The 72089-nt window shown below is 35.0% G+C and overlaps 5 protein-coding genes and 1 long non-coding RNA gene across 6 annotated transcripts; 3 read left to right on the top strand and 3 right to left on the bottom strand.

Moving 5' to 3' along the window:
- Positions 1 to 5378: 5378 nt before the first annotated feature.
- LOC136813655 (hippocampus abundant transcript 1 protein-like) lies at positions 5379 to 38419 on the bottom strand. The gene is made up of 9 exons (XM_067070160.1): positions 38283 to 38419; positions 22158 to 22256; positions 21678 to 21740; positions 21019 to 21146; positions 20331 to 20445; positions 17369 to 17587; positions 8443 to 8556; positions 6561 to 6632; positions 5379 to 5496 (listed from the first exon to the last, which is right to left on the bottom strand). Exons 1-9 carry the CDS (start codon positions 38376 to 38378, stop codon positions 5380 to 5382), a joined length of 1023 nt encoding a protein of 340 aa, XP_066926261.1. The 5' UTR covers positions 38379 to 38419; the 3' UTR covers position 5379.
- LOC136813643 (uncharacterized) lies at positions 23677 to 30473 on the top strand. Its single transcript, XM_067070152.1, has 5 exons — positions 23677 to 24262; positions 25328 to 25580; positions 26772 to 26925; positions 27924 to 28046; positions 28649 to 30473. Exons 1-5 carry the CDS (start codon positions 23795 to 23797, stop codon positions 28794 to 28796), a joined length of 1146 nt encoding a protein of 381 aa, XP_066926253.1. The 5' UTR covers positions 23677 to 23794; the 3' UTR covers positions 28797 to 30473.
- On the top strand, positions 31371 to 33730 carry LOC136813752 (uncharacterized). Its single transcript, XM_067070250.1, has 3 exons — positions 31371 to 31476; positions 32860 to 33214; positions 33428 to 33730. Exons 1-3 carry the CDS (start codon positions 31460 to 31462, stop codon positions 33728 to 33730), a joined length of 675 nt encoding a protein of 224 aa, XP_066926351.1. The 5' UTR covers positions 31371 to 31459.
- LOC136813635 (uncharacterized) lies at positions 34341 to 37888 on the top strand. The gene is made up of 3 exons (XR_010847514.1): positions 34341 to 34814; positions 36504 to 36584; positions 36953 to 37888. It is a non-coding gene; the product is annotated as an uncharacterized lncRNA (long non-coding RNA).
- Positions 38420 to 40756: 2337 nt separating the features above from the next.
- LOC136813664 (uncharacterized) lies at positions 40757 to 42229 on the bottom strand. The gene is made up of 2 exons (XM_067070166.1): positions 41181 to 42229; positions 40757 to 41095 (listed from the first exon to the last, which is right to left on the bottom strand). The coding sequence occupies exons 1-2, from the start codon at positions 41377 to 41379 to the stop codon at positions 40860 to 40862; spliced, it is 435 nt and encodes a 144-aa protein (XP_066926267.1). The 5' UTR covers positions 41380 to 42229; the 3' UTR covers positions 40757 to 40859.
- On the bottom strand, positions 41467 to 44854 carry LOC136813540 (uncharacterized). Its single transcript, XM_067070056.1, has 3 exons — positions 44053 to 44854; positions 42651 to 43912; positions 41467 to 42488 (listed from the first exon to the last, which is right to left on the bottom strand). Exons 1-3 carry the CDS (start codon positions 44145 to 44147, stop codon positions 41467 to 41469), a joined length of 2379 nt encoding a protein of 792 aa, XP_066926157.1. The 5' UTR covers positions 44148 to 44854.
- Between the last annotated feature and the right edge of the window lie 27235 nt (positions 44855 to 72089).

The raw sequence follows: 72089 nt of genomic DNA on the forward strand, positions 1-72089 counted from the left end.
TTGATTTGATTATTGATTGATTTAATTACTGATTGATTGATTGATTGATTGATTCTCTATTGCTACTTTGCCTAATAAACAATAGTCAAGAGGATACTGCAGATAAAATTTATCAAAAAGTTCTGCGCCATCTTAAATAGGGCGAAATAGAAACCAATCCTAGCTAAGGCCCGGACTCCACTCGCCTACGCTTTGATTGTTTACTTCTCAAGCAAAATCTTTTATGTTGTTGGTCAAAAGAAAAATAAAGATATGCCATTGTGGTCCATTCAGACGTACAGTCGAGAAAAGTTGAAATGCGCCTAATTTTTTTTAAAGTGCATAGTACTTTTTCATGATGCAATCTTTTCTCCAAACTAAAAGCTGATTGAATCCATTAAGATGATCGCAGCGCAGACAATGAAGAGATGTGCCTTCAGGAAGCTAGACTTTTTGAGTTTATAGCTATATACTTTCACTTTATGGTGTTTCTGTATGACTGTCTGTGTGCCTAGTCTAACCACCGTTAAATGCCTTCGGGAAGGTCCCTCCTAACTTGGAAAGCCAGAATTGGAGCTATTTCACCAAACTACTGGAGCGCAAGTTATTACGTAGGCTATCACAACTGAAAAAGTTGAATGTATGCGCCTATACAAACTTTTTTCAGGTTTTCCAAATAGATTTACCACACTGAACAAACAGTGTGAAAACACTCTAAGTGAGGTAAAATCTATTTTGAAGACCAAAAAAAAAGTTTGTTTAGATCGATTCACATTCAATTTTGGATTCATATGCTACATTCTACTTTTTTGTACTTTGCCGGTATCTTGTTTTACCGAGTTAAGAAAGATATTCCCGAGTTAACGACCATATAATGGTTTAAAGCTTAAGAAGCTCTATAAACAATAAAGGTAGTTATTAATAAATAACAGACAATTAAATTACAGTTTGATAAGTTTGAACAAAAATATCAACAAAATGTACATTTGAAAACTTGAGCAAATTTCTTTAAAGATTCCCGAAAAAGAATTGAAATCATTGCTGAAATGAACTTCTGACTAAATTACAGTATTTATTCAGTTTTATTAAAGACAAGAAACAAAATTAGACATACAAAACACTTTTTCCATTCAATGAATCGAATCAGCTCATCATCATAACCAGTCTGCCATTTTGTTTGTTTTGATTTGCAAAAGTAATATTGTAATCCTTGTTATGGTGATGTTATATACTTTTTCTATAATTTGCATTTATAACACTCGCTTCAGCTTTTCAATCCTAAATCAAAACTAATGAAATGCAATATATAATAATGGTAATAGCATATAACGTAATATGAAAATGTGTATAACATTTACCGCTGTATAATTTACCGCCATATTTTTGCGGAACACTTAATTGGCCGGAACAGNAAAGTTTTGTACAGACACACACCACACAGACACACAACATTCTGATTCTAGCTCAACTGAAGTTGAGAATAACAATGTCAATTGCAAGATTATAAGAAATGCATGGGGACAAAAAAATAGTTGGTTAAACGAAGAAATAAAGATTTTCTTTTTTCCTGAAAATAATAACAATAACACTCCATCTAAATAAATAAAAACGATGGCCTAGTTATAATTAAGGTTTCGACGAAGACATGAAAAAATCTAATTAAAAGAAATGACTCTTATGTTTGCAAGCTAAAGTTTATTCCACTTAAATTGGCATTCATTTTTGCTATCATGTGGAAACCATATCAGAGTAATTAGACTACTCAAAGTACCTAATAAACGTACAGTAGCGAATAAAGTACAGGTCGAAAATGGAGCATGCAAACCTAATTGAAGGATCTTTTTAATGAGGTTAGGGGGTAAATATTGGGTAATTTGCTTTCTTTTGACGAGTAGAACAAACCTCAAAAGTCAAAGATGGATTATTTATCATTAGAAACAAAAGTTAGGCACTTGAATTGAGGAAAATTTTTGTTAAAATTAATAAACGTACATGTACGTTTATTAGATACCCGAGAGAGCAAAACAAACTTCCACTTTACATGGAATAGATTTTAAATGTAAGACGGGTTCAAGAAACGAGCTTGTCGGAACAGGTTGACGAGATAAAGCTTTTAATGCTTTAAAAAATAATCAGGAATAATTAATTGATTTGATTATTGATTGATTTAATTACTGATTGATTGATTGATTGATTCTCTATTGCTACTTTGCCTAATAAACAATAGTCAAGAGGATACTGCGGATAAAATTTATCAAAAAGTTCTGCGCCATCTTAAATAGAGCGAAATAGAAACCAAATCCTAGCTAAGGCCCGGACTCCACTCGCCTACGCTTTGATTGTACTTCTCAAGCAAATCTTTTATGTTGTTGGTCAAAAGAAAAATAAAGATATGCCATTGTGGTCCATTCAGACGTACAGTCGAGAAAAGTTGAAATGCGCCTAATTTTTTTTAAAGTGCATAGTACTTTTTCATGATGCAATCTTTTCTCCAAACTAAAAGCTGATTGAATTCATTAAGATGATCGCACCGCAGACAATGAAGAGACGTGCCTTCAGGAAGCTAGACTTTTTGAGTTTATAGCTATATACTTTCACTTTATGGTGTTTCTGTATGACTGTCTGTGTGCCTAGTCTAACCACCGTTAAATGCCTTCGGGAAGGTCCCTCCTAACTTGGAAAGCCAGAATTGGAGCTATTTCACCAAACTACTGGAGCGCAAGTTATTACGTAGGCTATCACAACTGAAAAAGTTGAATGTATGCGCCTATACAAACTTTTCCAGGTTTTCCAATAGATTTACCACACTGAACAAACAGTGAAAACACTCTAAGCTAAGTGAGGTAAATCTATTTTGAAGACCAAAAAAAAAGTTTGTTTACATCGATTCACATTCAATTTTGGATTCATATGCTACATTCTACTTTTTTGTACTTTGCCGGTATCTTGTTTTACCGAGTTAAGAAAGATATTCCCGAGTTAAGACCATATAATGGTCTTTAAAGCTTAAGAAGCTCTATAAACAATAAAGGTAGTTATTAATAAAATAACAGACAATATAAATTACAGTTTGATAAGTTTGAACAAAAATATCAACAAATGTACATTTGAAAACTTGAGCAAATTTCTTTAAAGATTCCCGAAAAAGAATTGAAATCATTGCTGAAATGAACTTCTGACTAAATTACAGTATTATTTCAGTTTTAAAGACAAGAAACAAAATTAGACATACAAAACACTTTTTCCATTCAATGAATCGAATCAGCTCATCATCATAACCAGTCTGCCATTTTGTTTGTTTTGATTTGCAAAAGTAATATTGTAATCCTTGTTATGGTGTAATTATATACTTTTTCTATAATTTGCATTTATAACACTCGCTTCAGCTTTTCAATGCTAAATCAAAACTTATGAATTGTAATATATAATAATTGTAATAGCATATAATAGCATATAACGTAATATGAAAATGTGTATAACATTTGCCGCTGTATAATTTACCGCCATATTTTTGCGGAACTCTTAATTAGCCGGAACATACAATACTAACAAACGCGCGCGCGCAAAAATTCGAGATTCCTGTCCAATATCCTTGCGTGAAGCTATGAAGGCCTCCTCACTCGCTACGCTCGTTGCGGGGGCAATTACATAATTCAATATATTAGAGTGGATTTTTTAGGATTACAGTTGACCCTCTCTAATTCGAGAAAGTTGAGTGTAGTTTTTTAGTGGTAGGAATTCAGTGGTCGGTTAGAGGGCTTTTTATAACAAGAGCCTTGGGTATGCTTAATATATTAAATGTTCTATTGATCATTATGGGCTCTCATGAAATTATCACCGAAACGTCCCTATAACGTTCATAACATCCAAGGTTGTACAAACGTCCCTATAACGTCCTAATAGTGGTGTGTAGAGTTCATTCAGTGATTTCCTCACACTTTTCTTTTGATCACTTAACCTTTACCACGCCGAGGCCGTAAATTTACGTTCTAATATATAGCCGAGGCCGTAATATACGTTTTTCATGGGGTGTTAAGAAAAGCCGCCCTACCGCCTTAAAGACGCCTTTAAATCCCGGGAAAATGTCTTATATGACGGAGAGAAAATGTAAACAAACTATTTTCAATAGTTTGAAACCACCTACTTTCGATTTTAACTGTCAAAACAAACTGGAAAATCAGGCAAAATATTCTTTTGGAAATTATGAGCTCATTGACTGCTGTAACTAACTTTTTATGTTTATTTAGTGGAAAATGGTTTGTTTTATTGGTTGGAAATGTTATGTATTGCTTGTTTGTAGTTTAGTCAGTGTTTGAGGTAAGTTTCTGCCTCCTTATTCTTTAGTATGACGGTACATTAAGGGTGAGGACTGGAGGCTTGTCGGCCGTCATCGACCGTCACCGAAACCCAAGTTAAGGCTTCTGATTAGGCTGCAAAGAGTTTCAAAGTGTATATACTATGTTATTTCTATTGCTTTCATGCTGGTTGATGATAAGAAAGTCATTTTTAGCTGTTTTTAGTGACATTTCCCATAAAAATTACCTCAAGGGGCCTCTGCCTTACGTGTCTCTGATTTACGTGGAAATTTTCTCGAAAACCAAGGTTTTCTAATGAATTCTGCCTTTTCTAGTAAAGGTATGATTGTGATTTTTTGGCTAGCAGTTGTAGTTATAATGGTGGAAACAATGAGCCAGAAAATTATGGTATCGCAAATGTTCTCCCCACTTTTTTTTTAACCGGAACTTAAAATTTTGAAAAATATGACAAATTGCGTTTTGAATTTTTTTCAACTCTAAGGCAGAAGACTACTGTGTCACCATTGATAGAGGAAAATCCTTTATTTTAACATTTTTAGAAAGCAGGATAGTTGGGCTTTCCAGAATGGGCTTATTTTTTTGAATCGGTTTAGTAGATCAAAAGTTATGACGGAAAGCGTAAAACTGTCATTTTTCCCAAAAAGACAAGGCGTGCACGGGGTGAAGTTCCCAAAGAGAAGGCGTGGTAAAGGTTAAAGTATAATCTCTGGCCCAACCTTCTTGCTCTCTTGAAAATTCCGTCTTACAATCGAACAAAAGATTCAATCAAAACTCGTTACATAGATCGTGGGTCTACTCTTAGAAACGTTTTTACCCTTTTTCAGATTTTGCAAGAGAAGGTTGAAGTATCGATGGAGAATCTCAAAGTTCGCTACCGTGGCTGGGATCTCCATCATAGATATCTTAAAAAAACACACTTGAGATTTTTTTATATAAAACACTAGATAGAGCTAACTGCGTTTGTAAAGGCTCGCGCAAGCAAATTGTGACACTACCTTATCAAAGATGGCGCATAGTTTTGCTTCAGCTAAAGACAGAATAGCTACATCTAGTGTTTTATATAAGATATCTGTTATTCCCACACTTACCAGAACTGCGTTGACAAGCCATACCAGATTAGTTGAAGAATTTGGAATGTCAAGGCTAAGCATATTGTGTGTTTCAAACCTAACGTTTTTATCAGCAGTGTCAACACTAGAGTCTGGAAACGAGAAGAAATATCACTTGCTATCATAAACGATCAATGACTGGACGACAGACGAGGATTAGACAATACGGTCGAAGCTCCATAACTCGAACACGCACGGAGAACTTGTTCGAGTTAACGAAATTTTGAGTCATAAGACATTGTTAACTGAAGGGACGAGAAAGCTTGTTCGAGTCAAAATAGAAAATTCGAGTTAAAGAGATTCGAGTTAAAAGAGACTCTACTGTATTGATATGAAATATGTGTCTGTAATGAAACGGAAACACTTATGTAAAAATATTCGAGAAAACTTCGAGTTATAAAAACCTTTAAAAATAAAATTCTATGAACACGTGAGGAAAACAATTTTGCAGAAATAGTCTGTGCCCCTCTGTTGAGGATATCGTATATCAAGGAGGTTTACGATTTTTGTTCAAAAGTGGATATCCAGGGGGGTAAAGTGTCTACAAAGGAGCGGATATCCAGGGGGTAAAGTGTCTTTCTAAGTAAAAAATACCATGTCCAGAAGTAAGCATCTTTATAAGAGAGGATATCCAGGAGGTTAAGCATATTTTAAGAGGATATCTAAGGTGTCTTAAATAATAAAGTAGGATATCCAGGGGGTTGGATATTATCAATATCCTCAACAGTGGGGGTAAAAATTTTTCCTGGAAAAGTCCAATTCGGAACAACAGGTGGCAAAAACGAAAACGCTGGATCTCAAGCTACAATCAGCGCCGAAATGTTCTTCAAAATTTAAAGGTTGGGTGAGAATAATTGCAGTTTCAGTATCTCACTTTGCTTTATTGGATTTTTCGATTTGGGAGGGATTAAGTGGCTTCCAGGCTATATTCCCAGCCTTATTGGAACATTTTTGAGCTTTAAGATCCTGAGATCCTAAGATCCTAAGTGTTAAGTCTAATGTTACAACTCAGAGTTAAAACTCTACTTCTAAACTGTACTTCAAAGCACTTAGGGATCACTTGGGTTTACAAAGTTTTAAGGGAATTCCCCTTTTTGTGCCAAATATTTCGGCACTGATTCTAGATGAATGGCATTTGAAGATGACGGCGTCCTACCTGTACAATGACGGACAAAAATCCGACAACGGCGATGTAAATGGCGACTTCTTGTTGGTTGAAACCAATGGTCTGTAACGGGAAAGAAAAGTGGTAATTTAATGCTTGTTCAATAATTTATTACATTTTCCCGCCCTTTGCAGTAGTAGACCTTATTTTTGAATTATTAGCACTTCTTTGATGCCAGTAACCATTAAAAAAAAACAGTTTTTATTTTTATAACTATTTTCTGGACAGGGATAATTCACATTAGAACTTGATTTCTCGGATGACACCCAAATCCAGCTGGCAGTGACGGGGTTTGAGCCCATAACCTTCAGATTGTGAAATGGATGCTGACCTACATGGCCAAAAGATTATGTCGAATAAAAAACAAACAAAAAATCGTCGACAAGACATATGAAAACACCAACTTTCTTGACCGTAAGTGACATTATAAAACCATACTCGTCAATCAGAAAATTTGCCTTGTTTTATAATAGTCGAACGTGCGCACCGCACTGGGCTCAACTTCAGATTTTCCCGTTATTAAAAGGCCCAATTGTAACATTTCAAATATTTAGTATTAGGTAGCAAATATACTTTGTCCGTTTTGGCTGAAACTCGTCCCCAGGCCCCAAAAATCAAAATTTTCAAAAAATGAAAAAAACGCCCCCAGATATTCACCCAAGGAACAAGTGTGCCAAATTTCAGCCAAATCCGACCTTTTTTGAAGTGTCCAGGCTGCCAGCCTCGTTTTGGTGAAAAAAAACTCGTCCCCAGGCCCCAAAAATCAAAATTTTCAAAAAATGAAAAAAACACCCACAGATATTCATCCAAGGAACAAGTGTGCCAAATTTCAGCCAAATCCGACCTTTTTTGAAGTGTCCAGGCTGCCAGCCTCGTTTTGGTGAAAAAAACTCGTCCCCAGGCCCCAAAAAATCAAAATTTTCAAAAAATGAAAGAAAAACACCCACAGATATTCACCCAAGGAACAAGTGTGCCAAATTTCAGCCAAATCCGACCTTTTTTGAAGTGTCCAGGCTGCCCCAAAGTTTTAGCCTCGTTTTGGCGAAAAACTCGTCCCCAGGCCCCAAAAATCAAAATTTTCAAAAAATGAAAAAAAAACCCCCAGATATTCACCCAAGGAACAAGTGTGCCAAATTTCAGCCAAATCCGACCTTTTTTGAAGTGTCCAGCCTGCCCTAAAGTTTTCGGACGGACATACATACAGACAGACAGACAGACATACATACAGACATTCTCAGATTATAGCTCAACTGAAGTTGAGAATAGCTCTAGTTTAGACGGTCGACTTTTTGCTTTGCCAATTCCAATTCTTAGAATAGACAAATGGTTGGTAAAAAGTTAGTATAGTTAAAATCTTTGCTTGAAAAAGATTGACAAAAGTCATTGCATTGACGTCAAAAGAAGCCGGCCGATTCATTGACTCTAGAGACAGCAAACTTCCTGCCCGGTTTGATTTGCAATTGGAATGGGCAGACTAGCAGATAGCGGACCGTCTTAACCAGAGCTCAAATTGAGACCAAGATAAATGAAATGGGTAAATTGATGCTTAAGAGTGGGAGAGGTAGACTCGTAGGCTATTTCATGGTCGGAAAGAATCATGAGTAATCAGCACAGATTGCGTCATCATAACAGCAAGACGCAAAAATATACAAAATTTGAGACCGATACAAAGTCGTTACCAAAGCCTTTTTTCAAGGTCGAAATGAATCATGGGTATTCAGGACTGATTGCGTCTTCATAACGGCTTCCCGTTGGCCAGACGCACAATAACGAAAAAAAAAATAGACCGATAGAAAGTCGTTACCAAAGCGCAGTGGTCCTAATTACCCATGATTCCTTTCAACTTTGAAAATGGCTTATGGGCGTCACTTACATGTTGTAGATAGAGAAAGATGCATGAATATTGTCCGGCTTCCGGCAAATAAGACAGAAAGATTGTGATACATAACAACAAGACCATTGGGTCATTACCAACTTTCCGCAATGACTGAAAGTAAGAAAGAAAGGAAAATATAATATAATACAGTGAACACTTGTTTATTCGAACTTCTATTATTTGAATTTTCTATAATTCAAACTTGTTTCCAGTTCCCGTCAAGGAGAAACCCTCATAAAATACTTTCTATAGTTCGAATCGCTCTGTATTTCGAACAAATAACATTCCTCGTTTAAGTTCGAATTAGCGAGAGTGGACTGTATCTAACCGATGTCAAACAAAGGAAAATTTGCTTGTTGTTAGCCGCAACAAAGTGCACTACCAGAGGGAACCCTATAATAATTATCTACCGTAGATTTTGTAATGAAAAGACGAAGAACTCATTTTTCAAATCTTAAAAACTTCTCTTGGAAACTTTGCGATGATTATTTTCATAATGTCATGGAATTTAAGCCACAGTGATCTATTATCTGATACTGTGATGGCGGATTGGCGGTAGGTACACTTTCAGTGCATTTTCTCTTGATTTACCCAACCCTTATAGTGCACTATATTCCCCAGCTGTAAATCTGCGTGAAAGAAGAAGCTTAAGAAATTTTTCAAAGAAAAACTAAGAAAATTATTCTTGTCAGCTGTAATTGTAATTAGAGTGCATTTTGGGACGCTGAAAAACCCCACCCTTAAGCGCGGCACATGATGTAGGCCAGATCATATGAGTGCCCCCGGGCCGTAAAGGAGCGGGCCAATTTCCCATCGGAGAGGAATGATAGTCGGCATGTGATATGCATGAACCTAAGTCAGGTTCATCTTCAGTAGAAAGTATTTCATCATACCGGGACCCTTTTATGTAACCCACTAGTTGTCAAACAATTTTTGATATGCATAAGTCAAGATTACTTATCGATGATTATCTATCGGAAACGCCCGAAGAAACTAGAATTTGACCCCTGTGTATCACTAAAAAAATATAGAAAAACAGAGATCAAATTCCTTCCAGATTTTTCGGGTGTTTTTGATAGGAAAAATTATATAATCTGACTTAACTTAACTTAGGCGCATGAGAACGCCGAAAAAATGATTGATGACCAAACACACCTATTTTTGGGCAAAAATTAAGTTTATATATGACGGCATTTTATTCATACCGATGGGTCTAAACGTGGTCTACTAAAACTGAATTTATCCAGAGAATAAGAGCGTCAAAACTAAAGAAACTGTAATACATAGAATTGTTATTTATACAATCTGATATTACCCCAAAACAATTACTGTATTATCATATAACACCCATACTACTGTATTACACGGATTATAAACGATTCCAGTCTACTTCTCCTGGTTCATTATGTATACATATTTGTCAAAAGTGTTGCAAAATAAATTATATTATAATGAATTTGTGAATTGTTCTCTGGTGCCTAAGATACACGCTTTTTGATAAGAATATACTTTATAAGAATATCCATGATGAAATTGGCCAAAAAAATGAAGAATACCACCAGCCGAAAATCTTTCATTCTCGTAAAGAGTTTTCTTCGTTGGATGTTGCTCGAAACATAGCTTTGATTGAATCTCGAAAATCTTTCATTCTCGTAATGCAGATTATTGGGTTGGCGATAGTAGCCACGGGCATTGGTAAGTAGAAAATAAATCTCAAGGAAAGTTTGTCTTTTATGGTGTGTTTTGTATAATACATCCCAATGCAAAAATCTGTAACCATGATGAAAATGATGACAATAAGTTGTGTCAGAAAGATCAGTTTACACGTGCTCAAAGCGCGTTTTTCATTTTCTGCGTTTTGATTGGACGAGGCCGATACAATAAGGGATTCTGATTGGTTGTTACCATTTCTCCGCGTTTTTAACGCGTTTCGAACGCGGTTGTATATAATCGAAAGCGTTACTGTAACAATAAGACTAATTACGGCATTGATGATGAGAGTTGGTAGCTTGTCTAAGAAAAATAAAGTGATAGTCATCAAAGCTAGCACCCATACGATTCCAATGTAATACAAGAAGTGTTTTGTTGAGATGTTCCCTCGGTAGACGATCGGATCAGTTATTGCTTTGTACCGATCGTAAGATAAACATATCGTTGTGAAAAATCCGGCGTTTAGGATCGGGGTTCCTATATACGACACAAGGTTCAAAGTACGGAATAACTTCTGGTCATCAAACGCCAATGAAGCGTATGACGTCATCGGAAAGCATACAAAACTAGCTGCAAGGTCACACATACACAGATGAATTAACAAAAAATTGAACATTTTTCGAAGCCTTTTGAGAGGATCCTTGATAACTGCCGAAATAACCAATGTGTTTAAAACAATACTGATGATTGCTGCGAAACGAAACCGAAAATTGCTCCGATGGAATACTTGAATAAGTTGAAAATTCATTTTATGAGCTCTACACAGCAGCGACGATGTCCTCTTATTTGTAGTTGGTTAAATTTTGTAGACGAGAGCTCCCAAAGCACAAACAGCTTCTCGTGTGAATTCTCACCACAGCAAATTAATTTTATCAAAATAGAATTTGTCAAATAGTGAAGACGTTTTTGTATCTAAGCATCGAAATAGAGCTCTCAAAGCACAAACGGCTTGTCATGTGAATTCTCATAATGACAAATTAATTTTATCAAAACAGAGTTCCAAAACCACAAATAGCTTCTCTTCTAAATGCTTGTATCATAATAAGAAGTAATGTATGCAAGTGAAATCTTGCAATGGTTTGTTGGGGAAAAACAAACAGCTAGCACAATTTTGTTTATATCAAATTACCTTGTACAAACATTCCATTTTATCTTCTATAACCTTAGTCTAGCATGCTAGAAAAAATAAGCTAAAGATATTGCAAGAGATGAATTGTTGTTGTTACAAACTGATATTATCCCGTAACAATGATATTACATATTATCCGTAGTCTGCATGTCTGTTTTCTGTTTTCTTTCTGTGTATCACTTTCGTTTTCGCAAGCAATATTTTTGTTCTCGAAAAGTTTGTTTTGATTGACAGATCGGATAGAGCCTGGTTTAGACTTTATACAGCCTTTGTTTTGAAACTTAAGACCCGTCTACATTTAGTAATTCTAATTTTAATGCCTAGGTTTGCCCGACCCTTTATTTTCCTCTTTTCTTTTTTTTGAAATATTTTCGAATGTATTTAACGATCGCATTTATTAATGACATTGGGCAAACAAATTCCTTTTATAGAAAAGAACATTTCAAATGTACAGGGTGTCCCTAATAAAAGTATCGAGTTTGAACATGCGATTGAGTAAAAAAGTTTGTGTGTGTTATCGCTAAAATATAAGAACGTTCTCCATCACATAGGATCATTACAAAAGGTAGTTACAACGTATAAATTAATCAATAGCCCTTTTACTATTCCCCTGTTGCATAAATGTACGTCTTTAAAAATCAAAATTAATAAAAATTCAAATTCCCTCGTTTTACTTTTTTATTGTTCCATACATTCCATTTTTACTATTTTCATAGTTTTACATACGATTCTTTACTAACATGTTTTAATTGTTGCGTTTTTCTCATGATCGTAATTTCGTTGCATTTGTAAACAGGCAGAGTATGTTTTTATTGTTACGCAATGACAATACACACTTAAAACTTTCTACTCAATCGCATGTTCAAACTCGATACTTTTATTAGGGACACCCTGTATATCAAAACCATGGCTCAAAACATAAAAGTTGGTTGAGCAATAACAGCATTCAAAGGGCGATAAAAACCAAGAGAAAAAAATTAGTCAACCTCTTTCTTCATATAAAAACATTCAAGTGGTCGATACTGTTAATCCTTTGACTGCTATTTATATGTTTTAAGGGTGTGACCTATTTGCCACGTAAAAAAAATGAAGGTTCGATCTATTTGCCAGATCTTGGCAAATGCCGACATTCAACTTTATTTTCTTTGAGTTGAAATATGTATAATTATGAAAAACATCTTTGAAATATATTTAAATTATTCAACTGTGCTATTTAATGAAATCTAGTTCAACATCGAACTTTCAATAAACATTAAAAAAAAACTCTGGCAAATAAGTCCAGATCTTTGTTGTCGGCAAATGGCGACACTGGCAAAGAAATTGTAAATTCTTTTTTCGGCATACACCGACAGCGGCACGGAAAGGGTACGTGATTTTACATGTTTAAATTCAAAAATTTATGACAAGGGTTTAAAAAAAGCAATTCAGAATAGTCTTATTTTATTTTTCTTTATTGGATAAAAACAAAGAGTTGCACTTGTGGCTTCTTTGCTTTTTCATGAAAGAATTATCATTTTATTCATTTCACTCCTCTACCATGTTGCTCTCAAGTTTTAACAAAAAATCGCGTCACCGAGAAAGTACACAATCCAAATATGGTTAAAAGATAAGACAACCGGGGAGGGATAGGGTCAAACTTTGATTTTATTTGACCGTGCTTTTAAGCCAGCTTCAACATCCGAAAGACTTTTAATGTGTTCAGCTACAGCTTAACAAGCGTGCGACACCGGGTACCGGCTAGTTAATTCAATGTGTTCAGCTACAGCTTAACAAGCGTGCGACACCGGGTACCGGCTAGTTAATTCTCATTATGCTAAGCATTTAGAAGAGAAGATATTTGTGATTTGGAACTCTGTCTCGACAGAATGAATTTGTCGTTAAGAGAATTCACAAAAAGAAGCCGTTTGTGCTTTGAGAGCTCTATTTCGATGCTTAGATACAAAAACGTCTTCACTATTTGACAAATTCTATTTTGATAAAATTGATTTGGTGTGGTGAGTTTTTCAAATTTTTGTTGTGCTTTATTTTGATTTTTGGAAACAACAAGACGTCTGCAAAATTTAACCAACTACAAATAAGAGGACATCGTCGCTGCTGTGTAGAGCTCATAAAATGAATTTCAACTTATTCAAGTATTCCATCGGAGCAATTTTCGGTTTGGCGGCAATCATCAGTATTGTTTTAAACACATTGGTTATTTCGGCAGTTATCAAAGATCCTCTCAAAAGGCTTCGAAAAATGTTCAATTTTTTGTTAATTCATCTGTGTATGTGTGACCTTGCAGCTAGTTTTGTATGCTTTCCGATGACGTCATACGCTTCATTGGCGTTTGATGACCAGAAGTTATTCCGTACTTTGAACCTTGTGTCGTATATAGGAACCCCGATCCTAAACGCCGGATTTTTCACAACGATATGTTTATCTTACGATCGGTACAAAGCAATAACTGATCCGATCGTCTACCGAGGGAACATCTCAACCAAACACTTCTTGTATTACATTGGAATCGTATGGGTGCTAGCTTTAATGACTATCACTTTATTTTTCTTGGACAAGCTAACAACTCTCATCGTTAATACCGTAATGAGTTTTGTTGTCACAGTGGGGCTTACAATTATATACAACCGCGTCTGGAACGCGTTAAAAACGCGGGGAAATGGTAAGACCCAATCAATTGTATCAGCCTCGTCCAATCAAAACGCAGAAAATGAAAAACGCGCTTTGAGCACGTGTAAACTCATCCTTCTGACACAGCTTACGGTTATATTTTTCCTCATGGTGACAGATTTTAGTATCAGGATTTACTATGCAAAACATACTTTCCAACCCAGTCTTTCCATGAGATTTCTTTTCAACCTACCAATGCCCGTGGCTGCTATCGTCAACCCAATAATCTGCATTACGAGAATGAAAGATTTTCGAGACTCAATCAAAGCTATGTTTCGAGCAACGTCCAACGAATACAACTTTACGAGAATAAAAGATTTTCGAGACTTAATCAGAGCGAGTACAACAATTTACGAGAATGAAAGATTTTCGAGACTCAATCAAAGCTATGTTTCGAGCGACATCAAACGTAGACAACTCTTGACAGGTTCAAGGAAGCAGAAACTTAAATAGATTGGAAGTACATTTTATAAGAACATCTAAAATTTTGAAAAAGCCTTCCTATAGGCTAATTTTTGAGTTTTAAGCCTAAAGATATTCTTTAAAATATTCATTTTCATGATATCATAATTTTTCACTATTTGGTTTTATTATATCTATATTTAGAGTCCACATATCCTTAAAACGTTCTGAACTTATTCTTAATGTTTTGACCAGCGAAGCGTTATGTTCTTATAAAGTTATATAAAACTTATAAAAAAACAATGAGCTCTAGAATAAAACTTACACTAAAGGGGTCTTAAATGTTCTTAACTTGTTCTTAATGTTTTGACCAGCGAAGCTTTATGTTCTTATAAAGTTTACTTCTTATAAAAAAACAACTGAGCTCTAGAATAACACTTACACTAAAGGAGTCTTAAATGTTCTTAACTTGTTCTTAATGTTTTGACCAGCGAAGCTTTATGTTCTTATAAAGTTTACTTCTTATAAAAAACAACTGAGCTTAAGAATAGCACTTACACTAAAGGAGTCTTAAATGTTCTTAACTTGTTCTTAATGTTTTGAACAGCGAAGCCTTATGTTCTTATAAAGTTATATAAAACTTATAAAAAAACAATGAGCTCTAGAATAAAACTTACACTAAAGGAGTCTTAAATGTACTTAACTTGTTCTCAATGCTTTGACCATCGAAGGGTAATGTTCTTACAAAGTTATATAAAACTTATAAAAAAACAATGAGCTCTAGAATAAAACTTACACTAAAGGAGTATTAAATGTTCTTAACTTGTTCTTAATGTTTTGACCAGCGAAGCTTTATGTTCTTATAAAGTTTACTTCTTATAAAAAAACAACTGAGCTCTAGAATAACACTTACACTAAAGGAGTCTTAAATGTTCTTAACTTGTTCTTAATGTTTTGACCAGCGAAGCTTTATGTTCTTATAAAGTTTACTTCTTATAAAAAACAACTGAGCTTAAGAATAACACTTACACTAAAGGAGTCTTAAATGTTCTTAACTTGTTCTTAATGTTTTGAACAGCGAAGCCTTATGTTCTTATAAAGTTATATAAAACTTATAAAAAAACAATGAGCTCTAGAATAAAACTTACACTAAAGGAGTCTTAAATGTACTTAACTTGTTCTCAATGCTTTGACCATCGAAGGGTAATGTTCTTACAAAGTTATATAAAACTTATAAAAAAACAATGAGCTCTAGAATAAAACTTACACTAAAGGAGTATTAAATGTTCTTAACTTGTTCTTAATGTTTTGACCAGCGAAGCTTTATGTTCTTATAAAGTTTACTTCTTATAAAAAAACAACTGAGCTCTAGAATAACACTTACACTAAAGGAGTCTTAAATGTTCTTAACTTGTTCTTAATGTTTTGAGCAGCGAAGCATTTTGTTCTTACAAAGTTTACTTCTTATAAAAAGCAACGTGTGACAAGAATAAAACTTACACTAAAGGAGTCTTAAATGTTCTTAACTTGTTCTTAATGTTTTGAGCAGCGAAGCCTTATGTTCTTACAAAGTTTACTTCTTATAAAAAAACAACGTGTGACAAGAATAAAACTTACACTAAAGGGGTCTTAAATGTTCTGAACTAATTCTTAATGTTTTGACCAGCAAAGCCTTATGTTCTTATAAAGGTTACTTCTTATAAAAAAGCAACGTGTGACAAGAATAAAACTTACACTAAAGGGGTCTTAAATGTTCTGAACTTGTTCTTAATGTTTTGACCAGCGAAGCCTTATGTTCTTATAAAGGTTACTTCTTATAAAAAAACAACTGAGCTTAAGAATAACACTTACACTAAAGGGGTCTTAAATGTTCTTAACTTGTTCTTAATGTTTTGACCAGCGAAGCCTTATGTTCTTATAAAGTTTACTTCTTATAAAAAAACAACTGAGCACTAGAATAAAACTTACACTAAAGGAGTCTTAAATGTTCTTAACTTATTCTAAATGTTTTGAGCAGCGAAGCCTTATGTTCTTATAAAGTTTACTTCTTATAAAAAAACAACTGAGCACTAGAATAAAACTTACACTAAAGGAGTCTTAAATGTTCTTAACTTATTCTAAATGTTTTGAGCAGCGAAGCCTTATGTTCTTATAAAGTTTACTTCTTATAAAAAACAACGTGTGACAAGAATAAAACTTACACTAAAGGGGTCTTAAATGTTCTTAACTTGTTCTTAATATTTTGACCAGCGAAGCCTTATGTTCTTATAAGGTTTACTTCTTATAAAAAACAACTGAGCTCTAGAAAAACACTTACACTAAAGGGGTCTTAAATTTTCTTAACTTGTTCTTAATGTTTTGACAAGCGAAGCCTTATGTTCTTATAAAGTTTACTTCTTATAAAAAACAACTGAGCTTAAGAACAAAACTTACACTAAAGGGGTCTTAAATGTTCTGAACTAATTCTTAATGTTTTGACCAGCAAAGCCTTATGTTCTTATAAAGTTTACTTCTTAAAACAATGAGCTCTAGAATAAAACTTACACTGAAGGAATCTTAAATGTTCTTAACTTGTTCTTAATGTTTTGACCAGCGAAGCCTTAGAGCTCAAGAATAAAACAATGTGCAAGAAGAATAACAATTACACTAAAGGAATCTTAATGTTTTGACCAGCGAAGTCTTATGTTCTTATAAAGTTTACTTCTTATAAAAAAACAACTGAGCTTAAGAATAAAACTTACACTAAAGGGGTCTTAAATGTTCTGAACTAATTCTTAATGTTTTGACCAGCAAAGCCTTATGTTCTTATAAAGTTTACTTCTTAAAACAATGAGCTCTAGAATAAAACTTACACTGAAGGAATCTTAAATGTTCTTAACTTGTTCTTAATGTTTTGACCAGCGAAGCCTTAGAGCTCAAGAATAAAACAATGTGCAAGAAGAATAACAATTACACGAAAGGAATCTTAATGTTTTGACTAGCAAAGTTCTTATAAAGTTCAAGAATAAAACTTACACTAAAGGGGTCAGCTTTTTCCCACGGAATGGACTTGCCCCACGATACTGGTCTCAATCTTTCAGGAAGAGATTCAGGAACACAAACCAAGATGAATAACATATCCAATAGAGCGATAGCTGTTGCCAAGGCGACCACCACAGAGTCGGAATATACGGTACCAAGGTAAGCGCCCAATGCTGGGCTTGTGATGAGGCTTGCTGCAAATGTAGCTGAAACCTGAAATTGAGAATAAAAATAAAGATTACTTTCTTCATTCAAATATTAAGCGCCAGTTTTTTTAAGAATGGGGCAGTTTGGGGCAGTTCCAATAGTTTGAAACTAAGAAACTTTGCCATCAACCTTTCTACCCTTAAATACTTAGAGATCAGTCCAAAAGTACAAAATATTCCTAAACATTTCCTTCTCTTTGGATAATTTGAACTTTGGGCTCATTTAACTGCATTTAAGAGCATAAACAGGTTAATAGCAAAATTGTTTTATGGGGTTGGTAAAGTTTACCTTTGAAGATTTGAGAGTTTAGAAGCACATTTTGACAGACTTGATCCTTAAATGGTAGATCAGGAGGTAAAGATCTTGATGAAAGTTTGTACTATCCCCATGAAACTTTCTAAAAACCAAGATTTCATTGTCTTAGGGGGCTCCTTTTCTGTTCAATCTTGAGCAAAAATTGTTGTTTTGAGCAGCATTGTCAAGATTTTTAGGATTTTAGAGTTAAGACGGACTTTGAGCTAGCCCTAATCTTTAAAACAAAGGAAAAGGTTCCAACTTCTGATAAATTGTTGCACTATCTATAGGATGCTTTCACAAAATCAAGAATCAAGTATCAATGGATACTCATTTTTGGCAAAAATTTCAGCCAAAAATGTACTTTAAGGTCAATTTTACAAAATTAAGGGGGTCAGGGGAGTTAGAAGCTGCCTTTGAGTGAAATTTCAGCTTCTATAAACTTCCAAACAGTACCATATTTGATTTTCCTAGAAACCTTTCTGGAATGTGATGAGGAATCATGATGTTCAGATGAAATTTATTTTCTAACTGCCAATTACTGGCTGCAATGGAATGACCTCAGCTCTAGTCAAAAAATTGAAAAAAAAGCCTTTTTTGCCCAAAAAAGGACATTTTGACAACTTTTTTCACCTAGTTTCATTGTTTTTATATTAAAGATTCATCATAGCCCTTATATTATAACAAAGTCAGTGATCTAGACCCCTTTGAAGTTTGCCAATGGACCAAAATATCCCAAATTTTAGTCATTTTTCGAGCGATGTTAAGAAAAATTTTAAATCAAGATTAAAAATTTATGGTAGGAGATCACATAGGTTTCTCTTTTGATCCTAAGAGACCAGGCGGTTGTCTTTCAGGAACAGAAGAGTTAGAGGTCAGACAATGTTGGGATTTCAAGGAGAATTGGGCTAAAGTTGATACTTTCTTGAGACCTAATTGGCTTTCCGGGCCTCTAGGGGCCAGTAGGATCATTTTTTATCGCAATCACTTCAAATGGATAGACAAGGGACTGAACTACCAGAAATTATTATTTTGAGCAGTAACAAACTTCCCTGGGACAGGTCAGATGGCTCTAAAATACCCCTAAAATCAAATTTGTAGTGTTTTTGTGACGTTATAACTCCAGCTACCATTTTGAGAATTTTGATTTTTTTTGAAAACTGTATAGTTTACTGGCCATAGTTTCAGAATCACCAAAAACCAATTCCTCATTTTTATTTGAGAAAGCATGGTTCTATATCAAAAAACTTTTTTTAAGTGCAATGCCCAAAAATGTCAAAAACTTCAAATTGGCATAAATCCGCCATTATGGATTTTCAGACCAACATATTTTGGGATTTTACTTCATTCGTTGTACTTAAAAACATATCCAAAAATGAAAAAAATTTAAGTTTCAAACTATTGGACCTGCCCCGCTCTTAAAAAAACTGACTCTTAAATTTCAAGTTTTATTTGAAAGGCTTGTTTAGTTTGATTGATGAATCACTAAATCTTAATTTTTCTTACCATAGACTAATATTTAGATTATGCTAGGTGACTATATTTAGTATATAGTATTTTTGTATGTATGTAGAGTTATATTTGAACAATTTTCAAATTCTATCTTGCTTTCATCATTTCACATGGAGCTTTTTTCATAACTTACGTCTAGCTTACTCTAACGTTTCTGTGACAATTGCTTCGTATTTTGGTCGATTTTTCCGACAAATTTGTTTTGTTTTATAAACTTTTTTTTAATAACATTATTTATTAATTTAATATTTTAAGGGATAAGAACCATTGTGCAATATGGAGCCCGAAGTATGTTAAACTAGGTCACAGTGTGGATCTAAACCACACTGAAACGACCGCCTTCCATCACGCATCACGCTCGCGAAAGAGCGGGTGCACATTATTAACGCCTACATGTCATCTCCAGTACATTTTAGATTATTCATTGAAAACAGATTACAATATAGTCATTTTTCATGTCTCGATTATTCAATTCCGAATAAAAGACATTCAGCGAAAAAAAAGAGAAACACCTGGGTAATCTAGTTAAAAAAACCGAAAGTAAATGGCAGACAAAGTAATGAGCCAAGGCAAAACGAGATTAGCGTACCACTATGAAAGAAACCGCCTCCGGCGGTCGATAAAAGATAAATAAAAGATAAATAAAAAAATTAAATTGAATACAAGCTTTTTTTTAAGAACAAGTAAATTTTGTTCCATGCTGGGTTGTTCTCAATTTTTTGAAATTTTCAGGCTTAAATGTTCTTTAAGATATTTTTTAACACGCTCAGTTTATCTACTTAAAAACTTGAAATGAGTTTAAAATTTGGTAAAATCAGTACTTTCTAAGTAATTTCTGGAATCTGAGGTTTAGAATTGTTCTTAATTTGTTCTAGGGTTTTGGCCATTTTTCAGCCTTGTGTTCTTATAAAATTGTTATGATGAAAAAAGTCGTGTAGCTCACCAGTCCATAAGCGTGACTTCTGTCTGATTTATCCGTACAGTCAGCTACGTAAGCGAAGACGATGGAAAAAGTGACCGAAAACGTCCCAGAGATTGATAAACATGCGAAGAACCACCTGCAAAAATAAACAAAAATAGATTGTCAAGAATTAACGAATTATAAATGATAGATTCGGGTTGAAACGACGGAATACACTGTGGTCACTAGTCGATACGATACTCTCGCTTATTCAAATCGAACAGGGAATCTTATTTTTTCGAATTACACGGAGTATATCAAGAGGGTTTCTTCTTGGCCGGGATTGAAAATAAGTTTAACGTATCTCATGAAACTCTGAGTTTGAAACAAAGATATTGTGTAACTCTTTATTATAAGTTCGAATTATAGAAAGATTCGAATAATAGAAGTTCGAATAAGCGAGAATCTACTTTTATGCCGACACATCTCTGGCAAATATGTCGAACCTTGCCACAATCCCGGACAAAAGGTTTGTAGAAAAATCCGCTCCCTTCAATGTTGTTTTGGTGTAAGTTGTGGTTATGTCGTGGGACGATCAAAGCAAGATTACTACTTCAACATTGAAGGGATAGGGAGAGGAATTTTGGCCATTTCAGAGAATTTCTTTTTCAATTTTGAAAAGTCTACAACCTTTTGTCCGGGATTACAGACAAGGCTTTGAAAGTCTTACCATGGGTTGAATCTCAACAGTGGTATGGGAACACATGTGAAAAAAACAGTCAGTAGTAAAAATGACTTTCGTCCCCAAACGTCTGATAGGGCACCGATCAATGGCGCCGACAGGAAAGAGAGGAAACCCTAAAAAAAAAAAGCATAAAATCATATTATTATCATGTTATTTGACCCTACTTCTATCACGCGGTTTCTTGATGTCGCATCTTTTCGAAAATCTCGAGAAAAATGTGCACCCGTCTGGGACAAGCTATATGTTATTTCGAAAAGCTCTTTTAAGATAACCCTGTGTCACAGACCCGGTGGACTGGAAAATTCGGCCAAAATCTCTTCCCCTGTGAGAAAAATACCCTACAATTTTATCCCCACTGGCAGGTTGATTTTGATTTCATCATTTGAAATTTAATGGAAAAAGTTGCAGTCCAAAACCATAAACTTTTTTTTCTCGAAGCACGAAACTAAATATATTTCACATCAACAAAATTCCGCGAATCGGCCTCTTTTTCACCCAATTTCTTTTCATTTCCGTATATGGGTTTTAGTCAATTTTGGAATATAAACTTTTCGGGAGAAAAAATTTTCCCGAATAACGACAAAATACATTAAAACCGTGAAATTTAATCCATTTGTGATGTAATGATGATGGTGTGGACATACCTTTATTCCTTGGATGATACCATTCATCAGGAAAGTGTTTTCTGGAAATGTTTCCGCCAAGACCTATGAAGAAAGATACAGAGAATTGTCAGTTTCAAAGCAGCGATGGCTGAGTGGTTAAGGCCTCAGTGTCCGAAACCAGGGGTTCCTAGTTCGAATCCCCCACACCTTCCAATGTTCCCCATCTTCAGTTCATAGATAGCCAATCCGGCTGGTGGCGGCTCACCACAATCGAAAGACTGTCGTAAAATATCTACATAAAATATAGACTAATTCAACTTCTGACAAAAGGTTTACCGAATTTTCATTAACAAAACCAACTTACGGTAATTGAAGGCGATGTTAACTATCCCCAAGCAAAGAATTCTTATCAATTCTTTGAGGGTTACGAAGAAGATATAAAAACCAACGACCACACTTACCAGTGTCTATTACATTGGTTTTGCTACCGTCCCTTATTTATAACAAAAATCAACTTACGGTAATTGAAGGCGATGTTAACAATCCCCAAGCGAAGAATTCGAGGAAGATGACGACGGTGGCATGATAAACACTAGGTCTGTCCATAACATCGATCGGCTGTCAACGAATGAAGAAGAAAATTAATTAGAATGCAGAATTTCAGTGTGGGGTCGCACGGGGTCACTTAAAATGTAAAAATTGGACAGCACATTCTGATTTTACTGTAATGGTCCATTCTCGAGCTTTGACTTGAGTATGATGGACTGGGTTCGTTGATAATCCGTGAAATACAGTGATATGGGTTTTATATACCATAATTGTTATTTTGTAGATTTTTTGAGAATCCGGATATTATTTTAGAGAAGAGTCGATTCACTTAAACCAATTTATACCAAGTATTATCTTATTAATCTTTTTAAGGGAAGGCCCTTATAAGAAATGTCATGATAAGGAGGGGGTTATCGACATTAGGGTGCCTTCTAATGAGCATTTTATGAAACTTTTCTTTGATAATTTTAAAAGCTCTACTTGTACTTAGTCCTTTTTTCGGACACAGAACTTTTTTCTCGGGACACCCTGTATATTAAACTTGTATTTATGAACATCCCTGTGTCACAGACCCACCGGGACCCCATCCTCACTGGAAAATTTGGCAAAGATTTGATCTCCGGTGGCAAAATACCCTGGGATTTCAGCCTCACTGGGAAATTAGCTTTGATTTCATCCCCACTCAAAATCCATGTTTAAAAATTGCACTCTAAAACCATCCCCAGTGGATTTTCTAACCTTGGAACGATAAAATTTCTATCCCCATTAAGATTTCGATAGGGATTTTTATCCCCACTAAAAAAAAAGTTCCACCGGGGCTGTGAAACAGGGGTGCTTATTAGAAAGAATAATTGAAGAGATCCCTTTCAAATCAATTTGGATATTTGTAATTAATTACAAATTTGGAAAAGCTCTCTCTCTCTCTCTGCCAGTGAAAGTTATTACTTATAAAATGAAAACACTCGATGTGAAAGAAATTTGTAATCAGAAAACGTTGTTTCTCCGTTTGTTAGCGCGCAGTTTTAAAAATTATATTTTCCATAATACCTATTAAGTTTATCAAAATATTATAGCCAAGGATGAATTAAACAAACCAGGCTTCCGAGGGCGAAAAAAAATTTCACATGAAATATAAATTTCTTGAAATAAGTAAGATAAAAATTTGTTGATGAAAGATATCTTTTTTTCAAGAGAACCGAACAATCTTGTTAGTGTACACAACACTTGAGAGTTTAAAAAATTAAGCGTTTAAATTATTTATTGCAATCGGGGTATATATTGAAAACATGTAAAACATATTCAAGAATTAGTAAATTGAGTCAAAAAATGTAAAATTGATACTAACTACAAGAGCAAGGGTCAATACCTTTTCGACCGTAGTCGCGCGGTCAGGTGCGTGTCACTTTTATCCCACTAAACTCGATCCAATCCTTTTTTGACACATTTTTCTATTGTCTATAGGTGCGAAAAAGGACTGGGACGGTTTAAGTGGGATAAGGCGGACAAAAAATGCCCGCGCAGCAATTGGCATATATACGGTCGAAAAGGTGTATTTAAGTTTTGAATCTGTTGAAAGTGAAAAAAAAGATCTAGTAGCATCAAGTAAAATGGATAGTAAAATGGATGGTTTCATGGTCCCTATATTAAACCATATAATTCTCATTGCAATATTCATCAGCTTAAAATGTGGGTCCGCTAACGCTGGAGCTCCACCAATCCCAGGGTTTGGAGATCCACCAATACCAGGGTCTGGAGCTCCACCAATACCAGGGTCTGGAGCTCCACCAATACCAGGGTCTGTTGCCCAGACTGAAGTTTCAATCAACAACAAGACTACCGAATTGTATCTGCGAAGCGCAAAATCCTTCAGTGGAACAAAAATCAAAATGGTAGCTGGTGTTTACATGGTAACTGAGTGTGTTTTGTTGTGCGAGAAAGATGAAAATTGTGATTTCTCTGTTCTTGATGATATGCAGAATTGTATATTGTACTCTACCGAGACAAACAACAAAACTACAGACCAGAATACTACAGACATAAATGTTGGTACGGACACGCAGATGGTGTGCTCAAGTGTAAGTGAAAAAATATCACATTTTAAAGGCGTTGGCGCAATGCAACATGCTCCATCTCACCAACCTGAAACACTTTCACGTGTCTCCACCCCATTTTTCTTTTAATAACATTTGTTGTTTCTCTCACTTTTGTCCCAGGGACAAAATCAGCGAGTCTTTTGAGTATTTCCCTCACTTTTTGTCCAATTAAACAAAAAAAGAAACCATGAGACACGCACTTTTTTCTTGTATTGGTGGGATGGAGCATGTTGCATTGCACTAACGCGAAAAAACTTCACTTAAGCCTTAACTCTCTTGAAATTTTTAACCTAGCACAATATGAAAATAGCTATTCTTTACCTGCGTACCTTGCTTTTCAGACTGATATACGTTTTTTATAAGAACGTCCAAAATTTTTAAAGTCTTCCAATGTTCTTAACTTTTTGAGTTTCAAGGATAAAGATTTTCACCATTTTGTGAGCATTTTGAAGCAATTTCTTAAGAAATTGGGTGTTTTAGAGTTCACAAAGCCTTAGTAAAATGTTCTAAGTTGTACTTAATCTTTTGGCCATCGAAGACTTATGTTGTTACATAGTTTGTTCTTATAAAAAACATGTAGTGTATTTTTTTGAAAGCGGAGTGCACGTTTTTTTATAAGAACAAACTATATAAGAACATTTTTGCTTCGATGACCCAAATGTCAAGAACAAGTTAAGAACATTTTAGGGCTTTGTGGCCACAAAAAAACCCTTTTTCTTAGGAAAATAGTCAAAAAATACTCACGAATTGGTCAAAATAAAAACATGTTTTTAAGAACATTTTTATGCTTGGTAAGAAAAATAACAAGTTTTATTTTTATTTTCAGTAAAAGCTTTTCGTTAAAACCATCTTCAGTGCTAGATGTTAAAAAAGTAAATGAAATTCAAAAAAGATACACTAAATACATTATTGTACAAGGTGACGTAAAATGTTTTAAAAATCTGTAAGGTTTTGTTAAGAGAACTTCTTATTGACGGGGACTTGACGTTAGTTCGAATTACAGAGAAAGATTCGAATTAGCGAGAGTTAGCTGTTTCCACACTTTAGGTTGCTTTCAAAAAGCGTTCGGATTCGACCACCTTCGACAAAGCATCAACAACCAAATTCTGCACAGCAAAATATTCCTACGAAACTGACGGGTGTTACAACAAGTGTGGTGGCAAAACAGGGTGGTGTACAAAATATTGTGGCGTTAACAAGGCGTGTTGTAGGGCGCACATACCAGAGCAAGGCGATGAAGGAGAATGTGCTATTTTAAATAATGGATATGATGGCAACCACAAGTGTATGTTGGGTGTCAGTAAGCATTTCACTTTTTATTTATACTTTTTAATACACGTTTTTTTTATAAGAATAGTATACTTTGAATGAGGGTCAAGTATTCTTAAGAAATTGCCAAAATTGAGGGTGAAATATTCTTAACGTATTCTTACTTTTTCAGACTTGACTTTTTTACAAACACGAGAAATGACCATTTTGAGAGTTTTGGACTTTTGAATGAACATTTGGAGCTAAAATTACATTTCTACCTCAAAGTTTAAATTTATCTCTAATAAAGGAAGCAGTTTTTTCTGTTAACCAAATACAAATTGAATGCATTCTTATCAAATTCTGTGAAATTCTTCTACCCATTCTTAGGGTATTCTTAGGGTATTCTTACGATTTGGCCAATTTTCACTCTGATATTCTTATAGCGTGTAATGGGATAAAATTTTGCGGGGATTTCATTTCGTGGACTGCACTATTGGGTGACAATATTTTTTAAGATTTTATGTCCCCTCCTTTTTTCGGGAGCATTTTGGGTAAAATACGGACCGTTCTGTAAAATACCAACAAAACAAGATGTTTCAGTGGTCAATATCTATCACATTTCAACTCGGAAGCGCTTGTAGTTTTTGAGATTCGGTGGGGGATGAGGGGTCAACGTTGAGATTCGGTGGGGGATTAGGAGTCAACGTTGAGATTCGGTGGGGGATGAGAGGTCAACGTTGAAAATCGGCGGGGGATGAGGGGTCAACGTTGAGATTCTGTGGGGGATGAGGGGTCAACGTTAAGATTCGGTGGTGGGGGATGAGGGGTCAGCGTTGAGATTCGGTGGGGGATGAGAGGTCAACGTGAATATTACAGACTGGTCTGCAAAGTACTTAAAACTAATTGGACAGAATTTTTTATATTAATTATTTGTGATTATGTTAAACAAATCAGCCTCAGAAAACAAATACCATTCAAATTGACTGATCCGATCACCCAATACATGACTTTCAACAAATTTACATACGGGTCTGTAAAATACCAAACGGACAGGTGGCCGAACCGATATTTTGTTATCCATATCTATCACTTGTCAAAATGTCAAGGGCATAACACTTGTCAATTTTTAGATTTTAAGCTTACCCTAATAGAAAAAAATAAGTTACTATTACTCATATTTCACAAAAAATCATAATCGAAAAATTCAAAATAACCAAGCTATTTTTTTATCATTTCGTAGCATACGGGGAACTGGGAAACAAGACGTATGTTTTCGTTGGCTTCAAAAGGGGTTTCAGTAAAGCCAGACACAAATGCAGTACTGTTGGCGGTGACCTAGTAAGCATCGAATCGCCGCGCGAACTTGACTACATCAACAACCATATGGAGAATCAGTGAGTTTCCACCATTTCTTGTATTCATGTCGTAATCTTGATATTCATGCCGTAAAACTTTGATATTCATGACGTAATCTTGATATTCAAGACGTAAAATCTCGATAGTCATGCCGTAATCTTGATATTCATGCCGGAGTCTTGATATTCATGCCGTAATCTTGATATTCAAGACGTAAACTTGATATTCATGCCGTAAAAATTTGATATTCATGCCGTAAGATCTTGATATTCATGCTGTAATCTTGATAATCGTGCCGTAATCTTGATATTCATGCCGTAATCTCAATATTCATGCCGTAATCTTGGTATTCATGCCGTAATTTTGATATTCATGACGTAATCTTGATATTCATGCCGTAATCTTAATATTTATGCTGTAATCTTGATATTCATGCCGTAATCTTAATATTCATGCCGTAATCTTGATATTCATGCCGTAATCTTAATATTTATGCCGTTATCTTGATATTTATGTCGTAATCTTTCATACGGAAATAGACTGGTTGCTTGCACTAATTTTAAATTTAAAATCAACTAGTTGCAACTTACTTAGTTACTGAGCTAACATATCTTTTTTATAAGAAAGATTTTATAAGAACACAAGACTGAAAAAATGGCCAACGCCTAAGAACAGATCAGGAACAATCGGAGCCTCAGATTGTAGAAATCAATACAAAAGGACTGATTTTAACTAATTTCAACAAATTTTAACTAATTTCAACAAATTTTATCCCATTTCTAAGAACTTTGTCAGAGCATTCAAGCCTGAAAGTTTCAAAAAATTAAGAAACAGTCCAGTCTGAACTATCATTTACTGGCTCTTATAAAAAAAGCGTGGATCTGCGTAAAATATCTATAGTCTATAGCAAGAAATTCCTAAGAGATTTCTATTGTAATACCCCCGAAACAATCCCACAACAATGCATCCTTTTTTAGAAAAATCAAAAACTCCGATAAGATCTATTGATGTGTTTCAACAATTTGATTCATTTCAGCGTGGAAAAAGATGGTTACTACTTGGTGGGTTACAAAAAGAAAAAAGGAGCTGACCATTGGCATTGGGTGGACGATGATGATGATAAGGGGGCTTACAACGGCAATGCGTGGAACTTTGAAATGTAAGTCCTACCAGACCATTTTTAGATGTTACGGTTTGGTATCGGTCCGCTAGGGTAATTGTTGCGAATATGAAGTGTTTATACTAACTTGGGAAACGTTTTGGAAGGAACGAAATGGAGCAGTTCCGTTCCGATGAAAAATTTGTTATGTATAGAAAGTGCGCATACTGATTTCAGAACGTTTTAGTGCAACGAAACGGAGCAGTTCCACTCCGATGAAAATAGTGGAGCGAGAAAGTTTCGATCTGTTTTGCTTTGTATGGGAACGTCTTCATTTTTGATGTTTCAAATTTTGACATTCGCACAGTGTTTCGGAACTGTTAGTGATAGCGGGTTTATGAGGTATTTCTAACTTAAGTGACGAGTTTTAGAAGTTCAATGGATACTCCATTTTTCATGATACAGTGAAGTCCCCTTAACTCGAATGTTTCCTTAAAACTTGAACAAGTTTTCTCCTCCATTCAGTTACATAACAATGCCTTATAAAACCCTACTCTATATCTCGAAATTTCCCACGTGCGTATTCGAATTATGGAGACTCCACTATATCATAAAAACAGTTTTTCTCATTTCTAGGTCATAATCTTTCTTTTCATTTCTAGACCATCGTGTTCTGAGAAAGCATGGATCGATTTCAATTCCGGGAATAACACTGTCGAATGGTTTGGCAGAATCCGTCAAAAACACGCTTGCTTAGAACCGAGCATGGAGAGCAGGGGCAATTTCGTCTGCCAAATAAAAAACTATTAAAAGTTTTAGTTTTACATAAGTGTTCTCATCGCATATCAGGCCAGTGTCTCCCTATAGTTATATTGCGTTCGATTTCGTGCTGCATAAACAAAAAATAGTTTTTTCTTCGTTCTTTTCTTCAACCAATATTGCTCCACATCTGTGTCAATTCAATATTGATGAGTAAGCAAACAGTATAGAGTTAGTTTGAAACAGCACCTTTAAGACGACGATCAATTTTTTGCATTGGTCCTCACACGCACGCTTTTGTTATAATATTATTTGTCAGTTATAGGAAGGATCCAACTTTAATTTAACTTTAACTTTGATTTAACATGTAGTGGATTCTTTGGCCAACTTCATCATATAATATTCTTATAGGATAAATTATATGGTTGATTACATTTAGCTTAGATTTGTAAAGGACGAGCGGGGCGATAAATCCGTAATAGCTCCGCTTTTTATCGTACGATATTTTGATTGGTTAACAAAATATCGTACGAAATTTTTAAGCCAATCAAAATAAGAGTGTCAGTCGAATGTTTTTTTATAGTTTCGAATGTTTTTATAAGTTTCTCACTACGTTCGGGCTATTTTGAAATGTTTTCAATGAACCTCGGGTTTATTAATCCCAAATCACCCTCTAAACCATGTTATTACTAGTACAAATTTTATAAAAAGGACGTGTAGACGACCGATTATCTGCCCTAAGACAGCGTTTGATCCACTAAGACTATATCGAGTGAAGATTAGTAATTTCAATTGGAAGAGATTGAAAAAGTCTTTATATTGGTGTCATTGGAAAGGAATACCTTACTACCACTACCAGATAAGATGGGGGATAGTAAAGCAGCAGAAAGCACACGATTCAAAAATTACCATGTATGTTTGGAAAAAAAAATTTGGGTCTCAAAATGAGACGCTTACAATGCAAAGAAAATTAGTTAAATGTCTAAGAACCGCACCTATTCTAAGTCACCTACCAAAAGCGTCTACCCCTCCCCCCCTATGGCAGAAAGACGAACATCTGAATGCAAGAGACAGGCGGGTAGGCTGCACACATCCCCTCTGATATGTTTTGATATAGGTGATGCTAATCGTATACAAAATTTCCGTCCGAGAGTTACCCCAAATTAGTGTTTTCGAGTTTTAGGAACTTGATTTGCTTGATTAGTAAGAATATTTAAATTTCATTACATTTGAATTGGAACTGAACTGGCAGTTTAAAAATAGCTAAACGTACTGTAAGAGACACAACAGTCTTGTCCCCACACAGCTCTTGTTATGTAATAGTAATCGGACAGCTGCAAGTACAATATGAGAAAAATTTCCAAGATTTTCCCGTGCAATATTTTCCGAGCCTTTAGGCGAAGAAAATACACGGAAAATCCGAGTGAAATATTTCCATATTGTACGAGCAAAAAATGTCTGATAACTGGTTTATCGGTCACCCAAAAAATGCACTTTTTGTGTTGAAAGAAAGCGAAGGGCTGCACTTTTGTAGCAAAGTGACGTTAGGTTGCTTCTACCGCTACAATGCAACAACATCTTTTCGTCAATTTATATTTTGTACATGTAAAATACAAGATATATTGTACTCTTCTTAACCAATCAGATTGAAGATTTTTTTTGGATCACCGATAAAATCATATAACCAACGTTATTATTGTTACATATTACATTGGATTGTATAAATTGGTATCTTTTTGATTTAATAATAAATATTTCCAATTTTGAATTAAATAATTTATATCATATTTATAATGAAAAGAAAATCAGTCACAATAATACTTCCGAATTTCCCGTTGCGTTCTGTTTTAAAACAATCTCTGCAGTATTTATTAAATTCAAGATTGAAGAAAAATTGTACTTGGAAATAATTTCACTTGCAAGTCTTACAACATCTGTAAAAATCATTTTCATTTACACGAAAGAGCTACAAATCATGGTCAGAATATGTTAACATATTTTAGTGTTCTGCAGAATTTAAAGTTCGGGCGAGAATGACATTTCCAGACTCCCTACTTTATCTAATCGAATTATTTCGATTTGGGAGGGGTATAATGGCTCCTAGTCGGACAATTCACAAGCTTTTTAATCCTCAGATCCTGCTGTCTTAAGTTTCATGTTAAAACTCCTAATTTAAAAAACTCTACTTTCTAACCCTGAGCGCTAAGGCACTTGAAGACTACTTGCGGTTTTAAAATTTTTGCAGGGAAATACTTTTTGTGTCAAATATTATGGCAATAGTTGTAGTTCGAAGAAAGTGAAATTGTTCATTCTGTCCAACCATTTAGTTATCCAAAATGGAGGAGAGTTAATTTCATATTCGTATGTTACAGCTGCCTCTCTCTAATTCGATCAAGGTCTTTTCTTCAGATTATAGAGACCATTTTACACTAATTCCAGCCAAGGGGACCAATGTTTTAGCTCAAATTACAGTGAAATAAATACATAAATTCCAAAAGTTCGAGCAAAACTTCAAAAAATGAAGCAATTGTAGGTTAGTTCTTTATTTCTCCTCAAGTAATAGAGGACTAACCTAAAACTACTTTATTTATATTTACATATTTATTTATTTCAGATTACAGAAAGATTCGAATTGTAGAGGTTCGATCGAATTAGAGAGTTAACTATATAAGGTGGGAAAAATAGTGAATGACCACCAACTGAAGAAAGAAAAAATGTTTTATCTTTTCAAGTAAGTCTATTATAAAACAATAGAACAAGTTGGAGCTTTTACAAGCTCTTACTTGATTCGGTTGGTCGTTAACTTGTAACAAAACAATTTTGTCACTTTTTTCTAAAGAACGCGTCATTTTTATTACTTCAAATGACCAATTATTGAAGTATCTTATAAAAACTCCAGCTCATCCCAAAAACAATGAGGCTTGTTGATGATTATTAATCGGAGGGAGAGTTTTTTCCATATTTACACGGCGAATGAAGTATTTTAGATGTTCGTCATGTCTCTGTAGGAATACATTATATAAGTAATAAAATAATATTGGATCAAACAGTTCCATATTTGCACGGAAAATCTCCAATTCATGATATTCATGACGTAATGTCAGGGATCCTACGCCTGAATATATAAATTTTAGGACAAATTGTAGGAGGATTTTGGCCAAATTTTAAATTTTTTAGGAGGATTTTAGGAAAATTTAGGAAATAAATTTCTAAAATCGACCTGAAGTCATAGCAATCAGAAAATATCACCCACAGGAAGACTGAAATAATGTAACAAAAATAAAATTACTTTACGTAAAGTATTATTTGTTCTAAAAGAAATTCTCTCAATATGGCTAAATTACCAGTCATACTTACTGCTAACTTACAAGATCAAAAATATTAACAAAAGGCATCTTGAAGTGACTTAGTCCTGACTGATACTTTCTGCCACAGTACCAAATCCACAAAAACTTACGCTCTAATGCCTAACTCATCCATTTCTATGGTACTTTGAATACAGTTTGCCTTGTTTACGAAACCACGGTACAAATTTGACATTATTTTGTTTCAAATATTTCAGTGCAAAAATATATTTTAAACATGTTGTTTCAAGGTCAGGTAGCTTGCTCTTAGTTTGTTTTGACTTTATTGAGGAAAAAATCTTAGTTTCCTGTCTGATTATACAAATATACAAACAAAATCAGCTACCGTGTTTGATAAAGTTTTCAGATTTTATGAATTTAGGAGAATTTGCTGCATTTTAGGAGGATTTTAGGAGTTTTGACTTATTTTAGGAATTTTAGGAATTTTAGGAGTAATGTTTTCTACGGAAATACCCCGGTTTTAGCCAGTAGTGGCAGCACATTTAAACTAGACCAAAGTTGTATAAAATTTGCCACTACTAGCAAAAACCGGGGTCTTTCTGTAGAAAACATTACATCATGAATATCATGAATTGGCGAATGAAGTATTTTAGATGTTCATCATGTCTCTGTAGGAATACATATAAGTATTAAAATAATATTGCAAAATTGCAAAATTGGATCAAACGGTTCACAAAATATTGAAATCTAAAGAACACTTTAAGAACATATCTACTTTAGGCTTAAAACCCAAAACATCAACTTTTTAGGTTCTTTCCAATTATCGTTGCCTACACAATCAGTGCTTCATCGTTGTCAACCACAACCACTATTACCCAGGGCCAAACACCTGGCCCTAACAGTGGCCAAGAAACGGTTTCGGCTGCATCGAGCCAGACGACACGATACATACGAAACGCAAAATCGTTCAGCGGAACAAAAATCAAAATGGTAGCTGGTGTTTACATGGTAACTGAGTGTGTTTTGTTATGTGAGAAAGATGAAAATTGTGATTTCTCTGTTCTTGATGATATGCAGAATTGTACTTTGTACTCTACCGAGACAAACAACAAAACTACAGACCAGAAGGGAACCCTGAAAACCGATGATAGCCCTTGTGTGAGCGTAAGTCAATTTTTTCCTTATTATAACCCAGTTGGCACACAACGACAAAACGACGTCCATGTGACATTCATAACGTCCAAATAACATTATTTGAACGTTAAAACAACGTTGTTTTGTCAGCTGGGAACGCTTATATCCTCAAGGGACAAAGAAATCAGATTCTTAACTCAAACAACTTTTGTAAAATTCTTTGACTTTTCACTTTAATCCTAGGTGGTCTTCAAAAAACGTTCGGATTCGACCACCTTCGACAAAGCATCAACAACCGAATTCTGCACAGCGAAATATTCCTACGAAACTGACGGGTGTTACAACAAGTGTGGCGGCAAAACAGGGTGGTGTACATATCATTGTGGGGCGGGATGGGCGTGTTGTATACCAGGTATACCGGAAATCGGGGCGGGTGGAGAGTGTTTTTTAAACAATAAAAATCCAGAAGGTCAACACAGCTGCATCAAAGGATCGAGTAAGTCACCATTCGATCTGTCAAACAACGTCCAAATTATATCACTCTAACGTTCATAACATCTAATATGATTGCCAAGCCGGCAATATTTTCTCCTAATATCACTGTCAGTCAGGGAGACCTGTGGACCCTAGGCTTTTCCTTCCATTAACTACTTATATAGTATTATTATATTTTCGCCGATAGCAGTTCAGATTCAGTGTTGCCTATTGGTAGTATGAACGTTCAAAAACAACGAAGTTTGAAATGCATAATGGAATATCTAATCTTCCAAAGTCCATAAAATCGTAAAATGTTACAGGCAGAACAAATCAAATTCCAGTCAATTTAATATAGAATTGAGCGGTGAATTTTCTCAATTTTCTTTACCATTTTGTCATCATATTGACTTTTGTATTACTGAAGGACAGCCCAAGTACTAGCATAATTATAGTAATGGGTATTGAAACGGTTTGATGATACCAGCTTGGAAGGGCGAACTTCGCCGGTCCAAGGAACGAAAAAAACTACAGCTCGCTAAAAATACAATTCGCTAAAAATTCTGTTTGACGTTTTTTGCCTCCTCAAGTACATATTCACGCTTGCTAAGAATTTAGGAGTCAATTTTTCATTCGTCAGCCAAAACATTTCTTTATAAGAGCAATAGACTTCCATGGCCAAAATATTAACAAGTTAAAAACATTTTAAGGCTTTATGGACTCTAAAACACCCTATATCTTAGGCCTCAAGTGTTTTGTTTCAGGACCGTAGTAGCATGAAGGTAAAGCATCCGGCTACGGTTTGCAAGGTTGTGGGTTCAATCCCCAGCCGGGTCATACCAAAGATTTTCAAAATGGTACTTGATGCCTCTCTGCTTGATGCTCAGCAATTAAAGAGAAGGATCAAGGGTAAGTGGAGAAATCCAGGGAGAAAGAGTATTGCCCTCCCCTACCTTCGACTGCGGTCGCAAACTTACTTATTTACTTGCTTTGTTGCAGGACAGGGACAATTTGGGAACAGTACGTATGTCTTTGTCACCTTTAAGAAGGCTTTCAACAAAGCCAAAAAGAAATGTGGAGACATCGGTGCGGACCTGGTTATCATCAACTCAAAAGAAGAATTCGAATACATCAACTCCCAAATGGGAATGAACACGTGAGTCTGACTCTCTCTAATTCGATCTTCAAGGGAACAAAAATTTCCTTCGAGTTACAGAAAGCTTTGAATTGCAGATAGTAATTTGAACCTCTTTCCAGCTGAGGGAACCAATATTTGAGTTCGAATTACAGAGAGATTTGAATGATAGAGATTCGAATTGGAGTGAGTTGACTGTTGGACATACAGTGGCCCTCCCTAATCCGAACTTCTATTATTCGAACACTTCTGTAATTCGAACTAAAATTATTTCTCCCCTCAGTGAGAGAGTAGTGTAAAATACTCTCTATAACTCGAGTCTTTCTTTAATTTGAAGAAAACTCTTTGACCCTTGAAGGTCGAATTAGAGAGATGCAACTATATGTTAGGGGCGTTACTCCTCTTTGGAAATCTTTGCTAAATTATGTAAAAATAGAGTGTCTGTATCCATTGTCAAGCTTTCTAAAAAAGAAATAGCCATTATCGGAGTTTTTGATATTTCTAAAAAAGCAATGCATTGTAAGATTAGGCTTTTCCAGAAAAAAATAGTGCACCCTTGTTGAGGAGGTCCATTTCCGTTCCAAGGGGGTAAGGTTTGAAATGTAGTGGAATTGCATAAGGGTAGACGAAAATCCGTCAAAAATAAGCGGAATTCCAAGGGGGTAATGATTGAAAATTTGTAAAAATTCGGCATTCCAGAGGGGTATGATCCTAAAATTGCCTGGAATTCCCAGGGGGGTAGGTCACAAAAGATTGGACCTCCTCAACAGGGGGAGCACGGTTTTTTTCTGGAAAAGCCCATTGTTTCGAGTGTATTACAATAGAAATCTCTTAGGAATTCCTCGAGGGAATTCTATTGTAATACACCCGAAACAATCCCACAATGCATCACTTTTTTAGAAAAATCAAAAATTGTAAATTTGACATTGGTACAAGAAAAGCTAAGAAATGATAAGAAAAACATCAAGACATGTTGGATGTATGTTTATCTGACATATCAAACTCAAGTTTCTCCATTCGATATCCAATTGAGTCCTAGGTTACTAGATTTACAAACGATGACATGTGCCAACCGACTTTCAAATCACACCCTTATAAAGCGCAGCCCTTAAAAGGTAGCCTCACAGTGCATTTCATTGCTAATTGCCGACCTTTACAGTGCAAGTTCCCCAAAGAATTATCCTCGATCGTTTTACCGATTCGAAACCGGTATTCTACATTCGGAACCGATTCCTCGATTTGAAACCTGATTTTCTCAACTACAATTATGAAAACTGATTACAGCATTGGGCTGCTCCATATAAAACCATACAAGGGTGTGGACGAACCTTTTCAAGTCAAAAAGAAATTATTGAAAATGTATGAGTAACCCCTGGAAAATGGCAAAATTTGCAAAAATACCCCTTGGAAAAATTCTTTTCATACCTTAAAGCGAGGGTGGACGAGCTAAAATCAGTCTTTTAACCCATGGAAATTTCAAAATTTAACTTTTTACTCCCTTGGAAAAATAAAAAAAAGACCTTCTGGAGGGTGAGCATTATTCTTATTTTTCTATTGTTCTAAACAATAGGCCTATTGTTCTAACTCTAAAATCTCACCCTGATATTCTTATAGAAGTTATTCTTATAAAAAAAGTGTGTAACATGGAATGGCCCATTTATTTCTGAAGAGTTGCTAATTAAAACGTTCTTTTTGTATTTGTTGACACAGGATTGCGACATATAACTATTGGGTACAGTACACGAAGCCAAACCTAACCAGCCATTGGCACCCATCAAACTCATTTGAAATGTAAGAAATTTTTACTTTAGAGATATGATATGCGATTTTTCATGTTGGATTGAATGAATTACAATTAGGTGCATAATAAACGAGAAGATGACCTAATACATACACATAGTTCCAGTGAATTATGCACCACTGTAATGATTTCACAAATTTATGCAACTTTACTGTTTTTTTTCCACCCAATACGTCACTTTTCCTGTTGTTTAAGTGACGTATTGAGTGGAGAATTTTAAAAGTTCTCAGAAGACTCTCCAGTGGTACATATCATGAATAATTGGAATTTCGATGAATTATGTAGAATTTTGAAACGGGAAAGCCTCTTTATATATACTTCGACGAGACTACTTTTAATTTATATTTTCCTTTTTCAGACCAGTATGCGACTTCGCTCCACACAAGGATGATTATAAGAGTATGGTAGGCGAATTTTATGGGCTGATCAATCAATTATACACCTGTATGGACCCAGTTACACAGTCAGGCAAAACACATCCACTTGTTTGTGAAAAACAAATCATTCCCTCAAGTCAATGAAAATAAAAAATGCGCCAGAGTTCGAGTGTCACCACTATGCATCATGATATCTGTGTCTCGCGTGCACAGAACCAGCGGTGTCTGGGCAGCGCTAAGCGTTCTGACTTGAAGAAGGAGGGATTTCTACTTCGTAAGGAGTAGGACACATTCCCCAGTGGCGAGGGCTCATATCATCACCAATAATGCACCAATGAGGCAATCGGTATCAATAATGCACCAATGAGGCAATCAGTACCAATACTGACAGTAGACTGACTCTCTATATCTTTTTTTCTTTAAAAAATCTGATGGTCACGACCAGACTGTATTCTACAATCATTAAAGGCACTCTTAATAGATTTATTTACTGGGTCTCTAGCCGTTTGCGTAAATGTATGAATGGGCTTTTTTACTTGCGTAAATACGTGAAAATTAAAAAAAAGCTGTGTGAATGCGTGAATTGAAGGTCCAATTTGGAATTTGGGTAGGGGGGGGGTTGGCATTTACACAATATTTGACTATTACTCATTTTGTTATTTGCAGAAAAGAATTGGGTACAGAGTTGAATAACCAAACAAATGCTTTAAAGTTAGTCAACACCATTTAAGAATAAGATGCAAGTGAGATTAATTTTATTTTATAAATAATAGGCAATACCCGCAAACTTATTAGAAGGGGGCCAAACCTTAGGATCCTTTTCTAGGACGCAACCACATGATTATGATTTAGACAAAATTTGACGTCAATCGTATTCGAGCTGACAGTATTTCAAACTTCAAATGGCCTATATCCTCGTCTGTTTAAGTATGGGACTTGTTGTAGTATACTTTTTTTGTCCAAAATTTCATGCTCTATGCGATGGTATCAATCGTTTGTTTTGAACACGATTGATTTTCAAAAATTGAGTTTCAAAAATCGTCGATTTTTTACCCATTTTTTGCCTTTACAGTTTTGCCTGAAGCGTCAGTCTTTGGCCAATAAAAAATTTTACCAGGCCTTAGTAGCCGACCCCCCTCGCGAGAATGTCTTCAAATACATTAAACTTTTGAATGGAATTCATGTGGTTGTCACAGATCCTAAGGTTTGGCCCTCTACTATATGCAAGTATTTTTAAAGTAGTATGTATGAACAGAGAAATGTAAACAGTTTGTTCAAAATAGAGTGCAAACAATAGAAAAACAAACTTACAACGTCTTCTTCTTTTCTTGACCGCCATTTTGTTTTATCTGTTGAATATTCAATAATTCTCTTGACCTTTTTCTTGTAACTTTTACTCTTCATCATGGCATGATAATATTATTGTGTTTTATTGTTCATTTATTGTTCTATTATTATAAAAACAAAGAAGATAAAGATTAGAAAAAGAAAACTCATTTTTCTTATTTTGCCATATATTTAAATATCGTCAACAAGCACACCCTCGCCTTGTTTGACAGCAAAGACTGAAATGACGTCAATTTTGACAAATGAAGACATCATACTGTATAATTGAAGATTGACATTACGAATGTCGTTTTTGTAACTTTTTAAAAATCTGACTGAGACTGCCTGAAACGGCACGAAACTCCGAGTATCGGAAAATAAATTTGTCTCTATTCTTGACTGAAAAGAAGTAATATATATAATATTCAATACAATTGTATGAAAAAGAAACACTTAAAAAATGAGATAGCTTATCACTGTCACGCCTCCGTTTTTCAAATCATTCTATTGTTCTAGTTTTTGCCTTATTTTGCGCCCTCGACGCATGATTATTCCAGCGCAAAAAAACACAGAAATCATTGTTCTTATGCAGGGCTCAAGGGGAAACAAAAGTGAAATGGAAATTCTTTGAAAGAAGAATGCTAGAAACAAACCAATAAGATGTCTTTGATAAAGAATAGATTTTGTGATGTATGATAGCTCAAAATTCAAGTTAGAGCATCTTCTATACGATTAAAAAACGGGAACAAAAATTTAAATCCTGAAGATCACAATATCTTGACAAACATGTATACATTTTTTTGGTGCACCAGGAAGAATTAGCAGATGTGGTTTTTAAATTCCTCACCCTTCTTCTGATAAATATACTAAGTTTCTGCCTTCAACTATGTTTCAACTACACTTTTTCATCAATGGTTGCAATTTTTTTCTGTTTCGCAGCAGACAAATTTAGCAAAAACGTTTGGCAATTTACCAATTTGCTGTCTAGCCCCTGTCCACAGTGCTATATTCTGCTGGAAAGCTAACATGGTGTCCATCAGGTTTTCAGGTCCCCTATCTGGGGTCTAACACCCCCATTTGGTTATTTTGGTCTTCCCCCACTTATCCTTGGAAGAATATTTTTGTGACCAACCGACTCGCTATATTTTCCATAATAACTTAACAAAATTAACAATTTCCTGCAACGAACACACAAATGCTGGAAATATAGACACATTTTAATTATCGTTTTGAAATATTATACCTATTTTTTGCACTTTCTACCCCAACTTCCCATAAAATTTCCTGAAATCCCCCATTTGCATTAGTCCCCCCATCAAAGTGAAAATATTAACTTCCCCCTCAAGGCCGAAATTTGATCCCCCGTCTTCCTGGGGGTGGATTCCACAGCTAAGTTCACAGGCTTTCTTTTAGTAAAAACCGGAACGCTTTAGCATGCATAGAAAAAAGTTAGTTAGAAGGGTTCAAATTTCATGGAAAAATGAAATGTTTGGTTTGATGTCAACAAAAGTTGCATGACTTCTGGAGACCGGATGCTAACTTTAAGGCTTCAATAAAAACTGGACATTTGATATCTTTTTTACATTCTTTTTTCAGTGATGAAAGTCATACGAAGCATGCTCTACTACCGTGATCTACTTTTCTTTGAATACCGTTGTTTTGCATAATATTCACTACCGATGTCCAAACTTTACAATATATCTCCAGAACTAACAGATTTTTTGAAATTCTGTAAAAAAAGTCCAAGCTCCTAAATAGTTAGATTACTATATTCTGTGAAAAAATCATAATCATCAGTAAAATACGCCTTATCTATTCAAGATCGAAGATAAAAATTTGCGAAGAAAAACAAACCTTGAGCACAAAAAAATATTTTTAACACACTTTTTTCCACAGATAAAACAAATAACTTTTAATTTATAGACTTACCTTCCCCAAACATAAGAAGCCTCTACTAGTTAAAGTAAATGAGAGAAGATAAGAAAAAACCTTAACATCAACCAGAATTTACAACCTTTCGTCCAAAGCAAAAAGACATGCTTTTCTTACTGCCATTTTGTTTTAGAATGTGAATTACTTTCCGTGCAAGATCACATATGGAATTTTTTTTCATCCAATCAGTAGGGGATGGACTATGACATAATTTTTTTGTGGACCATATACAAAAGTTGCTAAATATCCTAAAAACAGGTAAGAAAGTGAAATTTTTTATGGGGGACCCTTTTTAAGGGTCCCTCGGACCCCACTTTTGCGGGGCCCATAGCCCAAACCCGCCTACAAAATAGGCTTGTAGCAACTTTTTCAAAACATAGGCATGTGACACACCAAATTGTCAGAAATTTCATGTAGATTCCAAAAAACATCACAACTAGGGGTCAAAAATCAAGCTAGAAAAAGTTATAGCTATTTTTTGACAGTTTTTTTACGAAAAATAATGTAAAATTATAAAATTTTACCATAAAGAACACAATATGCTTTGAGCTTGAAAATATATTTACATACAACACATTGAATATCACTAAATGTACTGTTATAATGGTGTAACTGGTTAAAAAAAATCATTTATTGTTTGAAAATGTTCAATTTTGTTGTAATATCATCTGCAAGTTGTTTTGGTATGAGGCATCTAATTCTAACGGTGCACTGGTAAGCAACCTTTTCCACCTTTTTAATGATTTGTTCATATTTTGTATCTTGAATATCTGCTTCCTCTGGGAATGTCCATTGGCTGCCAGCTTTGTCCTTTCTTGAGAAATATGAAACTTTCAAGCAATCCTTGTCAACTGAATCTATCACACCTATGAATGAAAAGAGAACAGTTAGCATGGTTCTAAACTAAACTGGAAAAAGGATGGAAAAATGTTCCATTGCAACCCAACTCACCTAAATACCATGTATATTCTGTGCTATCCTCCTTTAGCCATGCAGCTGCTACATGCATTCCAGGAGTGTATTCGTTTTTCTCACGTTCATCATCTTTAGATGGTTCTTCAATAGCGGCTGCCTGATCTTCAGGTTGATCGATCTGTATTGAACCAAATGCTGTCTCTGAAAATATGAACAAGTTATTTTGATTACCCATGGCAGAGTAAACAAGCTTAGTCCAGTACACTCCTGACTTTCTTACTTATTATTTTTTTCTTTGAAACTGATATGATAATTATGATTTTCAGAATAGATAGATATTCTTTCTCTTACCTTCTAGGGCACACAAAATGTTTTTAAGATCAGCCATGGATATGCTTTTTGCTGCCTTCGCTCCTTCAAAGTATCTTTCTAAGCCATCCTGATAATCATCTGAGCTGAGCTTCTTTCCATTTTTCTTCAATCTGAACATTGCCTTGTTATCACCAAATCCTGAACAAGCCTTGGCATATCTAACTTCTCTATACATACGATCAACCTTCTCTTTACATTCTTCAAACGATTCCATGAATTTGATGACATCTTCTTTGCATGTGAATGGTCCAGGAATATCTTGACTTTTTAAAAACTGCAAATCTTTCAACCTTTTCTCTTCATTCTTTGCATTCAGTAAATCCTTTTCTTTGTAACCTTTTTCCTGGAGCTTTCTCATCTTCTCATTCCAATTTACTTTGATGGACTCAATTGCTTTAGATTGTGCCTTGTATTTCCTAAATTCTCCTGGTGAAACTTTTGCCAAAACATCTGCTGAAGACTTTATGACTACCTTACGTGATGCTGACTCTAAATTTCTGGATCCAACTCTAACAGTGCAAGCATAGTTGAAGCTACCAACATTTCTTTCTTCTCCTATATTGTGCACATCAACATATGCGTCAAGCTTCTCCAATTCATCAGAGGTTGCTGTCGAGATTTTGAATACATTTGTTTCGTCATCTGCATTCTTACCAAACCCAAATATTGCTCCTTTCTGATGATGAAATCCTTCTGCAAACTTCTCCAGTGCAATGCGAATGATTTTCTCAATCTCTTTGGGATATTTGTTGATGTTTTCCTGCAGCGATTCTAATAGAAATTTCTTCTTTGGAAGGGAATTTTGGAATGTGTCTTCAGAAACAAAGGTAAAGACTCTGTCCAATGTGAGGAGACGGGAAGCTTGTATCTCTGTCAGCTCTTTGTAAAGTTGAGAAAAGCTTTTCAAGATCAGTGAATAATTTGTCTCTGTGTTCATCAACAATGCGTGATACGGTATTGTCACATGGATGCCTAGAAATGAATAGTGAAAGTTATGATATACTGCCTAAAGGACTTCACATTACATAATTAACAACCAGTGGCCATAGTGAAGCAAATACAATTGTTAAAACACATCATTACAAAATGAGCTTCCAATGGTTAAACTTGATTAAAACTACCAACAGTACTAACCAAGTAAAGAGATGGCAGCAAAAATTGGTTTAAGGATTTCCATCTGTACAAAACTTCTGTCGATGATGGCAATGTTGTTTAGGATGTCAGAATACTTTTCAAGGTAGGCAGCAATGTCATCAATCAGATAGATCAAGCTGATGCAGCACACAGGCAGTCTGTTGAATCTGGAATCTTTCAATGAAAGTGAGACATTCTCCTTTGGTTGGATAAATTCCCCAAAGTGAGTGCTGTAGTTCCAAGGCTTTGCTGAGAAATCTTTGCAAATGAAATTTGAGAGGCATTTCACTGCCTTGATGGGAAAAGATTCTCTCCGAAAGTCAACATCAACATAGAAACAATCTGCCAATTTCTTCCCGCCAAGATGATTGTGAATCTCCTGACAAAGCTCTCTTATCTTCCTATCAAACATCATCAGCGGGTGGACATTGCAAAGCAAGGTTTTTGGAACATCATCAATAGCCAGTTCTTCACAAACAGACTCAATAACACCAATGTTATGTGCAGTGCTATCTGACATCACAAAGGAAATTTTCTTCAATATATCTTTGTTGCTGTACTTCCTATTGCTTGACGCAGACAGGATATCAAATGTTGTTATTTGCAGATCTTTTAATGTCTCTTTTGTTTCAGAAAAAACACCAAAGGTTGGAAGTGATCTTCGGACTCCATTTATGGACAGTGACTGCACAACATAGCTTCCAACTTGATTCATCCCTGAACCATCATTTGAGTAGACAATACATGTACTGTTTGTTTTATCCTCCATAATGTCCTCAACAAGAAGACCCAAAGCCATAGCCTCAAATAGTTTTGAATTTACTCTTGAATTTTTTCTCATTGGTAGAGTGTTGTCATCTATTTCTACATCACGACTGTATGACTTCCATTTCCCAAACTCATTTCTTCCAAATAAGTCATTTGCAGTTTCTCTCACAGCAGCTTCTGCCTGCTCATACGACATGTGGTAGACAGAAATGAATTTTTCAATCAGAACATAGTATTCTGGACGAACGCTTTGAAGACCGGAACGAATATGCCTGTATTCTAATGGGAGTGGATCATTGCTGATATTGCTGAAGACTGGTACATATTGAAATTTTGGTCTCTTCTTCAGAGGCTCTTCAGGTTGAAAATCATCATCCATGATGTCCTCCTCTCCTTCGGATTCAGATATTTCCTGATGGGAGTTGTTTTGAAAGAACTCTTCAGAGTAGGATTGGTTCGTTGATCGATTTAGTCTTTCAAGTTTCCGGTTGTGGCTAAAATGAATAAAGTGTTGGACTCATATCATAGAACCTCATTCAGAATAATAAGTATGAAAGCCTGTTGTTTTACACTTTTGAGCCCTTCTTGGAAATGACTCGTTTTACAAAGTGATATCCTTGGGATATAAACCTACCTTATTTCCCACTTTCTATCAGTGTAAGTTGAACAGAAGTCTTTCCGGGGGGTTTGGTTCTGATTACTGTAAAAAATCCAGTCTCTTTCACACATCTTGACATCCCATAGGCTTTCTTGCACCTTTATTCTTTCTCTTGAACCTAAAAATAACCAAAAATTAGTTTAATCACCCAAAATAGGTTAGTGCAGAAACAGTTATAATAAGATTTATCGACTATACACATGCTATACTATTGTAACAAAGATGAAAAACTCACCAATAATGTCGAACAAATGCCTTTGTTTGTTGACAAATCGCTCATATCTTTTCCAATATTCGCTCGATTTACTTGAATTGCTTCTTTTCTTCAATGTTGTAAAGTTATCAAATAACAAAATAATATCTTTTTCCACTGATCTTACGTCTTTGGGGTATACATTGCAGAAAATCCATTGCAGGACAACATCTTTTGCAACTTTACGTTCAAAGTTATCTCTTGCGCCAGGGTTTGACATTTTGACAGTGAGCAAATATTCCAAAACTTCAAGCCCATTTGGCAAAACACCCAGAGGAAGACACTCAAGAATTTCAATTTTCAAACAATTTTCGCATTTATTGCATTCCTCTTTCCACACCTGAGGTAATGTGTGATGTTCTTTGCAAAGAAAATAGTTCTTATTTCTTGATGTTCTTTTCAGCTTTGGTTTTGACTGTTCCTCATTATCAAGCTTGATATACTCCCTTGCTCTTGTCTTTAACACCTCTACTTCATTAAATCCTGTATCATTCATTCTCAATTTTTGTTTTCTCTTTTGTATTACTATCTATATAAACAAAAAAGATTCAATTTACACTCAAAACTGGAAAGCATAAACTCAACATGCTCTTCTCTGCTTCTTCTTCCTTACTTTGTTTTGAAGCTACCATTTCCTTTTTCAAAATTTGCATTGTCATTCTTTTTGGCATTTTACTGACCAAAACACAATAGTACATAATACTTATTTATTAGTTTAAACTTTATTATTCCTAATTAAGTTATAATTACAAAACAATACAGTACTATTTAACAAAATATTACTTGAATAAAACTTAGAAATTTGTCATTGAACCATCATGTCTAGGTCCGGAGTTTGTTAAATTTTTGGCAAGTTTTTGTAAATTTTCATCAAAAAGCTGAAAAAGACACAATGAAAACTTTTAAATGCTTGATTTTTGACCCCTAGTTGTGATGTTTTTTGGAATCTACATGAAATTTCTGACAATTTGGTATGTCACATGCCTATGTTTTGAAAAAGTTGCTACAAGCCTATTTTGTAGGCGGGTTTGCGCTGTGGGCCCCGCAAAAGTGGGGTCCGGGGGACCCTTAAAAAGGGTCCCCCATCAAAAATTTCACTTTCTTACCTGTTTTTAGGATATTTAGCAACTTTTGTACATGGTCCACTAATTATAATCAAAATTTTTTTCTCACAGTCCCTCCCCTAATAAGAGTTGCATTAAGCTCTTTGTCAAATTTTGTAGGATGAGTAATATAGGGGAAAGTTTTTGAACATTAAATCTACATGATCATTGGTTTCTCTGCGTTTGTTAGCTTTGAGAAGATCAATGTTGAAGTCACCCATTAAGATTATCTGTTTATTTTCTCGGCCAATCTTATTCAAAAAACTTTCAAGTTTTTCATTAAAGAGTTTGATTTTATTGCTTGGGTGACGATACACAACTCCAACAATGTAGTTACTTAGAGCACTTCCTAATTTTAGCTCTATAAATAAGGATTCACACTCAAAGTTCTCACCTGATTTCAATTCTTTCTCGAGGTCTCTTCTTCTATGATAGTTCAATTCCTCCTTGATGTACACAATCACTCCACCGTTTTGAGACTTACCTCCAACACTTTCTAATGGTTGATAGCCAAGATGCTCTTGAAGGTCAATTGGTTTGGATGGAGAGTCCCATGTTTCAGATAGACCTATAACATAAAACTTGTAATTTTTGTCATATGAACGGATGTTAGTATGAAAAAAGCTAATGTTTTCATCCTCATTTGTAAGTGTTAAGAGTTCTGATTTGTTCATAATAGTTAAAATTAATGTTTATGTCAGTTTCAGGAGCAGATGGATCACAGAAAGATATTTTTGGTAGTGTTAGTTTTAATTCTGATATTTTTTGACTGAGTTTTAACTGTGTTAAACGTTTATGTCTGTGTTTTATGAGATGTTTGGACCAAAATAGCAAAACATCATTTTGGCCCAAACAAACATTGATGTTCGGTTCAAGTTTGGGCTATATACAAAAGAATTTTTGCCTTTGATATTGAAAGCCTGGCCTAAAAAGTTTGGGCTATACCATGGACCATGTTAAAAAATCTTTCTTGTCAACCTCTTTTTTTTTTCTTGTACAGTTTTCTACCATCAGTCAGTCCTGTCAAAAACTTTGCTACTTACCCCAGATAAAAGGCATGTTGATAAAGCTTTCAAGTATAAGTTTTAATCGATAAAATAGCAAGGCAAGCAACAAGTAAATAAAAATTTGCTTCCTTCAAATCTGAATATTACATGAATCTGTGTCTTTTTAAACCTATGCTAGATAGGTTTTTCTTTGGTTTTAGGGTAAATATTGACATCTAGATACTTCCATATCAGATGATTACATATAACAGCATTTAAATCTTGTCAAGCAGGCAGTAGTAATGAAAAAGCGAATAAAAAAATCATCTAACATAAAATCAAATCAAATCTCTCTCGGCAGTCAAGAAAATTATCAGCTGATTTTCAAAATAACCGTCTGTTTACAATCCCGTCGTATTACTTTGAATAAACCCGGGGGGGAGGGGTACTTAGGCAAAAATGGATGATGGGTATGTGCGGACGGTAAGGGTCGGTTTTTCACCTTTCAAAGTCTCTATAAGGGTCGGAAAAATCAGAAAGTTTTAAATTAGTCTCTCTAAGGGTCGGAAAATTCAAGATTTTTAGGAAATTTTTTGATTTCCAGAACAATTTTTGTTCAGAAATGAGTTGGTTAGGTTAGTATTAAGATTTTGGAATGGGAATGTGAGGCAATCACTGCATGACCATGTGGCTCGATTAATCTCATTTAATGAATTAATGTTTGTGCATTTTATACGAAGGGAGTGTTTACGTAGTTTACATTCAATCTTATCATTATGGTTAATGGTTTAAAGGCATTTAGTGCAGTTATGACATGGTTGCTGTCTATGGTCCATGGATGAGTTAAATTGGTCAATATGGGCATTCGTTACATTACTGAATGGAATGGAACAAGATATGCAGATTGGACAAAAGAATGGGTGTTCACTATTGGCAAAAAGAGTGAGCTGACGTTTAGAAATTTTGAAACATTTAGCATGTATCCAGGTGTTACATAGGTCACAAAAAATACAGTCATTCAGACAAATAAGTTTGCACTTGTGGCAAATAACCGATTCTATAGTGGTACCCATCATATGAATTTACTAATGTGTGCTATTGCTTTTACAGGTTTGATATCAGAGTTTTCATTTTTTCTTACCATGGTTACTCCATGGACTGTCCAAATAAACTTGTAACCCTTCTCTTTAAGTTGATTTCTTGTGGTTTTAAATATGTTCCCGTTGATCCTTGTTAAACTCTCGTTGATGTAAATGTTGTTGTTTTTATCGAAACCAATGTCTCTGGTTGTTTTTCCTTTCAATTTGTGCTTGATTGTGCTTGATCAACACTTTTTAACATTTGGTTAGATGACGGGTGACTCTAGAGTAGCAGGACAAGCTTACTCATGGCCACACCTGATGCCAGACTTTGGTCTTCATCTATCCGCACTCCATTTATTTCTCAACTTTCTTGAAATTCACTTACCGGTTTTCTCTACGCTAAATTTGTAGATTTATATTTATTGTTTGTCTATTGTAAGATTGTTTATTTGTGGGTTGTTACTTTTTGGTTCTTTGGTTTTATTTTGTTGTTGTTGTTGGTTTTAAGGTTTGTTGCTGTTTTGTTTTGTTGGTTTTCAACTTTTGTCCTTGTCGCGTTAAGTTGTGAAAATATTTCTCGCTCAGTTTGAATGTTTTTGATTTTTAGTTTGACACGCGCTTTCTGAATTTTGATTAGCTTTTTCAGATAATAACCCTAACATTTTGCACAAGTACTGCATAAGATTTTGTTAAAAGTCAGAAAGTTTCAGATATCTCTGAGATATACACAAAAGAACTCCAGTGTGGTAGATTCTACCCCCCCCCCCGGGCTTATAGGGTGAAAATAGAAATCTAAGAAATCTAATTTTTTCTTCAACCTACTTATGCTCAGGAAGATACACCCTCAGCTGATGGAAATTGCTAAGATTCCCTCTATACACCCCTGTCTAACAGCCCCGATGAAACTTTTTTCTTCAGCGGTGATAAAAATTCCTTTTGAAATCCCAATGTATACTAAAAAGTTTTCATTTTTCATATAATATTCTTTATCTTAAATTTGGCGGGTGATCTGTTTTTGAATTTTTTTGGCGGGGATTAAATTTATCCACTTAAGGTAAATGTATTTTCTTTTGCACTCTTTTCCCGTGCGGACGGCTGCACGGCATTTCGGACTTTAGGTGTCGAACCGGGCTCTGGGCCTACTTTTTGAAAATTTGTGTTTTTTGATAGTTATCTTTTGTCGTTTGTCTTGTTCTCGTCTCTTTGAACTTGTTTGTTTTGTCTGTTGTTTAACCCCTTTTTTGTTTCTTTGTATTTGTGTGCGAGTTTTTGCAATTTTTCTATGTTTGTTAGTTTGTTTGCACTGCGGCACAAGTGTTTCAAGCGTCATTCCGAAGTAACCATATTTTGCTTTGTACAGAGCCGCTCTGCGCAAAAATAAAAACAAAAGCTGGTCAAGCGTACTAAGATAAATTATTGCGTGACATGTTTGACCATGCACATTTTTGGGGTTTCCCTTGTAAACTACATTGCGTGACGTCATTTATTTTCTTTTTTTCTTACAAAATGGCGGATGGCCGCGGCAATCTGTTCCATTCGTTCTAATTCTAATTTCTTATGGAATTTTCTTTCATTTCAGGTTTCAATTATAGTGGTAGATTTTTACGATGAAAGTGGTCACTATCTGGCATCGTATTTCATCGAAGTTTTATTTTCTAAATCTACTTCAGGAGTTACCTTGTTCATCATGATCTGACTGAAAACTGTTGTATAATTAAACCAGATTTCACGAATTGGCCTTTTAGTTTACGAGCTACATTTCCCATCCCCTTGAAAAAAGAAGTTACTAAGTTATTTTGCATTAAAAAACTTTTCCATCTTCCCTGGCAGAAACATGTTTTTTATAAACATATTGAGGAGACCTGGTTGGTAAAACAATAAGTGCGTAAGTGGGCCACTCATTAATCAGATCCACACGAAAGTCAACCTCAGATTGATCTGGAACAAAAGACTTTACATTTCTTTTGATATAACTTTTGTCAAGCAATACATGAAGAATATCTTGATTCAAACGGTTCACCCTGATGTTTGCCGTGTAGGTAAAACTATGGGATATGTTAACCCCGGACGACAAGCTATATGAATGGCCCCTTTGCTGGAATTTGATACCTTCAATGTACTTCAACTTCACTAAAATAAGTAAATATCTGGGATAAAATCGAATCAAATTCCGAATTTTTCTCGTGAAATATTTCGAAAAATTCTACTTTAGGCGTACAAATTTCGCGCTTTTCGCGAAAATTCTAGGAAGGGTCATTCGTGAAAGTCTATGCTCGCAAAAAATTCTTGACAAGATAGAAAATTTTTAAAACTGCAAACTTTGAATAAAATGTAACTTTTATGGCACTTTTTAGCCTGCTAAAAGACTAATTCGCGAAAGTAAATGTTGTGAATTTCGCGATTTTTCGTCCTCGTGAAAGTTTGTACGCCTCAAGTATTCGAAATGAAAAATTTCACGAGTTTGCTCACTCACTAAAGTTTCTCCTTTTAAGTTATTGATAATCGAAAAATCGATTCAAAAGTCAAAACAGAATTATTTTCGATCTTGTGATTATCGGTACAACCACAGCTCACAGCTTTTACTTACAAAACCGGACTCAGGATTAGAAAATAATTTTTATTAATCTCAACTATAAACCCCAGGCGTTCACATATTTATCATCACAAATAGCTTTCGGAGCAGACAAAAAGCGAATTTATTCATAACGGTTCTAGAAAAATCTGACTTTTTTAAGAAAAGGACAAGACGACAAAGGTGGTTTGATGTTCATCATTAAATATGGTGATATTATTATATAGTAAAAACTACAAGATATAGAATTCGTTTTCAAAATTGATAAATAAACAAGTGTCTCATCATAAAGTTTTACAAACTTCATAAAGAATCTAAAGATTTCCATGTCGAGTTTTTGGTGGGCTGTGATGCGTCGCTGTTCAGTGGTGACTCACATTTTTATGATGATTCGATTAAGATTCCATCCATATCCTGAAGACAGTAAAAAATAAGAAGGTCAAGTTTATTTTTACATATATCAATTGTGGTAATAGTGAAAATTCCTTGAAAGCTCGAATAATCAAAACTGCAGGAAAATTAAAAATACAAGCCAAAAGTTTATTCATTAAGTGTACTAAATTCTAGCCTAAACTAGCCATTTTTCAAGTTTTTAACGTTTAAATTCTCTCTGACAAAAAAAATTAGTACATTACTTTAACTACTTTGAGTCAACTTGCTTGGCAATACAATATGGTTATAGTAAAATTCTTACATTTTAAATTTCTTCGTTCCGATGCTCGAAATTAGTAATTTATTCTTCTGTTAATTTGTCAATGATCCAAATATGCTGGGTGCGTGGGCGACGGTGATGTCCTAAAAGATAATTGCCAAAGATTAGCAACATATTGAAAAGAGTATCGAAGGTTTAGATCGCTGTTACAAGTAGTCCAAGAAAATATTTCAAACACAATAGTATGACTACAAATATACTCACTAGAATAGATTGTCAAACGTAGTCGGTACAGTTGGTTGTTAAAATCGTCATTACATTCAATATTATGCTGAAATGAAAATAAGNAGAAAAACTGCACTCAATGGGTCAGGAATATCTTGCTTTGCGCAAAAATCTAAAATGTTTATTTTGGAAATTGTTGATACGATAAAGCTGACGGTTGATGACCATTTGTGTTAATGATGTTGTGATGAAGATTGAATGAATTGAATGGTTTGAACGCGGTAGTTAATCTGAAGCTCAAAAACTCTAACAATATTCTTCTTGCCTATTTGAATATAAACTCGATAAGATATAAGTTCTCTGGTCTAAAAGTTTTTGCTGGGAATACTTTTGATGTTCTCACCATCGCAGAAACCAAACTAGATGAGTCTTTTCCGAGTTCAGATTTTAAGTTTGAGGGTTATCACTTTCCTCCCTTTCGTATCGATTGTAGCTCAGACAGTGGGGGTTTGTTAACTTATGTAAAAAACGACATCCCTGTGCGTCAATTAACTAAGTTTGAAATAGACCCTTAGTCATCAATATTTACAGACCAGATAGAATAAAAGTTGATTTATTTTTTACTACTTTATCTGAAGTTATTCATTATTATGAACCAAATTATAACAACATCTATATCTCTGGAGATTTCAATCTTGAACCTACTGATTTGAAACTAAAAAACTTCTTGAATTTTATGAATTAGCCAATGTAATAAAATCTAAAACATGCTTTAAATCGGTCAATGGCAGATGCATTGATTTGATTTTAACAAATAATTCAAATTCTATCAAAAAATCAGGGACAGTAGAGACAGGATTGAGTGATTTCCACCATTTGATTTATGCTATGCTTAAGACTAAGTATGTAAAATTACCACCTAGAATTATAAAATATCGAGATTATAAAAATTTTAACGAAGATCAATTTCTTTACGAGCTTAACACGTGTATTTTCAACAATGCTTTGAGTAATTATGATGAATTTGAAAATATTTTTACAAATATTATAAATAGACACGCACCTTTGAAAACCAAGTATCTTAGAGCCAATAGCAAACCCCATGTGACCAAGAACCTCAGAAAAGCTATCATGATGAGATCACATCTCAAAACTTTGGCTGATAGATCTAAAAAACCTGAGGACCGGGATCGCTATCGGCGTCAGAGAAATTTGGTTGTCAAAATGAATAAAAAAGCAAAGAAGTCTTACTTCATGAACACAACTAAAAAACCAAAACACTTTTGGGATGCCATCAAACCTAAATTCTCTGATAAAAGTTGTGTAAATGATGGAAGAATTCAATTGCTTGAAAATGATATTTTATATACATCTGATAATCAAGTTGCAGATGTTTTCAATTCCTATTTTAATAGGATCACCGAAAATCTTGATATTCCAAGTTGGGACTGCGATAGCTTGCCTTTGAATTCTGATAATTCCTTGATTTCAAAATTTGAAAATCATCCTAGCATCAGGGAAATCATTACACACAGAAATTCTGAGGCTAAGTTTGAGTTTTCCCAAATTGGAGAGCAAGACATTCTCAAAGCTATTTTGAGCCTTAAACCAAAAAAATCTGTAAGTGGAAATATACCGACTCGAGTGCTTAGAATTGCTGCCAGGTCGTGTGTTCCATTTCTAACATTTTGCTTCAATGACTGTCTTTTGTCAGGAACATTTCCTGATAGGCTTAAACTCGCTGACATTATTCCAAGTTTTAAAAAAGGCTCCTTGACTGATAAGTCAAATTACAGACCCATTAGTTTACTTCCTGTCGTCTCCAAGATTTTTGAACGTATCTTAGCAGATCAGCTTAACGAGCATTTAGAATCTTCGTTTTCAAAGCTCCTTTGTGGATTTCGGAAGGGGCATAGCACGCAGCATGCCGTATTAAATCTATTAAGAAATTGGCAAAATGCTCTTGCTGATAACAAAAAAGTGGGTGCTGTCCTAATTGACTTATCGAAAGCCTTTGACTGCTTACCTCATGACCTTTTGTTAGCCAAACTTTCAGCGTATGGCCTCGGAAATGACAGTCTAAAACTCATGCATAGTTACCTCAGCAATAGAAAGCATCGTGTTCGTATAGGTTCACATCTTAGTTCTTGGCTCGACATTTTCTTAGGCGTTCCCCAGGGATCTATTTTAGGTCCTTTACTATTCAACATATTCATTAATGATTTATTTTATATTATTCAAGAAATCTCAAACTTTGCTGATGACAATACTTTATCCGCTACTGGTTCGAGTATTGACGATGTAAATAGAAATTTATTAAATCATTTGAATATTTTATTAGAGTGGTTTGAGCATAACTATATGGTTGCTAACCCATCAAAATTTCAGCTGATATACCCGGGAACATTCAATCAAAATCTCTCTTTGAAAATCAAGGATATATTGTTCTAAATAATGTTGAGGTTGTTAAACTTCTAGGGCTCAAAATCGATGATAAAATTTCTCTTGTCCCTCACGTGACTGAGCTTTGTAAACAATCCAGCCAAAAATTAAGGGTCCTTCGTAGGTTGAGGAACTTTCTGTCTGATGATCAAACTAAGATTCTTGTTAACTCTTATATCTTGTCACCTTTTAATTACTGCCCACTGGTTTGGATGTTTTGTGGTAAAGGGGGAAGCAACCTTATAGACAAATGCCATTACAGAGCACTCCGTGCTATTAAAAACAGTAGTGGTGTTAGTTATGAGGACTTACTAGCAGATTGTAATGTAGAAACTATTCATGCACGTAATCTAAAACTTTTGTCTGTTGAGGTTTTCAAGTCAATCCAGCATATCGGACCTAGCATTATGCATGATATTTTCAATACAGGACAATCTGCTTATACCCTCCGTTCTGGTCACACCTTAGCTTTACCATTGTATAAAAAATATGATAGTGTTTTTGCTGTAAATACCTTTGGCTTCAGAGCAGTCTCCACCTGGAACAAATTACCATCCAATATTAAAAATCTTGACTCACTAAATTCATTTAAGGCTGCTCTGAAATCTGTTTCCCCGATATGCACCTGCAAAGGTTGCATTTAAAGTTATAGTTTATTTTACTTTTAACGTGTTTTTTAACTTTATTACTTCTTTTTTTAATTTTTACTAAGTTGGATTTAATTAGAGTTTACTTTCATTTGTAAAATCTATATTTTAATACCCAACTCTAAATAAAGAATAAAAAAAAAAAAAAAAAAGAACTGGCTTGAGGCGTTTGATATATAAAGCTTCTTTGAATAAGAGAGAGGACCAATTATCACTTGAATCAATAATTTTTGTATTGTCATTAACAATGTTGATAACAAAAATGATAACGACGATAGCTCAAATGAAAACCCATCAAACCAAAACATGAACAAACCTACAGAAAGAACCCCAACAATTAGAGAACTTAGGATAATTTACACAAACGCTGACCAAATGACAAGTAAAAAGAAAAATGAACTGTTAAAAACGGTATCACTGAGGTAAACACCAAACGAGTCTCCGAGAGAAAAGATCAAGACTACTCTTTCGAAAATTACTCCACACCATATAAAACAAATATTGGAATGAAAAAAAGAAGAGGAATTATAATACTAGTCCACAACTCCATTGGACACCTTATCCTACAAATAGAAACAAAAATTCGATTTGAAGAGGTCTGCCTGATAGAAATAGCAATGCAGAACAAAGACACAATGTTATTTGGCTGCTTTTATAGAAGCCCGACCAAAACCGAAACAAACGACTACGATGAAAATAACAAGAACATGAACAAGCTCATAAAAGATCTCTGCTTAAAAAATTTTATAAAAATATTCATTCAAAAGATATCAAAGAAAGTTTATTGCTGGTTGACTCTATAAAATAGTAAAAACTGGTAAAAAACGACAAAAAAACAGCCTTTTGTCGATCAACCAGTAATAAACTTTGTTTGATATTTTTTGATTGAATGAATACTTTTATAAAATTTTTTCACATTGATGATGATCTAAGATTGAAGAGTCACTCCTGTGAAAATGGTAAATATACCACATTTCTACAAAAAGTTGATTTTTTTTCTTCTTCATTTTTCATTTTCATTTTCCTTTTTTTTCTCAATTTTTCTACTTGATAATATTCCACTCACGAATATCTTTTTAACGAGCACAAAATCGCAACTTGATTCGAATTCTATCAAAAGTTACAGCCATTTTTTTCTCCAGCTGCTAATTATTTCGAGACAGACTTTATGTCTTGTAGGAGACTTTAACTACGGAAAGATCGATTGGAAACATTGGTCTTCCCCATGCGAAGAAGATAGCAACGAGGAAAGATTTCTCGATGCTCTAAGAGACTCTTTCTTATACCAACATGTCCTCGAACCAACACGCCGACGTGGAACCGATAGGCCATCGACACTCGATCTCATCCTTACAGGGAAAGAAAACCAAGTCTCTGAGATAAAATATCTTGCCCCACTCCATCTCAGTGATCATAGTGTCCTCTTTTTTAAATTCTATGGCTACTTCACTCTCAAGGATGAACTAAATAGATATCAATATAACAAAGCTAACTACCACCTAATGCGAACCATCTGAGCCAAATAAACTCGTCCACCAACTTCATCCAGCGGTCAGTAGAATTAAATGTAATGAGGAGCTGGGACCTGTTCCTAAAGCAAATGATCGAGCTCCGAAACCTTTATGTGCCAACTTCCAACAATAACTACAAAGACTTGTCAAATAAGATCAAAAAAAAGGCAAATGCCCATTAAATTCAAACACTTGTTACCTAATTAATGAGAAACGAAAAGCACATAGAAAATGGATCAACTCTCTACACATGATGAGACACTGAAAGATAGAGAAGAGTATGTAACAAGCCGTAATATCGCCAAAAGAGCCCTGACTCGATCCAAAAGAGAATTCGAGAAAAAGATCAGCGAACAGTCCAAAACAAACCCAAAAAGATTCTGGAAATACATACGTAGTAACCTTAAGGCAAGATCTGGAATCCACCCTCTGCTTGAGAATCCAAATGACGAAAACTCCATTAAGTATGACGATAAAAGTAAAGCTGACATCCTCCAGAACCAATCTCGTAGTGTTTTTACGCGTGAGCCACTCGAGGAGCTCCCTGAATTTGATTCTAGGACGGATAAAGAAGTTGAGATCAACATACTCACTGAAACTATAAGGAAAGAACTAAAAAAGTTAAATCCAAATAAATCCCTCGGCCCAGATGAGCTTCACCCAAGGATGCTCAAGGAGCTTGCCGAATACATCGCAGAACCGATTTTCCTGATAATGACAAAATCTTTCAATGAGAGTTGTCTTCTGAAGGACTGGGAGCTTGCAAACGTATCACCTGTCTATAAAAAAGGAAACAAAAACATAGCAGAAAATTATCGTCCAATCAGCTTAACATCTATAGTTTGCCGAATAATGGAAAATATTCTGAAAACCCATATTATGACATATCTTGATCAAGAGAAATTACTATCTAGCAAACAACATGGCTTCATCAACCGCCGGTCAACGTAAACACAATTACTAAACTACCTAGATGCTTGCACCGAAGATATTGGAAAACGGTAAAGCCGTAGACGCAATATACTTTGACTTTGCAAAAGCATTCGACTCAGTTCCTCATCAACGTCTCCTAATCAAACTGGAAGCATATGGGATAAAAAACAAGTTGCTTGAATGGATCAAAGACTTCCTGAAGGATCGATCCCAGATTGTCAAAGTAAACGGAGTGAATCGGTGCAAAAAGTAGTGCTCAGTGGAGTACCTCAAGGTACTAGGTCCTAGGGCCTACCCTTTTCGTTCTCTATATCAACGATCTACCAGAATCCGTTAAGTCAAAACTATTCCTTTTTGCTGAAGACACCAAACTCGTCAATAAAGTGGAATCAGTTGAGGATGCACTAGTAATACAAAACGATATTAACCAACTACAAAAGTGGTCCGAAACATGGCTATTAACTTTTCATCCTAACAAATGTCATGTGCTAACCCTAGGAAAGCCAAATAATATCAAACATGTACACGAATACACACTAGGGGATAAAATTCTTGAACGTGTATCATTCGAAAAAGATCTTGGTGTTATCATCGATAAGAATCTCTCCTTTGACCAACACATATCAAATCAGGTGAAAAAAGCTAATTCAATGGCTGGTCTTATCAGGCGGACCTTCACGTACCCTCACTCCAGAACTGTTTCGAAAAATATACGTAACATTTGTCAGACCACACTTAGAATACGCCCAGGTTATCTGGTCACCAAAACTGAAAAAACACGCGAGATTGATAGAAGGTGTTCAGCGACGCGCATCTAAAACAGTTGAGACATGTGGACAGCTAAGCTATGAAAATCGAATGCAAAGAATCGGAATAACTAGTCTAAAATACAGACGCGAGGTAAGTGACATGGTTGAGATCTTTAAACATCTAAACTACTATGACAAATCTTGCATCCCTAAGAAATGTAACCAGCGAGGGAGACCTATGAGAACGCACGACTCTGAATTAGTAGTAATCTTTGGGAACGATGGTGTTCGCGGTCCGCAGAGTAACTCCCTATACTATCGGGGCATTAAGCAGTGGAATAGTTTGCCTTCTAAAGTAGTCAAACTCATCCTCAGTGGAAGAATTTAAAGAGACCCTTAGTGTGGCCTGGAAAGCTAAAAAGATGGTCATGTATAGCACTGTCCTTCTTCGTAGCGTGTTCTTGACAACGAGTAAATAAGTTCCTCTCCGTTTTTTCAACATAAGAATCACCACACCCAGGACAAACAAATTGATAAACCACGTTAGATTTGTATCTCAAAGGTGTCGGGTCTTTCATGTTTGTGTAAAAACCCAATTTATGAGTGGAGTATGTTGTTTTAAACTTAATTGCAACATCCGTTTTTTGCAACAATGTCGCAATTTTCTTTGTAAAGACGTAACTAGTTGATCAACAGCAGGACCAGCATACGGAAGACGTAACCAAATAGTTCTAGGTTGTTTTTGTTCAGGATTCTCATCAACAGGTTCTCTAGGTTTGGTTGAATTTTGGATAATTTTGTTCACGATATGACGAGGAAAGTTGTTCCAGGAAGCGAATTTTCGAATTACACTGAGTTCCTTCTTCAGTTTTGTTGGATGGCAAAGTTTAGATGCTCGATTAGCAAGGCTGGAAATCCAAGTTTTACGGTAAGACCATGGCGAATAGCTATTAAAATCTGTGTACAAATCGGTGTTTGTATGTTTACGAAATACGGATAAGCCGTCAGGTGAGATTTCCAGATCCAAGAAATGAGGAACCTCATTTTCAAATTTGTCAACTGTAAATAGGAGGTTTTTGTTAAACTTGTTCAAGGAACTGTGAACTTTATCAATATTTTCAGGACGAATAACTAAAAGTGTGTCATCAACATATCTTTTGTAAAATTTGATCAGACCAGAATCAATATAAGGCTGTATAACTTTCTGATCTAGTTCAGTCATAATTATATTGACTAGTACAGGTCCTAAGGAGCTACCCATACTCACGCCATCTAACTGTTCATATAGGATGTTACTAGCAGAAATTACAGTCTTGGTGCACGTATCTTTTATCAGTTTTCTGAGTGTATTCTAGTTTTCTGAGTGTATTCTAGTTTTCTGAGTGTATTCTGGTTGTTATAATTTTTCTAAACTATTTTCATCAGTTGATAAAGTCAAAATTTTCGGTTAAAATTTATTTTGATGGTCACTTTTGCATTGCTTGTTTTGGTATCAAAACCACCCAAATTCCAGGGAATAAAAGGGGGGGGGGACTTTACATTGAAAAAAAAACCGCTTTGCTATCGAGATATTCCTCATTACTTACATGTAAGTGAAATCTGTAAAATTTGTTCTGGGACAGTAGCCGTGAAAACTTCCGAACTGGAAGGATTATTAAAAGGTTTCAAAGTTTTTTCATTACATCATCAAAATCCTCTCCAGATAAAACTTGAAATGCTCATAATTCTGTAACCAGTTGACCAATTTTGATGTTGTTTACATGGTTTCGTATCAGAGACACCATTTTCTCTGTTTGCATGAATTTCTATCCCATCATACCTTGCGTTAGTTTCTTGTGCACGTTAATAACAAATCCAAAATGTAACAACTTTGACAAATTTGAAATCAAGACAAAAAGTATTATGGGATTGAAACTCAGGCAAATTTGAATTTAAGTTTTTTTTTGAAATTTATGATTTCATAATGGAAAGCTATTGATCTTCTTTATTTCAGACTGACCAATTTGCGGTGGATGAAATTGGAATGGATTCAGAGTCATTGTCATTAGCGCTAAAAACCAAGTTAAAACAAGTGATACTTTTATGGACCTACCTGGTTATGCATTTAACACATATATAATTGATACGTGAGCGTGACCATTAAAAAATCATTCAAAACACAAATGACGATCTATCAAAATTAGTTGTTTGTTTCTTATAAAAAAACGTTTAGAAACCAAAATTTCATGCACTTGAAATATTTTTTTATATTCAAGACTTCGTGAGCATCAACCGTTGTTTACCCGTCCCAGATTTACCCAAAAATATTTTTTTCGAAGATCAAGCTCCGTCACATTCGCGGGTTTATAGTTATGCATCTTTGTGCGAAAAATCATAAAAATTGAAATAGCCAATCTCGAGAAAAGCTAATACCTAAGTAATTGATAATGTGCTTATAAAAAAATATCGAATTTGGCCAGTTTTTCTATATAAAAACGCCAAGCAACCAAAATTTCATGTCTAAACACACATATTTTTCAAAAGTAAGCCCTCGTGAGCAAGAAAAACATCTATCTTATAGAAAAAATGAGTAATTTGACTAAGAACATTGATGTATTTATTAATAGTGATTCTTATAGATAAACATGCGTTTTTTGAGCCAACAAAATTTTTTTGTAAAAATCTGCTTGAGCCATCTTTTACCTATGATGGTACCCTACTTTCATACAAAAAATCTGAAAAAATCAATGATCCAATTTTTCACAAAGTCCAAAAAAACCGTTTTTAGCCGTTTTTTGGCCCAAATTTCCGTCACATTTTGGCCACCACCATTTTGCACCTTTGTACCAAAAATCAAAAGATTCCTATGATTCAATCCTGAGAAAAGTTGGTAACAGACGAACGAACGAACACAGGTTAATTTATAGGACCCCTACCCCACCGGGGTAGGTCCAAAAAGGACAATTTCAAAATATTACTGTCAACAAGAATTCAATCATTCCAGAGTCGATGACTCACTTCAAATCTGCGGATTTTGATACTACCAAAGAATTGAGGGTCACTTTCGTTGGCGAAGGAGGACTTGATGTGGGTGGATTGACCCGCTAATATTTCACAACTCTGTTTTGTGAAATGGCTAATAGCCACAACTTCGATTACCTTTTTGAAGGGAATCCTATTGCATTACTTCCAGTTTGTCGTACTCAAACAGCAATTTCACAAAAATTTGTCCATGTTGGCAAAATGATGGCATATTGTCTATCGCATGGGTTACGACCAATTCGTATTAGTCCAGCTGCTTTCCATTACCTCACCTCAAATGATATCAGTGCAGCATTGCCATACATCAAGGCTGAAGATGTTGCAAGTGGTGTTGCACGACACTTTGCTCAGGAGGTAATTCTCATTAATCTTACTACTGGTGCAAGCAATTTCTAAATCTACTTGGGTTGTTTTGGCTTTTAGGACCCCAGAATATCCAGATCTGGCAATTCACATTATTTTACCAAGGAATTGATGGTTTTCCTTTAATTTGAATTAAAGCAACAAAACAAAATGCTTTTTTATTACTGCAGCTTTTGCCTTGGATTTTTCTCTGTATCTCTGCCAATAACCAGGGTTATTATCTCTAGGATGGGTGACAATTAGCATAAAGAAATATTGTTTTGAAAAGAAAAAAGTGCCTGATAGCGTCCAACCAAGATTCCTGATCTTTTCCTGAAAGTGCAGTCTGAAAATTGCGTGTGAAAGTAATTATGCACTATTTTAATAACAATTCTACCTTACAGGAATTAATTTTGGCCGGAACTAAAGTGTATTCCAAAAGCTTGTGGACACTTTACTTTTTGGACCTACCTGGAGGTCCTATAAATTAAGCTTTGTCCGTTCGTCCGTCCGTCCGTCTGTTACCAGCTTTTCTTGAGATTGGCTCATTAGTTTTTTCTGATTTTTGGTACAATGATGCAAAATGGCAATGCCCAATATGTGACGGAACCTGATTTTCTAAAAAAAAAATTTTCGGCCGGAAATATGCCGGACAAACCGGTTTTTGGGCATTTTCTCGAGATTTCATCATTAGTTTTTTCTGATTTTTTGCCCAAAGATGCGTATTAGCAATGTCCAAAACATGGCCGAAATTTTTCCGGCCGAAAATACCGGAAATATACCGTAAATCGCTGTTTTTACAGATTTTGATTGTATTTTTCCTTAGTGTTCTTGTTTTTTGACATAAAATATTGTTGTATAGCAATTCCCAATATTTTCTGAAATTGCCAGAACAGCCGATTGTCTTGCCGGAAAATGGATTTTCTTCAATTTCTCGAGTCTTACTCAATATTTCATTAGTGAATATTTGCTCTATTCTTTCGCTCGCTCTTTTATTTGTTTTCTCGTTTGTTCTTTCATTCCTTTGTTCGTTTGTTCGTTGTTTAGGATCTTTTCCATTAACGTCTATGTTTTCTCTCATTTGTGTCCTGCCAAGCGATTTCCATACAGCAAAAACACACACCGGTTTTGACTCGCAACACACCGGTTGAGATCAGTTTTTCCCGACTTAAACCGGTTTAAAACGGTTGAGAAACAAAAACTGGTTACAAACCGGTTTGAAAAGCGATCTCTACCGGTTTTGGAACCTTGTCAACCCGGTTTACGGAGCCGACAAAATAAATTTAAGATTTAATCACTAGCGAAAACTGTAAATTGTTTCAAATTACTGACTTAAATCCTGAGAAATGGCCGGTGTTTGGTTGCTGTCACCCAATCCTAAATTTAGGGAGGTGGGTCTGATGGTCTATCTTGAAGATTATAAAATTTTGAACAAGATTTTTTACAATTTACAATCGTTAAATTTAAAATGAAAAAGCTTCTTCAAAAGTAGTTCCTCCCAAAATAATACCCCAAGGGAACCTTTTTTAGTGAGCACTAATTTTGATGAACGGACGAATCTAAGATTTTTTTAATTTCGGCGAGAACTAATTTTGGTCAAACAGGAATTTTTTTAAATTTCGGCGAATCAAAGATTTTCTAATTTTGGTTAAAACTTATTTTGGCCCATCCCCACTGAATCTTCTGACTTGAAAACAAAAGAATTGAAATCCCCAGCAATAAAGAGTATGGGATTATTAATCCCCGTCGAGTTTTAGCCCGTTACATATTTTTACCCCCACTGGCTGAAAAAATCCCACCGGGTCTGTGAGAAGGGGGTGTCTTTAAAAAGATCGATAGTGATACAAGGGAGAGTGAGTGCACATTGAACAATATTAATTAAATATGCAAAAGTTGTTTATCAAAACGCTTTATTAAACAACTACATTCCTCTCTCTTTGAAATTCAAAAGAGAAGATAAATGTCTAGACTTGTAAAATGTAAAAGGAATTTTTTCGCATGTGCTTCTTTTTCTTCATCTTTTACTAAAGATAATAAGTGCAATGAACCGAACATTTGTTATGACGTAATAACCAGAGAGAAAGAAAAATTACTCAGCAACAATTAACGAAGAGATTTTCTCTTCAGCAAAAAGGCAAGCAAATAAGGGAGTTTCTTCTTTTATGATGCCAGAGAGAAAAGCGTGGAAAGATTGAGAAAGAAACTTTCTTTTTTAAAGAAGTTTTTCTGCACGTGCGATGCATCGCACGCCTGAATTGATTTTACATATTTTACTAGTGCGATGAATCGCAGGCCTCATATATGCCGAAGCCTGAGTAACATAATCTGACATAATGAAAAATTATAACTAATTGAACTGCACTAATATATGAATGGTGTCAAAAATAAACACTCCCATCCTGTTCAACTTGCATAAAAAATTTATTTACAAAAGATAGATTTATATGGAGGGGCTTTGTTTACTTTTCTTTTAATAAACGCATGCGCAGTATATTATTTTGGAACTGCCGGCAGCCGGAATCCATTGCAAAACCGGTGTTCTTCTCTTCCAAACCGGTAGCAACCGGTTCTGATTGACTGATATTTCAGATTTTTTGGAAACTGGTTTAGATCGGTTTGAACCGGTTGCACGAACGATCGGTGAACCGGTGCAAAGATCGGTTTATTACTGTTTAAAACTGGCTTTTCGGCATTTTCTTGAGATTGGCTCATTATTTTTTTCTGATTTTTTTCTCAAAGATGTGTATTAACAATGCCCAAAACATGGCCTAGTCCGATTCTTAAGAAAAAAAATTTTCCGGCCGAAAATATGCCGGAAATCGCCGTTTTTCTGAATTTTCATTGGACTTTTTCCATTTAATTGGTTGTTTTTTCATTCAAAAACATTATTAATAGCAATGTTCACCATCAAGCATGTTTCAATTTTCAATAAAATTGATTTTTGAAGCCGGAACTTTCTAAAAATCGCCGGAACAGCCGATTTTCGCCGGATAAACCGTATTTCTTGAATTTCTTGAGCTTTACTTTATATTTTTTCATGAAATTTTGCACACTGATGCAAAATGTCAATACCTAAATTGTGACGGAGCCCGATTTTCGAAAAAAATTCAATTCCGGCCGAAAATGCCGGAAATATGCAGTAGACCTGTTCTTGTTTCTGAGACGATTCTGATTGGTTATTGCGAATGCCGTTCCGACAGTGGAAACCCCTTCAGTGAAGCTATTTGATTGGTTCACGCGGCTTAAAATTACGTCATATTTCTACTTTTATAAATAGTACCCTTCATCCAGTGGTGGTGAGTACTGAGAGGCTTCTAATTGGTTCATGAGTCAGTGGAAACCCATAAAACAAGCAATCGAATTTTGAGCCATGAGAAATGTAGTTGATTTACAGAGATGGCAGGTTCCGAAGGTTCCCAGATACATAGAACATAAATATCATACACAGATAGAGATACATGGCAGGTTCCCAAGGTTCCAAGATAGGAAAGGAACAGAGCTAAATATTTGACACATGTGATACTAGAAGAGGTAACCAGTGGTAACAAGGTGGTAACGACTTGAAAACGGTGGCTCTAAGTCTCCAAATTTGAATTTATCGATTCTGGTGTTTTTGCAACAGATGCTGATGGCTCTTGAGGTTCTGCAGCAGGACCTGGCAGATCTGGTGAATTGTGCAGTAGGAATTGGAGATTGAGGCGAATGTTATGGTGGAGTTGATGGTTCTGGTGAATGTGATGGTAAAGCTGGTTGTTTTGGTGAATGAAATGGTGGAATTGATGGTTCTGGTGAATGTGAATCAAAGATTAATGGTTCTGGAGGTTCTGCATCAGGAGTTGGTGATTCTGGTGAATGTGCATCAGGAGTTGTTGATTCTGGTGAATCTAATGCTGGTGTTGATGAACCTTGTGAATGCAATGGTGGAGTTGGTGGTTCTGGTGAATATACAGCAGGCGTTGGTGATTCTGGTGAAGTTGGTGATACTGGTGTGCAGTAGTAGTTGAAGGTTCTGGTGAGTGTGATGGTAAAGTTAGTTGTTTTGGTGAATGCAATGGTGGAGTTGATGGTTTGCTTCCTGCTGCACATTCACCAGAACCATCAACTCCACCATTGCATTCAACAGAATTACCAACTCCTGCTGCCCATTCACCTGAATCAACAACTCCTGCTGCACATTCACCAGAACCACCAACTCCTGCTGTACATTCAACAGAATCACCAACTACTTTTGCACATTCACCAGAAGCATCAAGTCCACCATTGCATTCACCAAAACAACCAACTTTACCATCACATTCACCAAAACCATCAACTACTACTGCATATTCACCAGAATCACCAACGCCTGCTGTATATTCACCAGATCTGCCAGGTCCTGCTGCAGAGCCTCAAGAGCCATCAGCATCTGTTGCAAAAACACCAGAATCGAGAATTTCAAATTTGGAGGCTTAAGGCCACCGTTTTCAACTGGTTACCACTCGTTACCTCGTTACCACCTTGCATACTTTAGGCGTACAAACTTTCGCGAGGACGAAAATTCGCGAAATTCACGACATTTACTTTCGTGAATTTAACGGAAAAATATTTTTTGCGAGCATAAACTTTCGCAAATCAAGACGTAAAATTGAGAATCTTCACATGAAAAAAAATGGCTTAGAGGGACAAATACTTCTAAGATTGGCTTGAAACATTTGTCCTTTGACTTATTAGTCTTTTAGCAGGCTAAAAAGTGCCATAAAAGTTACATTTTATTCAAAGTTCAAAGATTTTCTATTTTGTCAAGAATATTTCGCGAGCATAAACTTTCGCGAATGGCCCTTCCTAGAATTTTTAAAGACATTTACTTTCTCGAAAAGGGCCAAAATTTGCGAAAATTGCGAAAGTTTCTATTCCTTTCCTATCTTGGAACCTTCGGAACCTGCGATTAATCTCTATCTGTGTGTGTATGATATTTGTGTTCTATGTATCTGGGAACCTTCGGAACCTACCATTTATCTCTATCTGTGTATGATATTTGTGTTCTATATTTCTGGGAACCTTCGGAACCTTGGGAACCTGCCATTTATCTCTATCTGTGTATGATATTTGTGTTCTATGTATTTCGGAACCTTGGGAACCTGTCATTTATCTCTATCTGTGTATGATATTTGTGTTCTATGTATCTGGGAACCTTGGGTGGAACCTTAGGAACCTGCCATCTCTGTAAACCAACTAGATTTCATGGCTCAAAATTCGATTACTTGTTTTAGGGGTTTCCACTGACTCATGAACCAATCAGAAGCCTCTCAGTAGTCACCACTGGATGACCCGAAATATGCCAGAAAAACTTGTTTTTTGACATTTTCTCGAATTTTCAATTTTAGTTTTTTCTGATTTTTTGCGGAAAGATGCGTATTCGCAATGCTCAAATCATGGCCGAGTTCGATTTTTGAGAAAAAATTTTTCCGGTTGAAAATGCCGGAAATCGCCGTTTTTGCAGATTTTCATTGGATTTTTTCCTTATATTTCTATGTTTTTCACACTAAAACATTATTGATAACAATGCTCACTATCAAGCATGATTCAATTGTCAATAAAACTGATTTTTGCAACCAGAACTTCCTATTCATTTTTTCCCTACAACCCTTCCCTCTCCCCCCATCAACAATCAATGATGAATTTATTGCGTTGTGTATTTTCTGACTAATTTTTTTCATTTTTCTTTTCGCATTGCTATCTAACTTTCATCATCAGGTAGATCTATTCAGCATGTTGCTTGTTGCTTTTTTATTTTAGTACTTACAGACTACTTCTTAAGGAACTTGATTACTCTAGTCTCATTGTGGCTAAGTGAACCTCTCCAACACCCTTTTTTATGAACACAACAGTAACACTAACCAGGCAGGAACTCTGCTCAAAAGTACCCAGCAATATATATAACCTTTTTGAAAAAATTTTGACACTATTTTTAGAATAATATTAAACATATCATAATAATCAATAATTCTGACACTTTTAATATCTCACGATAAAACAGGTTTTCAAGTTGTACCAAAAATTTTAGTCAACATAATATATAGTTGACTAAAATTTTTGGCACGGTTTGAAAACCATTTTTAGGTTATTGTGAGAATAAACAGCGTTTCCCGGTTAGTTTAAATGAACTCCAACGATTATCCCTCTCGTCACTCTCAATGTCATTACTGCCAGGCTGCTGTCTGACAGCCTGGTCTTCTTCAACAATTAACTCTTCAACAGACTCACTGCTACAAAAAACAATCTATCCTGACTGTCAGCATGTAACGTACCAGCACAGGAAAATTACACGTACGCATAGAAAATAAAATGGATAAACCTTTTGATGCTAGTTAAGATGTCATGCTGAATAACTATAAAACTCCAACCTCAAAACAATGACACATTGGTGCTTAATTATTATCATCATTGTATTATCAAAATTAAGTATTTCAGTCTGTCATGAAAAATGTATCATATCTGACATGCACAAATTTGCAGAATTTAGTGATGTGATAAGATAGCTCTGATGCTCTGATAGATAATCCAGAATTTGCACGGTGACAGAAAAGTTTTTGGGTACACGTATTCATGATTTTAGAAAAGTGCTGTCTTTTTGTTGTGAGAAGAGAATTATTGTAAATTCTGACCTTTTTCTAAAGATTGTGGCTATGTGCTGAATAATTTTCTCGTCACACCAAAAATGCAGAAAAAAATTAACCTTACACTTTAAGATTTATGGCTAAATTTTTTTAAGAGTTTTCTTACCACATTAATCTTACAATTTTTAATATAATTATGTAAATTGAAATTACCTATTCGAGAAATTTTTGTTGTCAAACTGAGAATTCAGAATTTTCACCGTAATATAAATTCTGACAAATTTTCATCTACGTATTACGTATAACTATAATTTTGGGGAAATCGACAACCACTTGTTCGACACTCTTTTCTCGAACAACTATATAGATTGTCGAAAAGTAGATTGTCAATCAACTGGGTTGTCAATCATTTTGGTACCCATTTGTTCCACAACCCAGATGTTCGACATCCAATTTGACAAGAATTTGTTGAACAAATTAGCTGTGGAAAAAAATGGGTTGTTGAAGATATCACCCATTTTTCTGTAAATTTTAAGTATATATGTGTACTATAAAATCATCTTTCCACTTGAAGATTTATTGCTAAATTTTTTTAGAGTTTTCTTGCCAACTAATCTGGCAATTTGAAAATATGTAAAGTTTAAATTTATTGTCTGATAGTAAAGTACATTTGAGAAACTTTTGTTGCCAAACTGAGAATTCTTAATATTCTCCACAAATTCTGCAAAATTTCCCACTCCGTAAGCATATAAGTTTTGGAAAAAAATACTAGACTCTAGAATTGAGTAAAACATAAGCATGGTGGGAAAAAAAAAATAATCATTTTTAAATGTTGTAAGAAGACTTTTAATATTTCATTATTTGAAATAAAATGTTTTTTGGAGAAATTTGTCAGTGCTGCTTTACCATATTCATTTCTACTCTAAACTGTGTAATTTTATCATAGGGATAGATACGGTACGTATTCAACTCAAAACAAAGGGATAACCAGGTAGATATTCACAAAAGTTTGTAGCACTTCCAGTATGTACGACATTGTGTCAGTGTGGTGCAGTAGTCCAACAACCATATATTTTTGATAAAGAACCTTTGACTTGTGAGCCCTGGAAAATTCAAAAGTCTTATAAATAATTGTTAGCTACTGTACCTGGGTTATCCCTTTGATTAGCATATTCTTTGATGATGTTAGAATATTATTACATAAAAAATATTTGTAAAATATTTAGTATATTTATGAAAATAACGAAAGATATATCTTTTTTTGAAAAAAGAAGAGGAGAAAGGAGAAACCCCAAATGAAAAGAAAATCCATTTCGGCAGAAATATAAACTTTTTTTTGACATTCCCATGCTAAAGAAGCGCAAAAAGTGAAAAAAACTACATGAAGATGGAAGAACTAAATTTAGCGAATCTGATTTTTGAATTCCTCGCCCTTTTTCTGATTAACATACAACGTTTCAGCCTTTTCAGCCTATTAAGCACAAGTTAATATATATGGTGAAGATCAAGGAGAGAAAGTGTTGAAAATACTAAATAAAATAAAGATGAAACATAAAAAGGCACTAATATTTTTATAATTATACGTTTTTTTCATTTTTTTGAATTTTTCTAAATATATAAATCAAACCAATCAAACATTCTGTCAAGAAATGAGAATTTTATGCGAAAAAGAACCAACAAACCAGAAAAACACAAACACCAAAAACCACTCAAAAACCCAACCAATGCAATCTGGAGTCTCCGACTTGCGACAGGTGCAGAGGCTTTAAACATGTTTTAAGGATATATACAAGAGGGCTCATACAAAATTACAGTACTAGTAAAATTGCATCAATAGCAGATTACTCTGGAATACCTAATAAATGGGATTTCTTTTAGTAAAAACCGGAACGCTTTCGCATACATAGAAAAAAAGTTCAAAGGGTTAAAAGGTCACGGAAAAATAAAACATTTGATTTGACGTCAACGATAGTTGAGTGACTTCTGGAGTCGCTACCTAAACCGACTTATCTTATATTCCGATGGCGAATTGGCGGCCGCCCACGCTAAAGCTCAAAAGGGGGCGGGCCAATTTCCCATCGGAGAGGAATGGTAGTTGGGCTTTGATGTGCCGCATCCTCAGTCGGGTTCAACAGTCCTTGCCCGTAAATCTTGAAATATTTCAGTTGGACCCGCCAATCCCCGAAAACGAGGGCTAGGTTTCCAGACCTCCAGCTGCAAAAATCTTGACGCGGTCTCGCAAAATTCCGTAATGTAAACCTTCCAGATGTTGAAAATTTTCCCGACCTTCAGAACTTTGGTGTGTCGGATGAAAATTTCACCATCTGGGTGCCGGATAATTAACGGACCCGCAGTCCAAACAAACTAACAAACATAGAAAAATAAACAAAAACTTGCACACAAATACAAAGAAACAAAAAAGGGGTTAAACCACAGACAAAACAAACAAGTTCAAAGAGACGAGAACAAGACAACGACAAAAGACCGGCTAGTATGAAACGCAGTTTCAGGTTACAGGTTACAGGTTACAGGTTGTATATATTGCAGACCAGATGGAATTTAAATAAACAATCTTCGGACTACGTCGTTTCATTCTACATTGGTTACGAACAAATGAAAAAAAGAAATTTGATATTTCGGCATTAGGGGTGTATAATGTGAGCAGATTTATTTTTATTACAAGCAATTTAGTTATAGGAAACAAAAAATAGTCCTTGGAGTACGGGTTCATTTATAGCTTATTTCGGAATTATAGAACGTCATAAAGTTATTAAAGTAGTTAATCCTACATACAACATAGGCTGAAAATATTTGTTTCCAATCTCCCGTCTTTGACCTTTGATTACAATATTTATTGTTAACAATTTTATTAACCCGAGAACAAATTGTGTATCTTGCTCAAAAATGTGGCTCGTTAGAAGAGTAAACAGAAAGCACGTGTCCCGATAAATTAAAATAAAAAGCAATTCAAAGGTAATAGCCGAGCTCTATTTTTTTTTTTAAATAAAATACTCGCTTTTTTTTTATAAGAATGGTGTAAATCCATTTCATCATGGATATTCTTAACTTTTTTGGGAAAATCATCCTAAAATACTCTTACAACATTCTTAGGTTAGGATCCTGATTTAGACTAGATTTAACATTTAGTACATACGTCTCAAGCATGAAATGGCATTTCTGTGAAAGGAGTGCGCATTAATTACTTAGGGGTAATTGACAATTTATAATTGAAAATGCTCTAAAAATGGAATTCTTAGGTTGAGTAGCAAAATTCCATGATGGTGATATTCTTAGCATTATTCTTAATTTTTTGGCTATTTTCATCATGGACATTCTTATAAAGTGTACTCTTATAAAAGAAAAAGCGTGTAGCTATAATATTATTTTCTAAACTCAGAAATCCAACAACACACCTGCACAAAACTTCTAAAATTATAAAAAATACCGGATGCATTTCTGAAACGTTAGACGTATAGCGTTATAAAAGAAGTTCTTATATATTTTCGATTCATTAAAAAAACGCATGCCACACAGAGGAGAGAAAAGAACCGCTGACCAAACGCACGCTGACCGCTCAGAAAAATCGACAAAGAAGATTGTGAGGGAAAAATAGCTTTAAAAAAAAAACCGCTGGCCAATGCACACTGACCGCTCAGAAGCGGTCTGTGAAATCAAATTCACGGTCCATGTTTTGTATGGATTTTTGTTCGTTTTTTGCTACATAAGGTTGATTTTGATTTTTTTGTTTTTTTCGATAAGTAAGTATAGGTTTGAATTTTTTTTTACACCACTTTAATCACCAAGACTTGCTCTTCAGATAGTGCTAATTATTTTTCCAAATTTTGACCTACAACCTGTAACCTGTAACCTGTAACCTGTATCAAAAAACACAAATTTTCAAAAAGTAGGCCCAGAACCCGGTTCGACACCTAAAGTCCGAAATGCCGTGCAGCCGTCCTCACGGGAAAGAACGAAGTAAGTATTAAATTTAAGTATTAAATTTGGTTTTACGAAAAATAAAAATTTATAAAAATTAATTACATGAAAGAATGGATAGAAAAAGGCTATGAACATCAGAAGGCTTCTTCAATTTTTTATGTGAATTTAAAAATTCTTATAAGAAAATGCTCTTGACTTAACTACTTTTAATAGGGGGGGGGGGGTTTCAGGGGTCTTAGATACCGCCATACCGACAAATATTTGGGTCAAATACCGTAATACCGTCGATAAAGGAAGCCTAATACCGATACCGATATTAGATTTATGGTTTTTTCGAAAAGAAAGAATTTTCAGTTAAAAAAACTGTGCAAACAAGTCGGGTACTTTATAGTATCTAAAGCTATCCTTAATAACATAACATCATAAGCTATGGTAATAATATACAATACATAAAATCTACTGACAAGTTAATTTGGGTAGGGGGATAGCTAGCAGTATCTCTAATTTATTCAAAAGAAAACTCACTCCTTCCACAAAGGACCGATGTTTTTTATTTGTGAAAGAGAGAGATATTTGGCCATATTCGAGCTAGAGATAGGAATGTCAAGAAATAATCAACACGTCAAAATTATGAATCTACAAAAATCTGAAAATCTATGTAAAGAATCTGTTATTCAGTTTGATGGCTCTTCCGAATCGCGATGTTCTACCGATCAAAAAAAGGGTTCCTTCGTTAACGATCGGTTCTGTTTCGATATCCTCACTTGCTTCATCTTCATCGCTAGAAGGATCAAACTCTTGTTGTGGTTCGATAGCGTCAGCCGTTGGTTGGAGAGCGTCAGTTGTTGGTTTGAAAGCATCAGTTGTTGGTTCGAGAGCATCAGTTGTTGGTTCGTTAGAAACTATAGCTTCCACCATAGTCATAATAAAGAGTTAGTCTGGAAGGACGGCCCGTATCGG

Source organism: Clytia hemisphaerica, unplaced genomic scaffold (assembly GCF_902728285.1).
Source record: "Clytia hemisphaerica strain Z4C2 unplaced genomic scaffold, Clytia hemisphaerica genome assembly, whole genome shotgun sequence".
Taxonomy (NCBI): domain Eukaryota; kingdom Metazoa; phylum Cnidaria; class Hydrozoa; order Leptothecata; family Clytiidae; genus Clytia; species Clytia hemisphaerica.

Bases quoted from the DNA above. Each gene is read 5' to 3' on its own strand.
- LOC136813643 (XM_067070152.1), top strand. From the start codon at position 23,795: ATGGATAGTAAAATGGATGGTTTCATGGTCCCTATATTAAACCATATA. The intron at 24,263-25,327 runs GTAAGTGAAAAA...TCCACACTTTAG, and splicing joins CGCAGATGGTGTGCTCAAGT to GTTGCTTTCAAAAAGCGTTC. The intron at 28,047-28,648 runs GTAAGTCCTACC...TTTCATTTCTAG, and splicing joins AATGCGTGGAACTTTGAAAT to ACCATCGTGTTCTGAGAAAG.
- LOC136813752 (XM_067070250.1), top strand. The intron at 33,215-33,427 runs GTAAGTCAATTT...CTTTAATCCTAG, and splicing joins ATGATAGCCCTTGTGTGAGC to GTGGTCTTCAAAAAACGTTC.
- LOC136813655 (XM_067070160.1), bottom strand. From the start codon at position 38,378: ATGATGAAGAGTAAAAGTTACAAGAAAAAGGTCAAGAGAATTATTGAA. The intron at 22,257-38,282 runs GTAAGTTTGTTT...ATTCGTTGACAG, and splicing joins CAAGAAAAGAAGAAGACGTT to CCGATCGATGTTATGGACAG. The intron at 17,588-20,330 runs GTGAGCTACACG...TCTCAATTTCAG, and splicing joins GAAGTCACGCTTATGGACTG to GTTTCAGCTACATTTGCAGC.
- LOC136813664 (XM_067070166.1), bottom strand. From the start codon at position 41,379: ATGGGTAATCAAAATAACTTGTTCATATTTTCAGAGACAGCATTTGGT. The intron at 41,096-41,180 runs GTGAGTTGGGTT...TTTCATTCATAG, and splicing joins AGAATATACATGGTATTTAG to GTGTGATAGATTCAGTTGAC.
- LOC136813540 (XM_067070056.1), bottom strand. From the start codon at position 44,147: ATGTGTGAAAGAGACTGGATTTTTTACAGTAATCAGAACCAAACCCCC. The intron at 43,913-44,052 runs GTAGGTTTATAT...TATTCATTTTAG, and splicing joins GATAGAAAGTGGGAAATAAG to CCACAACCGGAAACTTGAAA. The intron at 42,489-42,650 runs GTTAGTACTGTT...ATTCATTTCTAG, and splicing joins TGCTGCCATCTCTTTACTTG to GCATCCATGTGACAATACCG.